Source organism: Lynx rufus, unplaced genomic scaffold (assembly GCF_022079265.1).
Source record: "Lynx rufus isolate CCGP_SWC_20201006 ecotype Redwood Valley unplaced genomic scaffold, mLynRuf1.p SCAF_4, whole genome shotgun sequence".
Classification (NCBI taxonomy): domain Eukaryota; kingdom Metazoa; phylum Chordata; class Mammalia; order Carnivora; family Felidae; genus Lynx; species Lynx rufus.
In genome coordinates this window covers 84,865,659-84,937,747 of record NW_025814856.1, presented here as the reverse complement: position 1 = coordinate 84,937,747, position 72,089 = coordinate 84,865,659, and positions in this window count along the sequence as shown.

Here is a 72,089-nt window from a genome sequence, read left to right as displayed (position 1 = left end):
TTTTTTAGGTAAATTGGCATTACCCTGGATTACTGATATTCCAAGCACTAGTGGATTTCAATCCTGCCTTTATTATACATTAATATATGCTTTCACATCTGTATCTAATCACCAAGTGTATTATATTTAAGGGTTAAATAGGTGAGCTGAATTTAATACTTGATTGAATAGAACACTGCACTTAGTCTAGGGCATGTAATCCTTAACCAGAGATACATATAAATATACATATAGGGAAGTTACTGTTGTTCAGAAAAAAAAATCTTTTACCACAGGTTTTAGTGCAATGCAGGCCAGCTGTCCTGGAAACCATTTCCCTTTGGTCATAAAAGAGAGGACATAAAAATATTCATGTCCCCACTAATTTAAAAATTTATTGAATGCCTCATATTTCAGACATTGTACTTGACACTTAGGGGATCATTAATGAATGAAATACATTAATTTATACTTTTAAAGGTCTGCCTAGAACCCTGAGAGACTTTGAGTTATAACTAAGTGCATTAAGAAAATTTAGTAAATTTTTATTCACTGGTAAAAACCTGAAAGTCTTTACCCAGATAAAACACATGCCAGCAACATGTATTCTTGTCAACATGAAATCCTTTTCCACTTCTGGGGACAAGGTGAGACTATGTGGGGCTGAGACTTTAGGTGGATGGTGTTAAGTTTTAATGTCATTCCCTTCTCCCAATTTCATCTCACATTAATCCAGAACGTCTTAGTGCTTTAATAAGATAATTTGGATTTAATGTTTTAACATATAAAACTTCATTTTTAGATGAAAAATTCACAATATTATATATTTGTAAATATCTCCATATGTTTCAATGTGGATTACAGGACATGCTGTGTCCAATGTTTAAACAGACAGCTCTCAGAAATGGCAGTGATAGGAGTACTGCCATACCAATAATGGTACTGTATGGACATTTGTTCAATGTGAGGGAAAACAATAAGCTTAGCTTGGACCCTACTTGGTACATATAATTTTTCCTTCTTTAATCATCCATATTTACTCCAGAGGTTGGGATTGGTAGAACATAGGGGAAAAAAAAGTCGTACAAGATATAGGACACAGGGCTTGGATAGGAAACATTATCCCATAGTTATTAAGTTTTGGAAGACATTAGGTCAAGATAATAGCTTCTAACCAAGAAAGCAACCAAATCAGAGCTGTGTGTGAAGGGAATGAGACAAGATCAAAGTGAGAAACAAAAATAATAATCAGAACCTAAAAGATTTAAAATGGATTAAGGTGGAGGCAACACTTCTAAAAGGTTTCCAAACATTTGAGAAGAGAACCTAAGTTTATATTACAACTTCAGGCACTAGTTTGGAGAAAAGGATAATATTTTTCCTTCAATTGTTATCTATAGAGTATCTTATATTCACTCAATAGTTAATCAGTTATCCTGGATCAAATTTTTACTTGATGATATGTGTACAAGAGCAACAATGGAAATATTTGTTATAAGCTTGAAAGATGAATTATTTTAGTTTAAGATAAATGATAGGATGAATTGTTCCTTTGGTCATCATATTCCTTGAATTTTATGTATAATCTCAACTCTCCTCCATTATCTTAGTTCTTATCCGTTTTTATTGAGCATCTAAAGTCGCATTTCATTACCGAAATCATTCTTTTGCAGTCAATAGGATTCAGGGCCTCAGCAAGGGATAAGCTTTGGAAGACATTAAAGTTGTCTGCTTCACAGAAACTATGCATAATGAACCATGATTTATAAGATAGATGTTTAAAGCCAAAAATATTTCAAAATAAAGGGATGGGCAAATAGAGGTCAGGCAAAAATACACAAAGATTAACAAGATAGCATGAAAGTGATATACTTTAAGGTTAGAAAAGAGTGATGAAAAGCACAACTTATGTTGAAGCTATTTGAAATAAACTTATGGTCCCCAAACATATACAGCAAAGTCATTTTAGTCAAAGGAAGACATCACAAAAAACTTAGTATGGGTGACATTAATATACCTCTATCAACATTAGACAGATTTAATGGATCAAATACCTAATAGATAAATAACTACAAGGGCTTCTACTCGTAGCAATAGGGTAGGCTAGGATTACATAAGGTTCTTTCCAGTAGGAAGCACTTAAATGTTAGATGAACTGTGAAACCAAATGTATACAAACTTATAAATGAATACGAGCTTGAAATAAAGAAAAGGAAATCCACAGGAGACCAAAACAAGGAGACAGCTGGTTTTAAAAGTATGCTAGTAGGGCCCCTGGGTGGCTCAGTTGGTTGAGTCTGACTTTGGCTCAGGTCATGATCATGCAGATTGTGAGTTAGAGCCCCATGTCCAGCTCTGTACTGACAGCTCAGATCCTGGAGCTTGTTTCAGATGCTGTGTCTTCCTGTCTATCTGCCTTCCCTCCCTTGCTCGCACTCTGTCTCTCTCTCTTTTGAAAGTAAATAAATATTTAAAAAAAATAAATGAAAAGTAAGCTAGTGATGACGCCCTTGCTTTGGAGGTACGCACTCATTTTGGTAAAAAGAGGCTTATATTTTGAGGACAATGTGGAGCCAGGAAACAAAGCAGTAGGTTTAGAATCCATCTGAGTTTGAACTGAAAACTCTTGATAAATTAGGACCCATAAAAAAATATACAATCAAAACTTGGATTAAGAAAATATGCCAAGGGCACCTGGGTGGTTCAGTTGGTTAAGCATCTGACATTTATTTATTTGTTTGTGTGTTTATTTATTTATTTAGGCAGGTTTAGGTCATGATCTCATGTTTTTTTGAGTTCAAGACCCACCTCAGACTCTGTGCTGACAATGCAGAGCCCACTTGGGATTCTCTCCCCCCCCCTCTTTACCTCTCCCCCACTTGCACTTCTTGTCTCTCAAAAAAAATGTGACCAATTGGGGAGCCTGGGGGGCTCAGTTGGTTGAGCACCTACTCTTGATTTCAGCTCAGGTCATTGTTCCAGAGTCATGGGATCAAGCCCCACAATGGGCTCCATGTTGAGTGTGGCGCCTTAGGATCCATTCTCTCCCTCTCTCTCTCTCCTCAGGACACCCCTCTCTCCTTGCTCATGCTGTCTAAAAATAAATCTTTCAAAAAAGAAAATGTGACCAATAGAACAGACTTCAAGGTGTATTACAAAGCTGTAATTATCAAGACAGTATGGAACTGGCACAAAAACAGACTCAGATGAATGGAACAGAATAGAGAACCCATAAATGGGTTCTACAAATGTATGACCAACTAATCTTTGACAAAGCAAGAAAGAGTATCCAATGGAATAAAGAGTCTCTTCAGCAAGTGGTGCTGGGAAAACTGGACAATGACATGCAGAAAAGTGAACCTGGACAACTTTCTTACACCATACACAAAAATAAACCCAAAATGGATGAAAGACCTAAATGTAAGACAGGAAGCCATCAAAATCCTCGAGGAGAAAGCAGGCACAAACGTCCTTGACCTCAGCCATACCAAATTTTTACTCAAGATGTCCCCGGAGGCAAGGGAAACAAAAGCAAAAATGAACTACTGGGACCTCATCAAAATAAAAGCTTCTGCACAGCAAAGGAAACAATCAGCAAAAGTAAAAGGCAACCAGTAGAATGGGAGAAGATATTTGCAAGTGACATAGCAGATGAAGGGCTAGTATCCAAAATCTATAAAGAACTCACCAAACTCCACACCCAAAAAACAAATAATCCAGTGAAGAAATAGGCAGAAAACATGAATAGACACTTCTCCAAAGAAGACATCCAGATGGCCAACAGACACATGAAAAGATGCTCAACATCACCCCTCATCAGGGAAATACAAATCAAAACCACACAGATACCATCTCATGCCAGTCAGCATGGCTAAAATGAACACATCAGGAGACTATAGATGCTGTAGAGGATGTGGAGAAATGGGAACCCTCTTGCACTCTTGGTGGGAATGCAAACTGGTGCAGCTGCTCTGGAAAACAGTGTGGTGGTTCCTCAAAAAATTCAAAATAGATCTACCCTATGACCCAGCAATAGCACTGCTAGGAATTTACCCAAGGGATACAGGAGTACCGATCCTGAGAAACTTAACAGAAGACCATGGGGGAGGGGAAAGAAAAAAAAATTAGAGAGGAAGAGAGCCAAACCATAAGAAACTCTTAAAAACTGAGAGTAAATGGAGGGTTGATGGGGGGTGGGAGGGAGGAGAAAGTGGGTGATAGGTATTGAGGAAGGCACCTGTTGGGATGAGCACTGGGTGTTGTATGGAAACCAATTTGACAATAAATTTCATACATATATATGTTAAAAAAAAACTTATCAAAGTCAACACCCAAAAAACAAATAATCCAGTGAAGAAATGGGCAAAAGACATGAATAGACACTTCTCCAGAGAAGACATCCAGATGGCCAACCAACACATGAAAAAATTCTCAACATCACTCATCAGGGAAACACAAATCAAAACCACAATGAGATACCACCTCACACCTGTCAGAATGGCTAATATTAACAACTCAGGCAATGACAGATGTTGGGGAGCATGTGGAGGAAGAGGATCTTTTTTGCACTGCTGGTAGGAATGCAAAGTGGTGCAGCCACTGTGGAAAACAGTATGGAGGTTCCTCAAAAAATTAAAAATAAAACTACCCTATGATCCAGCAATTGCTACTAGATATTTATCCAAGGGATACAGGTATGCTGTTTCAAAGGGGCATATGCACTCCTATGTTTACAGCAGCACTACTAATGATAGCCAAAGTATGGAAAGAGTCCAAATGTCCATGGATGGATGAATGGATAAAGAAGATGTGATACACACACACACACACACACACACACACACACACACACACACACTGGAGTAGTACTCGACAATCTAAGATGAAATCTTGCCATTTGCAACTATGTGGATGGAACTAGAGGGTATTATGCTAAGTGAAATTAGTCGGAGACAGACAAATATCATATGACTTCACTCATATGAGGAATTTAAGATACAAAACAGATGAATATAAGGGAAAGGAAACAAAAGTAAAAACAGGAAGGGGGACAAAACATAAGACACTCTTAAATACTGAGAACAAACAAAGGGTTATAAGAAAGGTTATGGGGGGTGGGCTAAATGGGTAAGGGGCATTAAGGAATCTACTCCTGAAATCATTGTTGCACTATATATGCTAACTTGGATGTAAATTAAAACAATAAATTAAAAAAATAAAGAGAAAAGAAAAGTAACAAAGAAAATGTGACCAATAGAAGGTTACTTAATATTATTTGACCTGACTTGAGCATATGTATGGATGAAGGTCTCCTCTGTGAGTTTGTAGCCACTGTCCTGTCAGCACAAGGCTTATGATCAAGATGTACAGTATTTACACTTGGCTTGGGTACCACAGATTAAGTAATTAACATTACATGGTTAACACAATAGGATACAACTGACAGGGAAGCATGCTAAGAACACAAACCATAAAATTCCAAGACATTGGAGGAAGCAAATCACCATAAGTAAGTGTTAGCAGAAACATTAAAGAGCAGAGCAAAATTGCTAAGAATTTGAGCTAATACACTTTTAGGTTATAGACTAGCACTACCCAATAAAGACAAGTAAAGGCAAGTATTTAATTTTAAATTTAGTAGTTTCATTAAAATATTTTGATATAATTTCACTTCAAGCATAAATATTTCAACATACAATAAAATTAGATATTTTAAATATGAACTATTTGGGAACAGTGTGCATTTTACACTTTTAGTTAGTACTTCTGGTTCAGACTAGTCACATTACAAGCGCTGAATAGCTTCACGTAGCTAGTGGCTACTATATTGGACAAAGAAATAGGCCGTAGGTTTTGTTAAAGTCATTAAATACAGAAAAAACAAAAATAAAAAGTAGAACTTCAAGACATTAAAATACATTAATCAACACTAAATCTCAGTAACTTGGAAAAAGTTTAAAAACAGAGAAGGAAAAGGTGTTAGAATACCTGAATAGCTGAAATTACCCAGAATACAACAGAAGGAAAAAAGTATTTAAAAAGTTGAAAGATAGAGAAGGTCCAAGACACGTATAATTATAATCCTGGATGAGGAAAATAGAATAAGAGAATATTTGAAGAAATTATGCTTCAGAATATACCAAAATTAACAAAAACAATCCTTTGAGAAACACAATGAACTCAAACTGAATAAAAACACAATGAACTCAAACTTCTATGGCAATTCATATGTAGTGAATTTACAGAACAAGAGACAAGAGATCTTAAACTAGAGATAACAAGGATAAAGTGAAATATTTTTATTTCGACCGTTATATTCTATAAAGTTGCTTCGAACACTGAATTAGCCCATACGGAACCATTGCTCCTCATGAAAATACAGGGTTAGGTTCCTATGAACCGCTGGTCATAGCCTTTTCATCAACAGGTCAATATAACTTTTTTCATGTGTGTTTCTATTTAACGATACGCTAGTTAGTATATATTTTTATAAATAACTGCATGGTCTTCCAGTGATTTAAAGCCAGGAAGTTCAGAGACCGTATGTATTATGCAGCTACATTTGCCTTTGTCCTTAAAAGAAAAAGCCAGTCTCATCAGCACTCAAAAGTGTAACCTTTTGCTGTTTAACTTTTCATGTAACCTTTTTATGTTTAACACTTAGTGGACATTTAAAAACATTTTCCATAGCTTCCTGATATGCAGAATTTTTTTTTTTTTACATTTCTCATACCATATTGCCTTTGGAAACCCTCAAGCAAGTCAGCACTAGTCAAGAAGGGTTTTACATTTCCTGGCTTTAGGTAATGTGACTGTAAACATGTTTGGCTTTCAGCCAAGAATGTTGTCTACTATGCTTTTCTAATTGTGAGGGAGGATAGCTTTATCATATAGAAGACTCTTTCAAAGATCCTATAATCAAGCAATGTGGTAATGTAATAGAAGTGGACCAATCGTTTGATGGAGTAGAAAAAGCTCTTGATATTTACAGAAATTTAGTGTATGTAAAAATTGGTATTGAGTGGAAAGGCTATTTTTAAAATTATGCTGGCCCAACTGGCTGCCACTCATCTGGAAGAAAAGAGTTAAACATTTACCTTATATGACATACAAAAGCAAATTACAGATGGATTAAATACTTAAATGTACACAAAGTAAAATTTTAGAGATGTAAAATGTATTTGTAATCTAGGGGCAAACGAGAACATTAGAACTGAGCCCATAAACTGAGCTTCCTAGTTGCAGATTTGTAGACTAGAGACTTTTTTTTTTTTGAGAGATCACTTTTGGTTGAATAAGGATGTCTGGTTCACAGTACAGTAGCTTATTTCCCAGCCTCCATCACTCTTATTTATGTACCTGTGTTCTAGCTGGTTTAAAGGAGTTATCAGAGTGTCTCTCCTCCATCTGTGGCTGGCCAGAGCTCTTATTGTGTAAAATAAAATTGCCCATCTGGACCAGACTTTTGGAGTAGAGGGTGGGTAAGGATCCAATCATGCTTTTATAGTATTGAACTACCTCTGAATTATTCTTGATATTACCAAGAATAAGGATAAGAGCCCTGACACTTTATTACTCTGTCTCATTGCCTCAGGGAACGACTGTTAAATCAGAGGCAGTAAATACATGCACCATCTGATGCTGTCCCTACAGGCAAGAGTAGATCTAAGCTCTTGCTGTAGGACTGAGAATTAATAAAGAATCTGAAGACTAACAAGGAAAGGAACAAAGGAGCTAATATAGACCTTTGGTTAACTTTTTAAAACTTACGCTTTTCTAATATTTTGATAGAAGCCAATGACAATAACTAGATTTTAAACACCTGGAAGAATTACATATTTACAGTTGGAAGACAGGTTTTTATTTTTGGAGATAGATACCACCTGATCTAGTTTTCATGAATTCAAAGTTCCTATTAACATAGTTTACTATGATCATGTAGAAATATGTTTTATTTAGAGCTCATTTTCAAGCAAAGAATAATCTTATTTTCTCCTGTAAGTGCAGTATACAGATTCAACCAAAAACTTTGGAAAGTTACTTTTTGTAAGTTAATACAGAGTATGATTACTTGTGAGGACATAAACTTAGATAATGAGGGATGAGGATATCTGATCATTTAGTAGCACTTAAAGAATAGATGCCAAACGCTGCAGACAGAGCTCCTCCACTAGAGAGCTTTCAGGTTGGCAGGGGAATTAAGGGAACTGCCTTTTCTCTCTTCTAGCCTTAAGATATTTAAGTTTCAATGTGCAATATAATAAAATGCATTATAGTTACCTTTAGTTGAAATCTAGGAATTATACAAGCTCAGGTTTTCTTTTCCTTATTTTATGCTTATAGGATCTATAATTTCCATTTTAAATCCTACTCTGAATTTTTTGATCCTTTTAATATCCTTCTGTCTCTGGACAGTGTTTGAGATTCTTCATCCTCCTCCTCTCATAGCAAATTTGAAGGGAGGCCTCATGTTGAGGATGATGAGGACATTGTATGTGAATATTCTGGGTGCCTGAATGACTACACAGAACAGAGCTCTCCTCTGACTCAGCCAATCACAAGAGTGCATGATAAGCTTTAGTTGTATTCAGCTGATTGTTGTTTCAGCAGAGAGCCTATCCCGATTTACATGAGAACTATTGACAGCAGAGGTAAATCAGGAATTAATGGCGTTAGTTCTAAAATCAGAGCCTGAGTATACATTTTAGTCTGTTTCTTATTACCATCACTTTATGTAAATCACTTAACATCTTTTATTTCCTCAAGATAACAGGGAGTAGATTAGTAAGGTCTAACCGACTGCAGTTGTTGAGACAAATAGGTCCTTACAAGTGAGCTATTATTTCATAGTTGTTTCTAAGTTTCTATGTTGTCAGTTATTTCCAGGATTTTTTTTTTCGTGAACATGAAACAAAGTCTTCAATCTCCTAACTGAATAGTATTAATATATACAAGATATGCTGAAATATATAATCCATGGCTGAAATATATAATTCAGGAGAAGGGAAGTAACTATCTTCAAACTGAAGAGTTTTATAGACATTTCCCAAGTCAGATATTATGAAAACAAACACTAGAAAATTAATGCTATGGATGGAATTCTTCTGGGGAGGATAATGTAGTAGCAGGTGTCTCTAGTCAAAACCAATTAGATATTTTGGTTACCACAGGAATCTTAGAAATACATTTTGAGAATTTTTGCTGGGTAATAATATTAAGGTTCTTAGATCTCCTCTGTAAAATGTTCAAGTGTCATTCTTCATCATGATTATACATGACATTAAATATTCTGTCAGCCTAAAGATTTATTGTAAATAAGATTTTTGGGGTTTTTTTGTATAGTATAGATTTTAGGGTCTATGTAAAAGCTAATATTACTTAAGATTATTTGCAAACATTATACATGGATAAACCAAGCTATGGGAAACTTTTCATGAAAATGTTACTCCAAAAACAAGAAAGCTTTATTACATCCAATCCTCATACTTTTCAAGCAGGGCACAGAGTTTTGTTTTTTCCTGTCTCCTAGCAAAAGGGAAGTTCTCGTTCATTACATTGGGAAAGGAATAACACGATTGTAACTTAAAATTTTAAGGCTTCATAATCTCTTAAACATTGTCAGTAAACTCCTAGGATTTGGGGGCATTTTTCATATAAATGTGTAACTGGGTTTCCAAGCAGTTTAATTTTTTTTTATTTCTATTTTTTTATTATATGAAATTTATTGTCAAATTAGCTTCCATACAACACCCAGTGCTCATCCCAAAAGATGCCCTCTTCAGTGCCCATCACCTACCCTCCCCTCCCTCCCACCCCCCATCAACCCTCAGTTTGTTCTCAGTTTTTAAGAGTCTCTTACTCAAGCAGTTTATTTAAATTACTAATTCCATTGAATGAAACTGACAAGGTTGACAAGGGTTTGGAACTGTAGATGTTATGATGGGTACACAGGCTTTCATCATACAGTTCTGAAGTTGAAAATCTGCTTAACAAAAAATTTTTAAAATAAGTCTACTTGGGTATTTTGTTTATTTGGCATAGCATAGAAAAACAGTAAAGGATGTGGATAGTGAACAAACCTTGGGGCCCTAATTTACCTTCCTCCAATCTCCTTGATTACTTAGGTAGGTTTTGTTTTAGGATAGCATTACTGTGTATTTTTTTCAGACAGATTTTTGGGGACTTATTTTATTGTGGCAAGGATGCTTAATATGGATGTGGATAAATTAGAACCCGTGTACACTGGTGGCAGGATGCCACATGTTACAACCCTACCATGGAAAATATGCAAATTCATTAAAAAGTTAAAAACAGAACTACCATGTGATCCAGAAATACCACTTGAATATAGACCTAAATTCAACAAAAATCTCCATTTCAAAGAGATATCTTCACCCCCATGTTCAGTAGAGCCTTACTTATAGTTAAGATCTGCAAAGAATCTAAGTGTTCATCAACAAAGAAAATGTGGTATATAAACAATGGAATGTTGTCCAGCCATGAGAAAGGTCATCTCACCATTTGGACAAGATGGATGAACCTGGAAGATTTTATGCTTAGTTAAATAAACCAATCACAGGAGGACAACTACTGCTGGTTTCTACATGAGATAGCTAAAATAGTCAAATTAATAGAAATAAAATGTGGTTTCCAGGGGTTTGGGGAACAGAGTGAGGAGGAGTTGTTCTATGGATATGAAGTTTGTTATGCATGGTAAGGAAGTCAGATCTACCTGCTAAACAACATAGTGCCTGCAGTTAATATTGCTGTATTGTACACTTAAGAGTTTGTTAGATAGATTTCACGTTCAAGATTTTGGGGATGTTTGAAATGGGAATGAAATATAGCCAAAATTCATTCAGTTGCCAAAGAGAAAAGCTTATTTAGGTACAACAGTGGGAAGCTCAGGCAGTTCTTTCATCCTCCTAGCTTATTGAGCATGAGGAGTATCCCCTTCAAGTGTAATATACTTCAGCACAAGTGTACTCAAATCACTGAGAATTATCATAGTTAACATCATCAATGTGTCTGTAATAGAAGTGGTAGACATATTTTCCTTAAAAATATGGTACTCAGTTACAGGAAAAGCAGGAAGTTGATCTTACAATGTTATGTGATCTAAGTGTTTCCACAACAGGGAACTTTTCATATAGTTTTTGATGATATTTCCCCAAATCTGTACTCTGGGTAACTAGTTCTAAGGGATATCTGATAAAAGTGCTTTGTGATCAAGTTTAAAAATTATGTACTAGACAGTCTATAACAAGTTAAAAATATTTTAGGATATTGAGAGTTCTGAGAAGTCCTCCAATATAAATCCAGTTCATCTTAGAATTTAGGTTTACTTGGTCACACAGCCCTTTTATGTCCCAAGGATAATAACATTCAATGGACTTAGTTTCCATGGAACAAATTTTAGAATCCTGATATGTAAATTGAGTTTTATCTACTTTCCTACAAAGTTTTATTATTAAAGATTTGACCTGTCACCTGTTCAAAAGACGAGTATTAGGTACATAACTGTCACACTGTTCCAAGTCAGCATCTCCCTTGGTCAGCAGTGGAGATTCATCACAAAGTTTGGCAATTTGTTTTTTTGGGGGGGGGTTATTTTTTGTGGAAAAAAAATTATGTTACAACTTATAATCTTAAGTAGGAGATAGTTTTCCCAGTTTTACCAAAGAGGAAAGATTCATCCTATTTCTTTCATGATTTATTCTAAAGAACTTAGTCCCTCAGTCATTGCTTCTGCATATAGGAAAACCTAACTTTTTAATTAATGAACTTATACACCTGTTAAGATTTTTTATCACTCTTCATTTCTGTTTTTTCCACCAATTCCATTTTGTCTCTTGCAAGGAGTGATGACCAGAACTGCACATAGAGTTTTTTTAAATGTCTTATTTATTTTAGAGAGGGTGAGGGGAAGAGAGAGAGGGGAACAGAGTGAATTCCTAATAGAGGAAGGGCAGAGAGAGAAGGAGAGAGAATCCCAAGCAAGCTCTGTGCTGTCAGCCTTTAGCCCAATGCAGGCTCAATCCCAGGAACCAGGAGATCATGACCTAGGCTGAAATCAAGAGTTGAACACTCAACCAACTGAGCTACCCAGGCACCCCTACACAGAGATTTTTCAAGCGTATAATCCTATGTTTGTACAGGGTAACACTGTTTTGTATTTCCTTTGCAAAGTTCCATCTATTTCCCAACTGCAAAATCTTATTGAAAATTTAACAAGATCTCAAGCTCTGATTCATTTCCTGTGCTGTAACAGAGCTCAAAATTCCATCACACTGGAATTAAGATTCAGATTTGTTTTCCCAAATGAATTATATACTATTACTTCCACTGAACTTTAGATTTAATGAACAATCAGGAAACATAATATTATCCATTTTAGTTTACAAGAGAAATACACATTTTAAGAATCTCCTTTAACATATGATTACACCTGAACATGATTTGATATTCCAGAAAAGCACTTGTTCTGTTCAGAATTTGCCTTTTACTAATCTTTTGTTTAGTAATAGAAAGTAGAGAACTCTCTAGCTTCTCATTTATCAACCTAATATTCTTATAAAGACTTCTACGCAGGTTTTAAAACTCTAATGTAATTTGGCATAAGAACATGTTAAATTCGTTTATTTGTTATTGATACTTATTGTCAAATCTTAACAAAATTATATTCAGTCTAGATTTCACTCCCCACCCTACAGTGTTTAAACCATTTTCAAGTTTGGTTTAATTTCTTGCTGAATGTTAAGTCTGTAATCATTTAATGTTATCTTCATCTTAACAAATTCACTTGTAGGATGTTCCAGCATCTGCAATATATGAATGTAGGCTCAGGGCTTCATGCTCACAGGCTGGATGACAGGTCTGTGGAATGACCTACTTAATCAGTAAAGGAAGATGCCAGATGTTTCATTATTCTGGCAGCCACTACTAATGACAGAGGAAGGTGTTGGTATTTATCTGCTGAGCCTTTGTCACTACTAGTCTGATGAGTCAGAGCTAATCAGCACCTGTTCAGAAGATGTGCAGAGAATTATGGAGTGAAGGAATGTGTTTGAGTTTGAGGTCTTGAGGGTGTGAGAAGTTTATTTTCTGTATATTTTAGCAGCATGCATTTCTTGGGGAGATACACGCTAGGAAGAGTGATGAAAGAACGAGAGGATTTTTGAAAAGAACCCATGAAGATAACCAGGAAGAGTTTCATCAATGCTTCTAAATTGCTTCTTTTACAATGGATCTCTATTCAGAAAGATCTGAGTGGGTGGACTTTGCTGTTATTTATCTCCTAAATATATCACTGTTAAATCTAAAAAGAAATTCATTCAACTTTTTGCTGGAAAAAAAAAGAAAACCTCTCAGGCAAATATTAAGATGTAAAAGCTACGTGAGAGTACAATAATAACTCATCTTTCCAATTGTTCACAACTATTTTATCCAGTTTTATATACTCTTAACAAGAAGTGAGAGTGATTTCGGTATCCTGGGGAGATGTTTCCGGCAGCAAATATGGTATTACACTGGCCTCCTTCAGGTCCCAGATAGCCTGGACATTAAGGAGAAGTCTAAAGTCCTAAGAAGGCATGTTGCAGAACATATACAATGAAAATATTTGCAAGATTAAAGCATAACAAAAACAAATGAGGCTCCAGACAGATGTAGTAGATATAGTTGTCCCTATTTCTCCCAACAACCGAAAACTCCAGGCATTATATGTAAAACTAGCCTGAGAAAACTCTAGAAGACAGAAAAAAGAAGGCATACCAACCGGGGATCTCAGTACTCAGGGAATGACATGGCAGTTGAGTTCCCTGAGTTTTCTTTTTCCCTCACATATCCCAGACTGGTTTCTAGAGAAGCCAGAGATCCAGAAATGCCAAATGATAAAGAAATCCCAAGAAAAACCTGCTTTCTACAGCCAGAGAACTTCAAAAGGGCAGCAATGCATTGTCAGAAAAATTTTAACAATAACATCTCTACTCCCACCAAACACCACATAAAACAACCGTACCCCCACCCCCACCCTCACTCCCACCCGCAGAACCAAGAAACTAAATTCTGCCTTCATTAGGCTATAAGGAGATGCCCCAACCTTACCATCCTCCTGGTATCAGAGAGCGCTGAATGGAAAGCTGGTATGCCAGGATATCAGAGGAAGACTAGTGGAATCTCAGAACTTTCACCACCACTCAGCCATTAAAAAGGCAGGGCATCAGTGGAGGCCACGTGAGTGATAGTAATGAGGCACTCCTTCCCACTCCCCCCACCCCCACAGTGGTATCAGCTGAGGCCAATAAATAATCTAGATTTCCACCTCAACCTGTCAGTAATGAAGTAGTGCTTCCCCTCCCCCCGCCCCCGCCACTGGCAAAGGAGTCCTGCTAATACAGAAAAATTAAGATCCAGAATCTCATAACATAAAACCCCAAAAGCCCAGGTTTCAATAAAAAATCATTCATCCTTTAGGAAACAGGAAAATCTCAACATAAATGAGAAAAGACAATCAACAGATGCCAACACTAATATGAAAAGCACATTAGAGTTAACTGACAAGGATTTTAAACTGGCCTTTATAAGGGTGCTTCCACAAGCGATTATGAATATGCTTGACATAAGTGAAAAAGCAAAGTCTCGGCAAAGAAATGGAGGATAAAAAACTTGCAACACCAAGTCTCCAGCCCATACTTGTTAAATTAAAATCGCTACGAGTGCTCAGCCATCAGTAGTTCTAAAATCCCCAAAGATTCCAAGGAGCAGCCAACTTGGAGAATAATGCTTCAATCCCAGTTTCTTACAGGAAGTTGTCTATCAGGGCCACCTAGAAAATGTGTTAAAGACACGAACATTCAGACTCTAATACTACTTCAACAAACCTGGGTCTCTGTATGTCTATTAGTTTCCATCATCAAACTTAGAGACGTCAAAGTTTGAGAACAGCTGCTTTCACTAATCAAAGGGATTTGCAGGTGAATCTCCTCATTGAAAGATGCTGCAACATTCTTTACCAGAAGGAGGGAAGAGCTGCATTTACATGACCTTGAAGCAAAAAGTAAAGTTTCAGCCATTAAAAAAAGTTTTAATCATACTTTGGATATGGGTGTCCAGGATTTAACATGTTTAACCTGGGCTGCCAAATTTAAGAAAAGAAAATCCACACACATTGAGGGCCAGTTTGAAAGTGTAGTTACAGTGTTTATGGGAAATAGGATGGGAGTTAGATAAAATGTTACCTGTCATGTGGCCCATGGGAGACAGTTCCTCTTGGCAGAAAAAGAAAATGCTTCCACATGAGTGCCTCTCTGCATTCAAAGGCATCAAGACAAAAAGGGAAGAATTTATAATCAAGATAAATGAACAAATGAATAAATGAATGAATGAAACATTTGCTAAATTACAACTTCAAAACAGAAACTCTAACAGAGAAGGCATAAAGCACTCTAAGATTAGTCTTTAAGGTGTTGCTCCCTTGTTTTACGGGAAACATATACAATTGGAAATCCTCAAGGCGCTTACTAAAAATACAGATTCCTATGATCTCTGTAGGACTTACTGAATCAGAATCAGACAAATAGAACCCAGGAATTTGTATTTTTTCTTATGTGTGCTAGGGTTATGAACCTCTGATATGGGGTAATTAGAAAAGGGATTTTTAGGGTACATAGTAATAAGGAAAAATTGATTTTCAGAAACTATATTCATAGTTTGAATAAACTTTGTTCCAACTCTCTTCAACATGAGAACTTGGAAAGTAATAAAGGAGGCTTAATTTTGGTTCCTAGGAAATAAATACTAGGTCCATCTAAAGTGTTGAACAGGGTGGGGATGGGTGGAAAAGTTATCCTTGATTCGCATTAGATCCAGTGATTCGAGAGTGGACTATATTCTGAGCCCTAGACTTCTAGATTTAAGAATGATATTTTTTCATGACAGCTTATCAGAAATATCTTTAAGAAAGTGGACAGAGTTAATGCCATTTTATTTCACCCATTTGCTGATTAACATTTTAGTTAGGCTCAACTTAAGTCAATAATTCCTATTATATATAATAGAAAAATTCTAAGGTTCTTAAGTAGATGTTTTTCCACAAAGTTTACCAAATGGAAAGGGAAAGAATAGTGTATATTGGAAGTACATTCCAACCTTTTCAGGACTCCAAATGTGTTACCTTCAAACCTGTATTTCTTATATTATCTGTATTAGTCTTATTATCAATAGTAGCTATGGGCAAATTGGGTCATTTCAGGGGCCATATTAAAAACCTCAGAATCATCTTTAATTTCATTTCCCCTCCTTCATTCCTCCATCGCCAATCAGTTGTCAATCCAGCACATGACACATATTTCATCCCTTTTTCATCTGTCATCTCCTCTATGTTCCATTACTACTGCCTCGGGAGGTGAAGACATCAATGCCTTTGGCTAGATTATTGGAGCATTACTTCACCTTGTTTCTCAGTCTTCATTCTGGACACCTTCTAGCACATGCTATAAATTGATGTCCAAGACAGTCTTTTAAGAGAAAAGACTGAAGATGTTCTTTGCCTACTGAAAAAACATTTGCTGCTTCATATTTTCATAAAATACTGTTCAAACTCCTCAGAAAGGCATAAGTCCTTTCACAGCCCACCTTAGCATATATTTCCACTATCTTATAGCTCCGTCCCACAAAGAGTTGGAAAAGACCACATTGTAACCACAGGGAATCTATGTCAGTATTTCAAGCAAAGACAGAATATCAGGCTTTTTACCATGGGGCTCCATGGCAGGGTCTTTAGGAGAAATTGATCTCCCTAGTACCTTCCCAAACTATGGAGTTATAACTTCCTCCTGCAGAAAGAATCTTATTTCTTGGAGTCTTTCTATTCAACATCTATATTAATAGGAACACTCAGAAATAAATTGAGGTCATCGGGAACTAGGAGATAAGCATTTAGATGACAAAATATTGATTTTCTCCCCAAAGCTAAAGTGCTTTCATAAAAGAGTAAATAAAATACTTTGTGGACAATTTACAAACGAAATATGTGAAATTGGCTTTTTCTAAACCATGTATTGATTCGACATTCATAAACACTTATGCTTGTCAATATAGTGTGATCACTGCTCAATCTTTACAAAACTACAAAAGGGCATAACTACCCAATTAAATTTAAGTGAAACATTATTTATGTTAGATTAGTATTATGATATGAGCTTCTTTGTAAATTTTGAACACAAAATGTCACATCTAGATGTTTTCATAGTGTTCTTTTAAGTTAATTTCATCAAAATGGAAGTACTTTGTCACATGAGTTTATCTATTTTATTTGTGTTAGTCTGATGAGAATTATATTATGGGAAAAGGATTGTTTATATAAAGGCACAATCTAAACATTGTAGTATTTATATAGAAACAATATAAAAGAGAGTTGACATTTACATCACACTTGCTATATGCCAGACCCTATGCTTTGGATAATCCACACATTTGATCAAACTTGTGAGTCATTATCTCTAGTTTGATGAACTCAATAATATATGTCTCTTAAAAATGCATATTTTACATTTTTCTAGAGAGTAAAAAATACAAAATTTAAGGTGATATTTTTGAAACTTGTTACAGCCACAGAGTGGGAGGAAGTCTTTGCAAACTGCATATCTGATACAGACCGGTATCCAAAATATGTGGGAAAATCTTAAAACTCAGTAAAGAAAACAACTAAGTTAAAAAATGGGCAAATGATCTGAACAGACACTCTCACCCAAAGAAGATATACACATGGCAAAAAGTATATGGAAAGATGCTTAACATCACGAGCCCTCAGGGAACTGCAAATAAAAACAATGAGATGCTACTACAGCCTATTAGAATTCCTCACATCTATAACACCCAAATACTGACAGGGATGTGGTGCAACAGGAACTCTCATTCCTTGCTGGTGGGGATGTAAAATGGTGCAGCCACTTTGGAAAGTGGCTTAGTAGTTTCCTATAAAAGTCTTGCCATATGATCCACATGTTTCTTGGTATTTACCCAAAGGAGTTGAAAACATGTCCACATAAAATCCTGCACATAAATGTTTATAGCCACTTTATTCATACCCAAACTTGGAAGCAACCGTGGTGTTCTTCCATAGGTGGATGGGTAAATAAACTATGGCATATACAGACAATGAAATATTATTCAGTGATAAAAAGACATAGACAAATTTAAATACATATTTCTAAGTGAAAAAGGCCAATCTGAAAAGTCTACATACTATATCTTTCCAACTCTATGACATTCTGGAAAAAGCAAAACTGTGGAGAGAGTAAAAAGACCAGTGGTTGTGAGGGCTGGCATGGGAGAAAGGATGAATGGGTGGAGCACAGAGGATTTAGAACAGTGAAAATACTCTGTATGATACTGTGATATGGATACATAAATATACATTTGGCAAAACCCATAGAACACAACACAACACACAAGAGTGAACCGTAATGTAAATCATGGACTTTAGTTAATAATAATGTATCAACATTAAATCATCTACTCTACCAAATGTACCACCTAATGAATGATGTTAATAATAGAGAGAATCATGTATGTGGTGAGGACAAGAGGATAATGTGTGAATTCTGTAATTTCTGCTCAATTTTTCTGTAAACTGAAAAGTGCTCTAAAAGAGAAAGGCTACTCATTAATAACATTAGTCCCAAAGTTAGTCAAAATAGAACTATAATACCTTAACACTTTGTACAACTAATATTTTTTTTTTCTCCTGGTCTTAGTTAACTAAGAGAATTAGATAGAAAATTTCTCCTAAGATTCATGACCCTGTTTGATCACTGCTCACTGCAGGTTCTTAGCTGCTTGAGAGCAATCTATTACTGTACCATTCTAACTTGGGGATAATCCTGTGCTTGCTTTATTTAAATGCCCCAGAGGCCAACATGTCAGAAAAGTGACAGACAGCAAAGTACTAGAACTTTGTAGCTTTCAAAATTCAGTTCAAAAATGTATATTAAATACTCCTCTTGTGATTCCTTGCTGAAGATTCTTTGGAACTAATTCTAACAGTCCCTGCAAGGGGGAAGATGTATCAGGCAGGAAATGTTCTCATTAGGATTTTCATGAGACGCCCCCCATTCCCTCCCCCCCCCACACACACTTTATGAGTTTCTTTAAAAAGTCCTGTGGATAGGGGTGCCTGGGTGGCTCAGTCGGTTGGGCACTTGACTTTGACTCAGGTCATAATCTCATGGTTTGTGGGTTCAAACCTTCTTCAGATTCGGTGTCTCCCTCTCTCTGCCCCTTCCCCTCTCATACTCTGTCTCTCTCTGTCTCTTGAAAAATGAATAAATAAACACTTTTTTAAAAAGTCCTGTGGATATATGGGCATTTGATGTTTGGTCTTTAGGCAGGTGCTCAGATATATGGTGACCCTCACATCCTCTCTGTCAAGTCCAGTAGAATAATTAATGTTAACAGAGCTAAGCTATGAAAACAAAGGTTTTGGTGAAAATATGTTATAACATTGAGACTAGATTAATTTGTAAGTTATTTGCTTCTGAAAATGAATCTTTTGACATTCATGATAACATTATTAGAATTACAACTAAGGTAAGTGTTTAAGGAATTATTAGACCAAATCTACTTTAAAATTAATAATATAATGCACCACATTTACTTGAATGTCTTGATTCAAAATACACATTAAAAGAGCTTTAGACTAAGGTTTTATAATTTAATTGTATACTAATGTATTCCTAGGGTCATAGATGGTTAGATTTAACTAGGAAATACAATTTGGATTACGATATGCACTTAAATTTCAAATTGGATTTAACATGTTAAAAGCAGCTCTCAAATATATATAAAGGTGATAAATATTCCATACGGATAATTATGAGTAAATGATTGAATTTTTTCAGACTATTATCAAGGATAGGTTTTTAATACCAATATTTGAGACAATAAAATAATAAAGTAAAGTGAAATAAAATAAAATTCCTCAGCTCCTGGTCTTTGTAGGCCTCTCTACAGGCTGCCTGAATGTCGTTCTGACATGGCTTTCATCAAAACAAGTGACAGAGAGCAAGGAAGAAGCCTGTGAAATGGCCTATCACCTCCAATGTATTCCAGTTGTTACAGAGACCAATCCAGATGCAGTGTGCGAGGGGACAACCCAGGAATGTGAATTCTAGAAGGAAGGCATTACTGTGGGTAATCTCAGAGGCTGGCTACCCATGCTAAATGGTTTTCATTTGAAATAAGTGTAAAGTTTTTGGCAATAAAATACAACTAACCTAGCAGTTATAAGTAATAGCTAAAAGTTTGTGACACTCATTGTATATACCTATTCTCTATTTCACCCTTTACAACAAAATATTAAAGCTGGAAAATACAGTTTTTAATTTTAATCTTCTTAGACTCATGTAAGTGTTGACAGTATATTTACTAAAGAAAAATACTTTTTCATTAGGAACTTAGTTGCAAACATCAATTCTCTTCACATACCATAGAGTTCTCAGATGGAAGTATTTTTAAATAATTGTTAATCTCCACTGTGTAGAAACTTATATGTGACAGGTTTCAATTAATACCTTTTGATGATTCTTCCTCTTAGGTTTTAAAATTCCTAACTTCACCTGAAAAATGCTCTCAATCACAGAAAGAAAAAAAAATTATAATTATAGATAGATCTATTTTCTGCTAGGATCATTCAGTAGGAATTTTTCCATACGTAGGGCAAACTGACTTTGCCCAAAGAAGAAGAGAAAATATTAACAATTATCACCTTTTAAAAAAACATTATTGAGGGGCACCTGGATGTCTCAGTCAGTTGAATCCTACTTTGGCTCAGGTCATGATCTCCCAGTTCATGAGTTTGATCCCCACATGGGACTCTGCTGACAGCTTGGAGCCTGGAGCCTGCTTCATATTCTGTGTCTCTCTCTATCTCTGCTCCTCCCCTGGTCACACTCTGTCTCTCAAATATAAAGCAATGTTTAAAAAGTATTTAAAAATACAGTGATGAGGGGCGCCTGGGTGGCGCAGTCGGTGAAGCGTCCGACTTCAGCCAGGTCACGATCTCGCGGTCCGTGAGTTCGAGCCCCGCGTCGGGCTCTGGGCTGATGGCTCAGAGCCTGGAGCCTGTTTCAGATTCTGTGTCTCCCTCTCTCTCTGCCCCTCCCCCGTTCATGCTCTGTCTCTCTCTGTCCCAAAAATAAATAAAAAAAAAACGTTGAAAAAAAAATAAAAATACAGTGATGAGATATTAAAGAGTTGTTGAGGGAAGCACTAAGAATTGTGCTGTTTGGGGTAATATACTTTGCTCTTTGGGGTAATATACTTTTGGTATTTCAGAACCCAGTTACTCTCATCTAAACTCTTCCTTTAACTTGAAAACAAAACACAACAAAATGGGGTGCCTGGATGGCTCAGTTGGTTAAGCTTCTGACTCTTGGTTTTGGCTCAGTTCATGATCTTATAATTTGTGAGTTTGAGCCCCACATGTGGCTCTGTGCTTGGGATTCTCTCTCTTTCCCTCTCTCTCTGCCCCTCCTGTGCTCTCTCTTAAAATAAATAAACGAACTTAAAAAAAAGATAAACAGGACACTTGGCTGACTCAGTTGATAGAGCACACCACTCTGGAATTCAAGGTTGTGAGTTTGAGTCCCATGTTGGGTGTAGAGATTATTTAAAAATAAAATCTTTAAAAAAAGTAAAAATAAACTCTTCCTTTAAGTTGTTATTTAAATTTCAAAGCCTTAATTAACATTAGAATTTGTGACATTTTACATAAGCCATCTTTTTCATATTCGGTAATTTGTGGTTCAAATCACTGGCCTTCATGACCAAATAGCTTGACTAAACTCTTCACTGGATCAGCTTCAAAGGACAGTTAAAAATTGATCCTTTCAAACATTTGAAGGCTTCGGTTATTTTAGCATTATATCCCCCATCTTCACACTCATAATGGCTCAGTAAACATATCATGTTTATAATTAAAAAGAAAAGATGAGTGTTCTGTAACTTTTCTGAGCAAAGGATGCTTACAAATTCAAACTAACTTGGTTTCTTTCCCAGCAAAATGTTGGGAATGAAGTTTACCCTTAGAACTATATTAATTTTTAAAAGTATAGGTAATATCCAAAATCTAGCATGTAGATTTCTTTGTTCTTCCTTCTTTAACAAGAGAGCAGGTCCACTTAATACATTATCATCCACTATTACCTTTCACAGCACAGCTACGGATCATGAGGTGAGAAAGATATTAGTGCCATTAAGTATTGCACTTTGCTATTACAAGCCTAAAATATAATAAGGAGAATGGTATTATCCATAATAGTTTATAGGAGTCCCTGTCCAGAATTAAGTGAGAAAATCTTCAGATTTATATCATCTCCTTCCAACACATGTACTATTTTAGAAATGGAACTGGCTCTTTCAGATTCATTAGCATATGTAAAATCAAAACAATTTTCTGGATCAGGAGCTTCACTTGTTTTACTTTTTTGATTATTTGATTATACAGTGACATTCTCTGTGTTTATTCCCCAAATCTGCAAATGTGATTTCTGGCATAGGTGCGGTTCTGTTATGAGCTGAATGTTTGCATATCTCCCAAATTCACAGATTGGAGCCCTAACCCCTATGGTGATGATATTGGGAAATAGGGGGCCTTTGGTAGGTAATTATGGTGAGATGTGGTTATGATGGTGAGGTCCGCATGATGGAATTAGTGCCCTAATAAGAGGACAGACCATAGAACGTGTTCTTTGTCTACACACAAAGAAGTCATGTGAGCACACAGCAAAATGGTGGTCACACAAGCCAAGAAGAAACCGACTATGTTGGCTCCCTGATTTTGGACTTCTAGCCTCCAAAACTGTGAGAAAATAAGTTTCTGTTGTTTAAGCCACCCAGTATATGGTGTTTTGTTCAGGCAGCCTTAGCTGACTAAGACAGAGTCCAAGAAATCTGAATAAAGGAGAGAACAAAGGTATTCAAAAGAAAGGAGAGAATAACTGCATTCTGTTCTCAAAGTGAAACATTTTAATAGGAGCAATGTATTGTGTCCTCCCTCCTTGGAATGTATTCTGTGGTTGAAAAAGCACAAAACAGCTAAAGCAAGTGGAAAATTAGGGTTGTATGGTATAGATTCAGAATCTTCAATTTGGGGTTTGGGTCTAGGACCCTTTTCTGATCAGCATCTGAACCAGTTGTGAATTATCCATTGTTGTGGACTGAATTGTGTCCCCCCAAATTTATACATTGAAGTCCTACCCCCTAGTACCTCAGGATATGACTGTTTTTGGAAACAAGGCCTTTAGGTTAACAAAGACATGAGGGTGGGCCCCTAAACTAATAGAACTGATGTCCTAAGAGGAGGTAGAGACACGTGGGATGTGTGTGTACAGAGAAAAGGCCAAGTGAGGAGACAGTGGGAAGGCGGCCAACTGCAAGCCAAGGAGAGAGGCCTCAGGAGAAACCAATCCTACCGACACCTGTATCCTGTACTTCCGGCCTCCAGAACTGTGAGGAAAGAAATCTCTGTTGTTTAAGCACCCCCAGTCTGTGGTATTTTGTTATGGCAGCCCTAGCAAACTAATACACCTATCCTTTCTAATCCTGCATCACTAAGCATTAGCACAGTGTCATGCAGGAAAGTGAGTCTGAAGACAGATGGCTTGGGTTTACATGCCAGCTCTACCTGCTTCTTGTCCCAATGGCCTTACATGTAGAAAGCGATTACTAGTGGCAGCTACCTCATCAAGTCCTGAGAAGATTCATGAAATGGAATTCCATAATGCATGAAGGGAAGAGATGCAGAGGAATAGGAAGATTTTGATGGGAGATTATGGAACAGGAAAACATGGACTATGAGCTCGTTTACTAGAATATTAGATTATTAAAATAAGCATTACTATTTCATATTGTGGTCTCAATAACCAGAACAGGGCCTGGTCCATTTTAGTATTAAAAATCTATTTAGAACAAATGATGAAAGAAAATAGGAAAGAATGAAAGGAGAAAGGAAGGAAAGGAAGAAAGAGAGACCATAAATAGTAGTTGTTGGATTTAAGTGTGAGATAAGAAATTGCATAACATGCTCATGTAGGGTAGAGAATAGGGTGTATTAAAATGAGTAAAATATAAGAATGGAAATTAAATTGGGTCCTAAATGTGTGGCACTTTGAAAAACAATGGTAGACAACTAGAGATTTTTTAATTTTTAATTTTTTGTAGGATATTACAATAAACTATTTGGATTATTCTTTTTGTAATTTTATGGATACTGTATTAATGTCAAAAGAAACTTTTGACCATCTGTTCCAAAAACAAAACATATTGAAACATTCCCAATATATGCATACTTATCAATCTAGTATATACACATCGTACTGTAATAATATTTCATATGTGTTAAAACATGCAAATGTAAAAATGAAAATAAGAAGATAAAAGTAATTAAAGAAGAAGTTCTGGCATTCGTCTTATAGGTTATCATGATTATCCCTCAGGATGTGTGCATTTCACTTTGGAAATCTTCAGATGTACTATCTTTCTCACCTTTTCTCTAAACTGGTTTTCTAAATATACCCAGGACAAACTTGGTGCATTTAAGCTGCTAGAACTTTGTCCACGCCACTTTCCTTTTAAAATTTAATTTTGTCAGTTGAAGCCCATCTATGAAACAAAACCTGCCCATTGAACCCTGCAGTAAGTGACTTCTGTGTCTTCTGAACAACAGAAAACACTGCTATATTATCCAAATTATTTGGTACTTAGCATAAACTGTCTTAAATTGCATGGTATTAAATGAGTTGCATTGTTTTGTATATGAATATGCCATGTCTTTCCAATTAGATTGCAGTCTTTTTCAGGGCAGAGATATTTTTTGTTTGCTTCAAGTTTTTGTTTAAATTCTAGTTAGTTAACATAGAGTGTTGGTTTCAGGAGTAGAATTCAGTGGTTCATTACTTACACATAACACTCAGATTCATCACTTATATATAAACCCAGTGCACATTTTATGCTTTTTTAAAAATCCATGGAATAGATAACTCTATTTAATAAAGACTTACTGATTGATTGTGGTGAGCATTTAACAGCATTTGTAACTCTCCTGAGCTATTCCTTCATTGATGTTTCAGTTGGTGTTCTTTGATTGAAGCAGAAACTAACTCAAACGATGGAAAAGCCAAAGGAATGACAGGAAGAACAGCTCTGATTCAAGTACAGACTTCCTCAGGAAGATCACTCTTATGATTCATTTTATCACTTTCTGCTCTTGTACCACCCACTGAAGATCTACATTTTTAGGACAGAGAGTGTGAGATGTCTTTTTTGGACCATTTGGGCATTCCCTTGGTTTTCGGTTTAATTGATATGCCATTCTCCCAAATAAAGATTAAAAAGGGGAACAATACCAAAAAAAAAGTGGGGATGGGTGCTGAAGAGATATAAACAGACGTGTCATGTGCCATATTTCAGAAATGGTGATGGTATAATTGTCTACCTAAAGATGATAAATCTTAGTTACAGAAAAATGTCAGTAGTTCATGTAGATAGTTAGACATGCAGATGTACTCTGGAAAACAATATCTGTAGCTGTGAGCTAAAGTACTGGACAATTAACCACATTAAATATTTTTATGGGTTGCTATGTTGCTTTCTTAATAGGACAGAGTAGATTTGTTCTTATTTACAATGGGCAGAACTGCTAAATCATCTGGGAAAGTTATGTAACATTTCTGAATGCATTTTTATAATTCTCCAAATTATAAAATGGGAATAATATCAATATACTTAAATTATTATGAAGATTAAATAAATTAATGCATATTTAGTGCTTAACATAATGCTGGCCTATAGTAATTTTTCAGCTTATGTTAGCAATGACCATTGTGATTATAGAGGTAACATATTCATATGATCAATGCATCCCATATTTCATGTTTATATTTAAATACCCTCATAGGGGCGCCTGGGTGGCTCAGTCGGTTGAGTGTCCGACTTTGGCTCAGGTCATGATCTCGCAGCTCGTGAGTTCGAACCCCGCGTCGGGCTTTGTGCTGGCGGCTCAGAGCCTGGAGCCTGTTTCAGATTCTGTATCTCCCTCTCTCTCTGCCCCTCCCCTGCTCATGCTCTGACTCTCTCTGTCTCAAAAATAAATAAACGTTAAAATAAAAAAAAATTAAATACCCTTATAATTGGCTTATTTGCATTTCAACCAGAGACCCATCTAAACTCACCAGTGATCCCATTTAAACACTAGTTCTCTTGGACATTAAATTACTTTTCTTAGAACCAAAACTTAATAAAGAATTATAAATTTAAAAAGTATTTCTTATCTTTCTCAAATATGCTTTTTTTTTTTCTAGTGCAGGGAACTATAGAATAATATGCATTTCAGACAGCTTATTTCAAAGATGTTAAACTAACCATTACTGCATAAGGGTTTGAAAAGGGAAGGAAAATAGATTTGGCCAGATCTACCTATAGCTTCATATTAGTCACCAGTGGAAAAATCACAAATTTTCTGAATGCAAAACAGGAAGATCTCATAAGTTGAAATATTTGTAATGTTTGCAATGTTTGTAAATATTTGAAGGAGCGAGAGAAATGGAAAGGGACATATTTATCTTTGAGACATGTACATAAAGTTAAGATTCTAGAGATCTGAGCTTACAGAGCTTTAATATTAATAATAGGAGGTGTAATACTTCAGCTTGATTAAAAGAAATGCTGAAGTACATGTTTAAATTGCCAAAAATGTTTCATTTTCTTTTACGTTGTCCCTGAATGGCCAGAAATTTCATTTAATTCCTTTTTTATTCTCAAGTAATCAAATTTGAAAGTCTGTTCAGTTCTGATATAATTTTGGGGTCCCTATAGTTCTCCCATGAATTACAGAAATAGCAAATAAAATGGTAAAATAAGAAAGAAATATGACTGTATACTTCTTCTCTATTTGGTATAAATAGTCTACTTAGTTTAAGATTTTCATGTGTGCCATTATATGACGAAGAGGCTTTCCTAGTCTCTTCAGATACAATGTGAATGAAAAAATTGGAGGGATATTGGAGAAATAGACATAAGACACAATATAAGATATAAGTTGGAGCTTACAAAATCTTAACAAAAGTTGTTGTTTTTCCCCCCCTCTCTTTTTGACTAAGACATTGTCTGATTCCCATGGCATGGTGGATGCCAGGGGTCTATCAAATCTCCTAAAATGTTTTGAGCCTAGATGTTATGTCTTTTTCTAACTTAAATAGAGATCCCAATTCAATAATTCTCAAGCTCAAGCGTACATCAAGATTTCATGCTGTGTCTATTTAAAATCCAGATTTCTGTGGTCCATCTTCAGAAGATTCTGATATAGTAAGTCTTCACAGGGACTTAGGACTTGCACCTTGTAAAGCAGGCCATATCATTGTGATATTGGTGCTCTAGAGGTCACACTTGAAGAAACACTGCCATAGAGATTATGGCTTCTCTCTGCTATTACTATCACTTATTATAATTGTGATTATTGTTGTTATTATTTGCCTACTAAGATATGCACTTCCAATCAACTCTATAATTTTCTGAATTAGAGAACAGTAATAAGGAAGATCCAAAGCATTTTATATATTACTGTCATTGATTTTTGTATTTATATATGAATGTGAGTATTTAATTTTGGCTGTGTGTCCCAAATTTCCGTTCCATTGGCCATTAGTGGGTATTGTACAAGAAAAGAATTCCATGGTCAAATTGCTGACATAGTATGTGATAATACTTTGTCTTCTCTTAAGGAATTTCAGACACATGCCTGCACACAGAATTATGTAGCTTTGTTTTAATCAGGCTTCCCAAGATTCTGACTCTGGAATCTTCTTAGTAAGGGTCAACTATTAATATCTTGCAGAATTTCCTCACAGAGAACTAAGCCCCATCTTGCTTTCTTGTTAAGCCTGATATCTTTTCAGCAATTCAGGCTACTGCTTTGGTCTAAAAGTCCTCTCACTGGCACGCTTGCAGCTTACATGGAGAAAGATCAGTCAGATGGCAATGTCGACAGCAGCTGAGACAAGGTGTCTTCCAAAGTAAATCCGATTATAGGAACTAAAAGATTTTCATATGGCTAAAGATTGTCTGTGACAGCTGCAGGTACTGTAAGAAGCCTTCCTGAGCCCTTCTTTTTGAAAGAGTTGGAAATAAAATCAGGTAGCCTTTGTGAGTGAAAAAAAAAAAAAGAATTCAACACTTAGTGGATGAAATTAAAAATATGTAAAGTCACATTTAGTAACAACTAGTGTAGACTGGACTATGGTCATATAAGCTTTATAACCATATTTGAAGAAATGTTCCTTTTTCATCACAGGGACCTGCAAAACAATGAACAGAAATAATTGTCAATGTACACAGCATTAGATAGAAGAATATGTTGTCAAACATTAAGAGTAATATTGTCTAGCAAGGTTCTGTCTTTTGGGGGAGAAAGGTGTTAAGTTGAGAGAAGCTTTAAGAATCATCCAAATTTCTAGTGTTGATTCCTTGGATAATAAGTAAATTTCTGGTTTAGTTTTTATGTTATTCTAAAGAAAGCCTATCTTGATCATGGCAATGTACGCATTTTTGTCAGAATAAATTCATAATTCTTATTGTAAATGAACAAATTAGTATTCTCTATTACATTCCAGTCTCTCAGTTTATAGTAAATTAACATCCCTGAGTTTGATCACATCTAAGGAACTACACAATTGATTTTCTGGGTAAAGAAGTTTCAGTAAAACCCAGAATCACCGGGTAATGAATTCACGCTTTAAATGTAACCCCAAGAGATTTTTGGTAAACCATTACAAAACACATCCCAGGCAAACCCCCATCTCTCTCTTTGCTTCCCTTCAAAATGCAACATATTCAATATAAAGATTTGTATCAGAACATCAGTCTTGTTTCTAATGAGGGTATTTTTGTTGTTTGGAGAAGAAAGTAAATTTAGTTTTTGCCATTTGCTGTCAGCTCCATGTTTAACAGGCTTTATTGAAGGGATTATTCACTTGAGAATTGGTGTCTTCGTTTATTGCTTTTTCTCAGAACTCTGGCAAAATAAAGGAATAAAAGGAAGTTACACTGAGTGAATATTTTATATTCCATTCTTAAATCTTGCAAATATAATTCCCACTGTTCCTCATCTAGAATCATTAGGTTAAACTTGGCTCATTCATGCAATTCCAACGGATATCTCTGTTGGGACTCAAACTGCTTAGTTCAGTCAGTGTTCACTTTAGATGTTTTCTCTGCAGGTCATTTCCACCCAGTGGAAAAATATGTAGTTATTATAGACAATTGTAATGTGAATTAAAGTATACATAATTTTTAATACTTCCAGTGGTGAGTTCTTTCCTAGGAACTTCCTGAGATAAAAAGGTCTTTTCTGCTTTACATCTCCCTCTAATCCAACATCCGAGATTATATAAAATTTAGAAGATTTTTAGTACGTGTCACAAAAATATTAACCCATCAGATTTTACAGGAATTTGTGAAATCTCCTCACATATAACTACAGAATAATCTCAAAACTGACTTTATCTTATTGCATTTCAATTGAAAGATTATTTCATAGTTCTTTAAATACTTTTTATTTTGTTTCCTGGTCATTACTTTTTTATTTTATTTATTTTTAAGCATTTATTTTTAAGTTATCTGTACACCCAACATGGGGCCCAAAGTGACAACCCCAAGATCAGTCACATGCTCCACTGACTGAGCCAGCCTGGTGTCCCTCGTTATTATGTTTTTAAAGAGAAATATCTGCTTACTGAGTTTCCTGATGTACACATCTGAAAATTGGGAAATGAGACTGTTCTTGTTATTTCTCTTAGCTGAGTTAATGGTAAATATCACTAGAGTATTAATCAGTACTATTAGCACTGAGATTTGTGTATAGAGCAATTTAAATTAACCATTATCCCACAGATTTGCTCTAATACTATAATCAGAAAAGCTTTATAGCTATTCCAATAGGCAGAAGTCTCTCGACCCCCTCCCACTTGCCACCTGTTCTCTGGAAGGACAACTTATATATTATTTCATGTCAAAATGCAAATTCATTGCTTTCTTTTACCAACTTATAAGCAACTAAATTTATGTGGAATGAAAATTAATGTTTGAGTCAACATCTATTTACATAAGTCTTCAAAAATATACTAAGACAAAAATTTATAATCAGATAAACTGCTTGTCAGAAATATTTATTTTGCATAATAAAATAAAACACCTGGGAAACTTTTCCAATTGATAACTTTGAAGAAAAGAATCATGAGAGCGGCAATTGAAAAAGTGTCCTTAATTTTCAAGAATAATTTTTCTTAGTGTCTTATTTAACATGGCTTCATTATCACTGTATGAAATCACTACCTTTTTAAGAAATGAAGAGATATTTAAAAATCAATGGTTAGAACACACAAATAATTCATGATTCACTTTGAAATAACTCAGGGGACTATCTCTTCAGTTATTTTTCATATGTATTTTGATATGTAATTATTTAGTACTTACATTAGGCCAAGTCCTGGGTATGGAGGTATGCACTAGAGACATATTAATGGATAACGGTCAAATGGGTTTTAAAAACTACCGGAGGAGTCAGAGTATCACACAATGATTTACACCATTCCTAATTACAAGGTCCTTGAGAAGAAGAGTGTGCTCTTTTGTAAAAACTGACAAAGAAGGATATGATTAGAAAATGGTATATGAAGAATAAATGACCTGTAAGACTTAGAGCTCAGGGAGAAATCCAGGCATGTGGAATCTTTATTCCATGTTTATTAATCATTCTAGAGAAAATCCTAAAACCCTATTATAGGGTTTTAAGCATGGAGACAATGCAATCCTGCCAGATTTACACATTTCCCCCCACATATTGTTATGGGAAAATTTCAAATATCCAGAAAAGTTAAAATCATTGTGCATTAAACTCCCAAATATCCAGTACCTTGATTCTTTAACTGTAAATATTTCACTATATTTACCCTAACCCTCTCATCTATCCATTCATTTAGCCATCTACTGATCCACCTTATCTTTTGAGGCATTTTAAAAGCTAAGGTATAATTTACAAATAGAAAATTGTACTCTTTTTAGTATACATTTCTATGAACTTTGACAAAGCATGGTGTCTCGTTGCCACCACAATCAAAATACACAATTTAGTTTTATTTTTAATGCATTTCGAAGTTTTTTGAAACATAAATACATTTCACCCTATGCACATCAGCATGCACGTGCCTGCACACACACAGATAGACCCCAGGGAGCTAAACAGTGCCAACAAGTGGAGAATGGAGCCATCACACCAAGCCCCACCCACCTGCCTCCTACATGCACATTCCTCAGAAGACCAGTGTTTAGTCTACCCACTATAGTGTGCTGCCAAGTTTCAGTTCTAGGGGAAACTGGATGTAACTTCACTCAGCTTTCATTCTGTTTGCTTGTTCATTTGTTCATTTTCTTTGCTTCTGTTTTGCTTATGTTATTTTTTTTGTTCTTTCTTTTTTTTTTTTTTTCTTTCTCTTTCTTGGATATAGAAAGAGCAAATTTATTTTAGTTTTATTGATTTATTTTATTTTCTTCATTTTATTTCGCTCTACTCTGTTATTTAAAAACTTTTTTAAATGTTTTTATTTTTGAGAGAGAGACAGAGAGAGAGAGAATGAGCAGGGAAGGGGCAGAGAGAGAGGGAGACACAGAATCTGAAGCAGTCTCCAGGCTCTGAGCTGTCAGCACTGAGCCCGACATGGGGATCGAAGTCATGAACTACAAAATCATGACCTGAGCCAGTTGTACGCTTAAGTGTCTGAGCCACCCAGATGCCCCCAATTTTTTAAACTTTTATTTTTCCTTTCCCTTTTTTCCCTTTTCTATCAAGCTTCTCTCAACAAGCAGACAGAATTACACCTAGGATCTAGCTTCCTTTATTTGATTTTTTGGCTTTGTTTTGTTTTTAATTTTTTTAATTTTATTTTATTAATTTTTTTCTTCCTCCAAAATGACAAGATGGAAGAATTCACCCCAAAAGAAAGAACAGGAAGAAATAATGACCAGGGATTAATCAACACAGATAAAAGTAAGATGTCTGAACTAGAATTTAAAACCATAGTAAGAAGAATAGTAGCTGGGGTTGAAAAAAAGCATAGGAGACACCAGGGAATCCCTTTCTGCAGAGATAAAAGAAGTAAAATCTAGTCAGGCTGAAATTAAAAATACTACAGCCAAGATGCAATCTCGAATGGATGCCATGACAGCAAGGATGGACAAAACAGAGCAGTGAATCAGTGATATAGAAGATAAAATTAGGGAAAATAATGAAGCAGAAAAAAGAGAAATATAAAGGTAAAAGATCATGATACAAGACTTAGAGAACTCAGTGACTTATTAAAGAGGAATAACATTCATATCACAGGAATCCCAGAAGATGAAGAGAGAGGAAAAGCAGCAGAAGGTTTGTGTGAGAAAATTGTAGCTGAAACCTTTCCTAATCTGGGGAAGGACACAGACATCAAAATCCAAGAAGCACAGAGAACTCCCATTAGATTCAACAAAACCCGACTATCACCAAGGCATATCATAGTTAAATTCAAAAAATACACAAGCAAGAAAAGAATCATGAAAGCGGCAATTGAAAAAGTGTCCTTAACCTATAAGGGAAGAAAGATCAGGTTTGCAGAAGATGTGTTCACAGAACCTTGGCAGGCCAGAAAGGAGTGGCAGGATATATTCAATGTTCTGAATCAGAAAAATATGCAGCCAAGAATTCTTAATCCAACAATTAGAATAGAAGGTGAGATAAAGAGTTTCTTAGACAAACAAAAACTAAAGGAGTTCATGACCACTAAACCAGCAGTGTAAGAAATTTTAAGGGGGACTCTTTTTTTAATGTTTATTTATTTATTTATTTATTAACATATATTTTTGAGACAGAGAGAGACAGAGCATGAACAGGGGAGGGTCAGAGAGAGAGGGAGACACAGAATCTGAAACGGGCTCCAGGCTCTGAGTTGTCAGCACAGAGCCTGATGCAGGGCTCGAACTCACAGACTGTGAGATCATGACCTGAGTCGAAATCAGACACTTAACCGAGTGAGTCACCCAGGCACCCCTAATGTTTATTTATTTTTGAGAGAGAGAGAGAGAAAGAGAGCAAGCAATGTGGGGCATAGAGAGATAGAGACAGAGGATCTGAAGCAGGCTCTGTGCCGTCAGAACAGAGCCTGATGCGGGGCTCAAACTCATGACCAGTGAGATCATGACTTGAGCCAAAGTCGAATGTTCAACTGACTGAGCCACCCAGGCATGCCTAAGGGGGACTCTCAGTGGACAAAACAAAACAAAACAGACCAAAAGCAACAAAGACTAGAAAAGACCAGAGAAAACCACCAGAAACAACAACTCTACAGGTAACACAATGGCACTAAATTCATATCTTTCAATAATTATTCTAAATGTAAATGGACTATGGGGCGCCTGGGTGGCGCAGTCGGTTAAGCGTCCGACTTCAGCCAGGTCACGATCTCGCAGTCCGTGAGTTCGAGCCCCGCGTCAGGCTCTGGGCTGATGGCTCGGAGCCTGGAGCCTGTTTCCGATTCTGTGTCTCCCTCTCTCTCTGCCCCTCCCCCGTTCATGCTCTGTCTCTCTCTGTCCCAAAAATAAATAAACATTGAAAAAAAAAAATTAAATGTAAATGGACTAAAGGCTCCAGTCAAAAGACATAGGGGTCAGAATGGGTAAACGGAAGAAAAAAAATAAGACCCAATCTGTATGCTGCCTACAACAGACTTATTTTAGACCTAAAGACACCTGCAGATTGCTACTAGGTGTTTATCCAAAGGATACAGGTGTGTTGTTTTGAAGGGGCACAGACACCCCAATGTTTACAGCAATGGTATCAACAATAGCCAAAGTATGGAAAGAGCACAAATTTTCATCAACAGATGAATGCAGAGAGAAGATGTGGTGTATATATATACAATGGAGGATTACTTGGTAATCAAAAAGAATGAAATCTTTTTGCAACAATGTAGATGGAACTAGAGTGTATTATGGTAAGTGAAATTATTCAAAGAAAGACAAATATCATACAACTTCACTCATATGTTGAATTTAAGATACAAAAGAGAGAAACATAAGGTAAGGGAAGCAAAAATAATATAAAAGCAGGAAGGGGGGGGCAAAACATAAGAGACTGTTAAATACAGAGAATAAACTGAGTGTTGCTGGAGGGATTGTGGGTGGGGGGATGGGCTAAATGCGCAAGGGGTATTAAGGAGGACACTTGTTGGGATGAGCACTGGGTGTTATATGTAGGGGAAAAATCACTGGATTATACTCCTGAAACCATTATTTCACTATTTGCTAACTTGGATGTAAATTAAAAAAAAAAAAGGAACTGGGAAGTAAAAACAACAAAAAACAATACAAAACAACAACAAAAAAACCCCCAAAAATCAGACACCTGCAGATTGAAACTATGGGAATGGAGAACCATCTATCATGCTAATGGACATCAAAAGAAAGCCAGAGTAGTCATACTTATATCAGACAAACTAGATTTTAAACCAAAGACTGTAACAAGAGATGAAGAAGGGCATTATGTCATAATTAAGGGGCCTTCTATCTCCAATTAGATCTAACAATTGTAAATATTTATGCCCCAACATGGAGAAACCCAAATATATAAATCAATTAATCACAAACATCTTTATGAGTTTCTTTAAACTCAGTGATAATAATACCATAATAGCAGGGAACTTTGACACACCACTTACAGAAATTGATAAATCAGCTAAGCAGATAATCAACAAGGAAACAATGACACACTGGACCAGATGGACTTAACAGATATATTCAGAACATTTCATCCTAAAGCAACAGGATATACATCTTCTAGAGTGACTATGGAACATTCTCCAAAATAGATCCCATACTGGGTCACAAATCAGCCATCATCAAGTATAAAGAGATCTGTAGCATGCATATCATTTAATTAGGGTTCAAGATTTATTTAAGATTATTTCTATTTCTTAAGGTAAGAAAAAAGAACTGTGAAAAGCACAAGTGATATCCTTTCTATGAGCATTGACAAATGCATAAACCTAAACTGCAAGCCCTATGAAATGATCTGAGAAGTTCAAAAAATTGTAACTATATAGTTGATAGATATTAACTAGACTTATGAAGGTGATCATTTTTCAGTATATACAAATATCAAATCATTACACTGTACACATAAATCTAGTATAATGTCATAGGTGAAATGTCAATAAAAAAAGATATAGTACATTTCTATCACCAAGAAAATTGCTGTATGCTCCTTTGCAGTCAATTCCTGTTCCTACTCTCCCCTTCTCATTGGCAGCTAGTATTCTGATTTTTATTTTTTACCATGGATTAGTCCTGCCTATTCTAGAATTTCAGATAAATAGAATCCAAGAATATGCTCCATGTAAGGCTTCCTTCAATTAGCATGACATTTTTGAGATTCAGACATACTGAGCTAATTAGTTTTTTTTTTAACTTTTGAGTAGTATTTTGTTGTATCAATATATGACACTCTTGTAGGCTACCTGAGCCGTTTCCAATTTGGCTATTATAAATAAAGTTACCATGGACAGTCTTATACAAGGATTTTAGTAAAATATACATTTTTCATTACTCTTAAGTAAATATCTAGGATTGGAATTTCTTGGTTATGGGGGTAATATATGCTTAGTTTTATTTATTTTTTTAATCTAGACCTTATTCGAAAGGAATTGTATCATAAACTTGTTTTCTTTTTTAAGTGTATTTTAATTGTTTTCTTTTTTAAGTGTATTTATTTTAAGAAAGAGATGGGTGGGGAGAGAGAGTGAGAGAGAATATCAAGTAGGTTCCATGCTGTCAGCATGTTGTCAGCTCAGATCTAGTTGTGGGTCTCTATCCCTCAAATGGTGAGATCATGACCTGAGTTGAGATCACGACCTGACCCCAAATCAAGTCAGATGCTCAACCAACTAAGCCATCCAGTCCCCTCATAAACTTAATAGTTTGTAGAGTGATGTTGCCTATAGGATAGAGAATGGCCTGGAGACAGGTAAGTGTAAATAAGGGAAGAGAAATGCAATGTTTGGGCATAATAGCGGCTAGTGGAAATAGATAAGAATGAATATAATTAAGATGTACTTAGGAGATAGAATCAACAAAGCTTGGTAGTGGACAGGATTTAGGGCAAGGGAGATGGATTAGTCAAGTTTCAGGCATGAACTAAAGGGTTGATGGTGGTATGATTAAACCAAGATGGAGTTTTAATGAGGTACCATGTTTAGAGGACAAGTCCTGAGCTCCATTTTAAACCTGTGCACTTTGATGTGCCCATCTTCTCTCTTGGAATAGCGATTAGCTGATTTGTGTCAATTTATACATTGTCAGAACCAGAAAGAAAAAATGAAGTGCAGCCCATTTTGCTAAGTACCAAATGGATTTGTATTTTCCAAATCTGCCCTTCCCTTGAACTAAAATACTAAGTAGTAGATCCTCACAATTTACCCAAAAAAGGGAACACAGATTTCTATTATTTCTTAATGTTTAAAGCTATCCTATTAAAAATATAACCTATTAAATTATATTTATTTCAATGCCTTGGAATGTATGACGTGTTTGAAAAAAATCAGAGCACTTTGACTGGACAAAAAGATGATTTATTACATAAGACCTAATTAGGATAAATGAGGGCCATGATATGGTACAATATTTTCACAGATGGTTGAAATCACTTTGGGAAAAGCTTGGATTCAACTTCATCTATATAAGCTGCTTAGAATAATTTACATGGAATTCAAAATAAATAAGTTTATTAGCAGTTTAACGCATTAAGCATAAAAAATGCAAACGCTAATTATAACTCTTGTTGAAGTTATTGCAGAACTAAAACTCTTTAACCAATAATGTCAAATAAATTTAGTCTTTAAAGAGACTTTTAAAGGTCTTTGTAATTTGTGTTTTGCTAAAAAATAATGTGACTACCTAATGTTATAGAGGATTCCAATAGAAGTGATTTTAGGTACCATCTTAGCCAGAAGACACTCTTCCAATTTAGGTATCCTTGATATAAGGTAATGATATTTTTAATAATTATGCAAGACTATATATTATATATATATATGATAACAAAAATGATAAGATATGCTACATATAAAAAAGGGATCTCTACAAACCATTGAATCACTAAATGTGTTTTTATTACTCACAGTTTTCTAAATGTTGAGAAAAACAATTCAAAATCTGCATTAGCAGTTCTTAATCTCATGTTACACCACCTAACATAGTTATGTAAAATAATAGGAGTTGTCATTAAAATGTAATTAAAGATTCACTATTCATGCCAAGCTGTCAACAAGCCTCATTTTGCTTAATTATCTGCAGATTTTCAGGACCACCTGTTTTCAGGAGGGCTTTTCATTTTGAGGAGGTCAATAAAAGGAAAAGAAAACGAAGATTGTGCCAACCTCTTTGTCCATGATCCATTTGTTCCTGACTGAAGAGTGACTCTAGCTGTCGTTAATGGTTGGTATTTCACTCTGATGTAGTGATCCTAGGCTTTTAACAGACATTTGCAAAGTCTGGCCCTAAACTAGAAAGCAAAAGAACTATTTATTTTTTATTTTTTTTACAATGGCACAATTTGGTTTTATTAGTAAATAAATTTATATTTAAACACAAAATGCATATTCTTTTGAAAAATGGAAACAAACAGATGCCAAGTCACTGGGTGATGACACCTTAGTTTCCTAGGGTCCACTGGCAGTAATCACTATGTTAAAGTTGAAAATGTGAAGTTTAAAGTGCCTTTTTCTGTCTATCCTTCTCTCTTGGTTATCATATTTTAATTAAAAAAGAAACATTTAAACAAATATGACTTAAATCCTGCAAAACCTGATATTTGGTAATAGTAAATTTGGTGATTTTTTTTTATTGGCCTGTGAAAGGCTCCTATCCTATACTTCTCTCTGAAAGCTACATAAAGTTTGTATTCATTAGTAACACATTGTTTCCTACTTGCTATTACTAGGTCAAGAAACATGTGAATTTTAATTAGAAAGATTATATTAGTTTCCTATGATGTACATCAATATATGTAAAATGATGTTTAAAATTAAAGAATATGAAATGGATTATTTACAAGAGTTGACAATGAGAGAAGATCCTTGACTTACATAAAAAAATAATCTGTAGTGGCTGCATAGTCAGCATTTTATTTGTTTTTGGTTTTGTTTTCCAAAACACTTGGAGATTCACTGGCATTTAAAAAGTAAATATTTACAAACTTGTTAAATCACATATTGTACATTTCTTGAACTAGCTCATTTGTTATGGGGATGCAGGGTAGGACAGTGGTTAAGAACCAGGCTGTAGTGCCAAACTGCTTGGGTTTGAATCCCAGCATTATCATTTTCTAAAAATGATCTTGGACAAGTTACTTAATCTCTCTCTGATTTGATATCCGCATTTATAGAATAAAGATAAGATCAGTCCCAAATGCTTAACAATGCTATGAACAAATAAGGACACAAAAAGTGGCTGTTCCAGGTAAGAAATGAAGTCTTGGCAAGAGATGAAACTCCATGACAACAGGTCCTGGCCGCAGGTCATAGCACTTGCATTCATATTGGGCATGGGTGGTGAGTAGGAAAGGATCACCTCTTCAGCCATCCTGTCTGGAAATATTTTTCTGGGGCCACATATTAATGAGAATGGCACATTCAGGCAGGGAAAATGGAGCTCAGCTTGAGACCAATGGAGTGCTGGGGATAAAGTCTGAAAAGGGAGTTGAAAGTGTATGGCCTCCTGGTTATGAGAATCCACCCCAGAAAAAAGCAAAAGACTTGGGATGGTATGGCAAGTGAGTGTATGTGTCAATGGACTCACAAAATGAAGGTTGTTTTAACATTATCTACTACATACTAAGCACCCTGCTGAGAACTGGTGAGACAAAGCAGAACATACTAAAGGACCAGGAGTTACCCTGCAGGGGAAGGGATAGACATGTACACATAGTTATAATACAATCTTGCAAACGCAAACATACAATCTGCCAAAAAAAACTTCGGAGGGTGCCATTAGAATTTATATCATGGGGGTGCCTGTGTGGCTCAGTCGGTTGGTGTCTGACTTCGGCTCAGGTCATGATTGCATGGTTCATGGATTCCAACTCCATGTCGGGCTCTGTGCTGACAGCTCAGAGCCTGGAGCCTGCTTTGGATTCTGTGTCTCCTTCTCTCTCTCTCTGCCCCTCCCCTGCTTGTGCATGTTTCTCTCTCTCTCTCTCTCTCTCTCTCTCTTTCAAAAAAAAAAAAAAACTTAAAAAGAATTTATATCACGGGTCATGCATTCAATTTACATATGTTTCCTTCCATATCACCTTATTAATGAGAAAAACAATGACTTGAAAGAAAAACAGTTAAAATATCTGACTACCAATACATATGGTGTTTAATTTTAGATGTCCAGACATTTCTACTTGAAGACCAAGGCAACCTTAACATTCCCCTCACCTTGACAAAACTTTACCCAGTTTCTTTCCTGACTCTAGGTTCCAACTTCCCTTCCCTTGAACATTTACTTTAGAAAACTTGTAATTGTGAATCCTTCCTCTGTCCCTTTGAGATATAAGTCTTCTTAGAAAGTTCTTGCCAATTATAGAAGCCAGGAACGTCTTTCTCAAAGACCTGGGAGCCATCATTTTGAAATAAAATCAAGGAAGATAACACCCCAACTTCTATTCTATGTAGGACCCTACCAACAGAGGAGAAAGTTTACTTTTTCTTGGGGGTAAAGCTACTTAGGAAGTGCAGATGGCTTATGGTTCCCTCACCTCAAATCCCCAAAACTCTGCCCTTTTTGTCTCTGAGAACATGAGTGTCCTCATTTGGTCTGTGCTTTCTCCTCTATCACTGGCAACAGTATTAGAATAAAATCAACTTCTGTTTGCTCATCTTGTCCAAGTTGATTTTTAACAGTGACCAATACATTTTGTCAATGTTCCTTTCAGAATTTCTTAAAATTCACCATGTTTAATTTGCCTATCTTTTGGATGCTGCCCTATGTGATCCTACTTCCTCTTTTTTTGGATGAAGGATTTCTCTCTACTGAAAAACATCCATTTTTTCCATGCGTGCTCTGATTTCTATCTCCTCACTTTTTAAAAAACTTGGCTCATTAGTCCTTCATCCTCTTTCCTGCAACACTGATACCACTAGATAAACTAGAACTTTACAAGCAGCTTATAAATGTGCTTTAGTATTTTCTGCTTTTCAAATAAAACCCTGTCTTGATTCCCACCACTGTTTTCTTGTTTCACCATTCACAGAACAAACTTCTCAAGAGTTGTCTACACAGTGAATCCATTAATTGACCTCCTATTCACTCCTCAACCTTAACCCACTTATAACTGGCTTGTGCCATTTGTCCACTGAAACTGCTGTTGTCAAGATCATCGGTGATCTCCCTCATATAAAATGCAATGGACACTTGTCAACAGCTTTTGACACAGCTGGGAAAATTTTCCATCCAAAGATGGAACGTTCTTCTCTAATTTAAATTCTACCTTAGGGCTCCTGGGTGGCTCAGCCAGTTAAGCGTCCGACTTCAGCTCAGGTCGTGATCTCACAGTTCACGAGTTCGAGCGCTGCGTTGGGTTCTGTGCTGACAGTTCAGAGTCTGGAGCCTGCTTTGGATTCTGTGTGTGTGTCTCCCTCTGCCCTTCCCCCACTCACACTCTGTCTCTCTCTCTCTCAAAAATAAAGAAAAAAAATTAAAAAATTAAAAAAATTCTACCTTAATGATCACATTCATTATTGTGCCTTCAGATACTGTTTCATACCTGTAGTCCCACCCTCTCTTTTGGACTCACTATCCGTATAACCTCTTATTAACAAAACAGTTCAATTTAGATGTGTTACAAATATCTTAAATATAAGACATCCAGAATCAAACTTTTTATTTCTTATCTTTAATCCCTTCTTCAAATATTTTTCTCTCAAGTCTATTCTTTTCCAAGAATGACAATACCATTTCTATAGTTTCTCACACTAGGAGCTTGAGCTCATTCTCAATTATTCCCACACAATCCTCATACTTAATTTAATTCACAATACCTGTTCATTAATGCCTTCAAAATATATTTCAAATCTGTCCATTTCTGTCCGTATCTATTACTGAATTCTAGTGTAACCCATCATTTCTGACCCATTTTTCATAATTGCCAAGCTTTAATCAGTTTATTTCCACATAGTGATCACACTGATATTTTTAAAATAAAACTGATCATTTTATTTCTCTGCTTTAAATTTCTCAATGGCTCTCCCTTATGTTTAGAATAGAATATACACTCCTATAGAGGCCTACAAAGCACACCTTGCTCCTCACCTCCATTAGAGTAAAAACTAATTTCCCAATCTTATTTCTTTCTTTCTCTCTTTTTTTTCCCATTTCCCTGTGATCGCCATGTGTCAGCTGTACTCTTCTCTGTTCTTCTTTTAGTTCCTATACTCACCCCCAGGGCCTTTATACATGTTATTATTTAGATCACTCTTCCTCACTCCCCTCTTTATTGTGCCATTAGAAGCTATACATCTCTCTAAATAGTTGTCTCTCTCAGTTATATCTCAACTAGTTCTCCCTATACTTACTATCATAGAAAATTGTTCACTTTCTTTATGTCATATGTCATGATTTGTGATTACTCTCTTTCTGTTTGTTTTGTTTGTTGCCTGTCTAGCTCACAAATCTGAATTGCCATGAGGTTTGGGACTGTGTCTGCCTTGTTAAATAGTTAAACACCAAACTTCCCATTACTTTGAAGATACTCAAAACATTTATTGGTGGAATGAATACTCCTGTCAGAAATCCCTTTCTGACTCTGTTGTGTGGGTGATATTTGCACGTATGTGTGTGACCAACATGGACTCAGAGTAAGAGGATACAACCTTTGGTTCAGAATGTTCTTGCTAGTTCTTTGATTTTTAAAATTAGAAGTCACTGTAAAGCAAGGAATGCCTTTTTCTAAAGTACTTTCTGCCTTTAGTGCTCTTTAAAACCTGTGCCTAACCAAGTTCTATTAAGAGTACATTTTGTAAAATTATCCTGACTGAATGCAAGTGGGCAAGGATTGGGCTGAGTTTGGGTGTTGTTCTGCGGTAATAATATTTTTACTACGTACCTGAGATTACATGGGATGCACATTCACAGCCACAGCTATTCAGTGCTGCTCTGTGGCACTACTGAGATTGTAAACAATAAAGAGACCAGAATCCGAGCTTCCCCTGAAAGGAACAGGAAACAAAACCTACTTAGCACAATTCTTGGAAATTGTTCCCCTGGAGAAAGCAGATGCTGAGGAACACAAATTAGTTATTAGAAGAGATTTATTGTACAACACATGTATGAGTGTGTTTATATACACACTTAAATGTCCAAACATAAACCCCTTAAATAGCTGAATTAGATCTGAAATCACTTCTATTAAGTACTCAACATTATATTCTATGATTGAGCTATCAGCTTCAGGAAAGTTTATTATTATTATTATTATTATTATTATTTCTAGGATGAGTTATTTTATCTCTTATGTGGCTAAAACAGAGTGGTTTTCTACAATTGCTCACAGGAATAATAGGCTCTGAGCAACAATACTTAACACATGTATTAGGTTGAGAAAAATCAAGTATAATTATATTGACTTGAATGTTTATTCCCATTTTTTTTTTTAATTTTTTTTCCAACGTTTATTTTATTTTTGGGACAGAGAGAGACAGAGCATGAACGAGGGAGGGGCAGAGAGAGAGGGAGACACAGAATCAGAAACAGGCTCCAGGCTCTGAGCCATCAGCCCAGAGCCCGACGTGGGGCTCGAACTCACGGACCGCGAGATCGTGACCTGGCTGAAGTCGGACGCTTAACCGACTGCGCCACCCAGGCGCCCCAATTCCCATTTTTTATTGTATGGCTCAGTGAACATATATGAACTGATGGTGTGAAAGTTGTATGCAGCTGGTTTTATGTTTGCTTCTCAAAATAAGTATTATCTTCAGATTAGTTTTCCATCCTCAGCTGGTCTGCAATAAATTCTATAAACTCAGAAAAAATAAATGTCCTATTTTGCTTAAAGGTTTTCTTAGAGTCCAGGTCTGAGTTGGGTGTTCATTTCTCTGTGTCTCATAATGATTTAGATATGTATACTTTATTGTTATGTTTAGTCCTTCATTTGTTTTACAAGACCAAAGGCAACAAAAATAACTTTTATTTGTAGGTTTTTACTGCATAAAACAGATGCTAAATGAAATTTTAAATTTTAATGGTGGTTGAATAATATTTCCACAAAGAAGTTTTTTGCTTTTAAAAATTCATTATTTGTAATAATATATACATTTCTAATTACAGTATATTAATATACAAGGTTAAGAAACTAAAATTGGGAAAATTTCTAATCATGTAAAGGAATGATTTATACGAAAATGAACAAAGCTCAGAAAATTTTTGAAACATAAGCAATTAAATATAAAATAATAAATATACAGTAAAGACACACATTATACTTATATATTATGCTGGTAACCAGACTGGGAATTTTTTAATAATAAAAATGCAAGGGAGAATATAGAGAAAGAGCTATTACTATAATCTGTTGATAGAAATATGGATTTTTTAAACCACTTTTAAAAGTAATTGAGAATTATGTAATAAAAATCCATTAGTGATAAGCACAAAGATTATTGCTCAAAGATATTCATAGTGTTCATTGTAGTAAATCCTACTTAGTGGGGGAAAAAACTTAAATAGCCAAAATAAGACTTCAGATGCCCTAAAGTAGAGTTTGCACTATTTTAGTATTATGTTTTTGAATAATTTTAATGACAGGAAGTACTCATCAGTTAAAGTTATGTTAATAGGAACCATATACAATTGTGTGTGTGTGTGTGTGTGTGTGTGTGTGTGTGTATGTATGTATTGGTACAGCTTCTAAAAACTATATGAAAAAGAAAACCTTCTGGTTCAAAATTGCAGAATGATTTTTTTTTCATTTATCACTGCTCCACTAGAGCAGTTGTTAAATGAACATAAAGGAAATAAAATAAAATAATTATAAATTCAAAAGACAAAGGAAACAAGAGAAGGAATGATACATGAAAAAACTGGGAGATAGAGAGGAGTTCGTTAAAATTTAACTTTTGGCAAAATGACAGACAAATTGTTCAGAGGGACCGCTTTGTAATGGAACAATTAGGTCCTTGATATGATACATTATATTTCAATGGATTGCTGAATTTCTTCACAGAAAACTATCCACCCCTCTTGAGAAAACAAACAAAATAAAAAGAGCACACTCACACACACACACACACACACACTCACACAAATCAGTGATCTGGGGCTGAGGTTGGGAGCAATGAGTAGATTTGAAAGCAAGATTCCATGAGTTTGGAAGCTGCTATTAACATTGAACTAGAGGCTGGGCCTCGGGCAATGGTGAAATCATTGAACAAATATTTTTATCTCATATTGAGGAGCTGTACATTTTGGGAGCTGTACAGTCATCCCAGATTGGTGGCATTCCCTAGATCCTGTCAGAAGCAAAGACACTCAATTTAGGATTAAGATTTCTGGGACACCTGCTGGCTCAGTCGGTGGCACATGTGACTGTTGATCGTGGGGTGGCGAGTTTGAGCCCCATGTTGGGTGTAGAAATCACTCAAAAAAGTAAATAAACTTTAAAAAAAGATTTCTTATAGATCAGATCATCCAAGAAACTCATAATTAAAAACCACCAACCACAAAAAGAGACAAGCCACCACAAGTAGAGTCAGAAGAGGAATATTAAATAACAGATTTACTCTCACACATTACGTATATTGAAGTTTACAACTATAGACTATAGAACAAAAAGTAAGAAGTATTTAAACAAACAAAAGATTGAATCACAAAGATTAGAGGAAAATCAGGTATAATCAGGCAGTTAAAAGATCATTAAATGAATCTATAGAAATGCAAAACACTATTGTTGATACTCCAAACCTAAAGAATAGGTTAAAAAGTATTTAATTCAGCCAAAGAGGAAATTCATGATCATAAGACACATTTGAATAAATTAACCAGAATTTGCAATTTAGAGAAATAAAGTTATGAGAAACACTGAAGAGAAAGTAAAATACATAAAGAATCACATGAAAAGGTCTGACAGGCCTTTAATTAGAACAGACAGAATAGTTTTCAGTTCTGACCAAATGGACTAAACCAACTATAACCTGTGTTTTCCACTAATCATAATGAAAAACGCTGGATAAACTACAAAAAGTATATGAAGACTCTGAAAAATAAACAAAATCAGGCAGATTAGAAAGGGAAATCCAAACTCAGAGAAGCAACCCTCAAGGACAAGAGTCCTCCATTTTTTATTTATAATTTTCTCATGGCTCTGCCTGAATGTGGGCATGGACACAGAACTTAAAACAATATAAATTTATTATCTCACAGTTCTGTAAAACAGAAATTCTGGAATAATGGGGCGGAATTCTCTGCTCTGGTTTTCACTGGACTAAAATCAATGTGTTAGCCAGTGTGGGCTTTTATCTGGAGGCTCTGGAATAGAACTCTCCTAGTACTTTATTTCAGACTTTCTCTTCTGCTGTTAAAAGCTGATGTGATTTCATGGGCTCATCTAAATAATTCAAAATAGCATACCCATTTAAGGTCAAGTAATTAGTAACCTTAATTACATCTCATAGTTTCCAAGGATTAGAGCACGGGATCTTTGGGAAGCCATTTTAGAATTCAGTTTATCACACTTCACAGAACTATTAAAAGATGATTCTTCTATTCTCTGAGTTTGTATAAGGTTATAATTAGCTATTTCTGGAATATTTGATATAGTTCACCTGTAATAAATTCCTGCCCCCATGTTTGCTTAGTGGAAAGGCTTTAAACTATTAAGTTTCTTTAAAGTTAATAGGTTAATTCAAAGTTCCTATTTCTTTTTGAATAATTTTGGGAATTTATATTTTTTAAGCAATGTATGTATTTCTTCTAACTTCTAATTATTTTGTACAAATATTTTATTATATTATTGAATTATCTTTCAATATCTGTTATTTATTCATTAGTAGTATATTATCCTAGTTATTCATTATTAATACATTATATGGTTTAAGATATTTATCTCTTTTCTTCATCCATTTTGAGATACTTTTCAATTTTATTGATCATCTTGAAGCATCACCTATTAGTTTTTTTACTCATTATCTTCTTTTCAGAATTAGTTACTATATTTATGTATATTATTTCCTTCTTTCTATTTCTTTTTGGGCTTATTCTGCAGTTTTTCTAACTTCTCAAGTTGAATTTTAGGTTAAACATTTTTTTTTCAGTCACGTTTAAAAAATACAGTATGTCCTTGATGTATAGTTTCCAGCTTTTGAATATAGAAAGGATAAGGGTGCCTGGCGGCTAGGTCAGTTAAGCTTCCGACTTTGGCTCATGTCATGATCTTGCGGTTTGTGAGTTTGAGCCCCGCGTTGGGCTCTGTGCTGACAGCTCCGACCCTGGCGCCTGCCATGGATTCTGTGTCTCCCTCTCCCTCTCTGCCCCTCCCCTGCTCATGCTCTGTCTCTGTCTCAAAAATAAGTAAAACATTAAAAAAAAATGAATATAGAAAGGATAGGTAGCTATTAGATAAAAGTTAAATGTGTTGTTTGAATATTTCTATCCTTGCTGATATTTGTAAAAATAGATTTAGTCATCTATTTCTTAAAAGTTCATTAAAATGTTCTGCTATTATTATGAGTATCTCAAGTTTTCCTATAGTACTTTTAAGTATTTTGAAATCATTTTATCATACATAAAATATGACATTTCACTTCTCAAACTTTCTAGTAATAAATTGTTACCCTCCCTTTTGCTACCTCTTATATTAATTTATGCCTCAGAATGACTTCATCTAATAAAACTGAAACCAAAGACTTTCCTGGAGTATTTTCTTTTTTATATAATATCATCTTCAAAATTTTTTCCTTTTGCTTTAATCATGCCTATGGCATATATCATATGGATATTTTTCTTAAAATTCTGTATATAATTTTTTACTATTAGCTGGAGTTTAGTCCATTTATACAGATCATAACTACTCATGTAATTTAACTCGTATCTAATATTTGCGTTTATATTTCTTTTTCCTGCTTTTTCTGTTTTCTTTTTTTTTTGATTAATCACATCTTTAAATCCAATTATTTATTTCAATACTTGCAAAAACTATGGAATCTATTTCTGTTCTTCAAGTGTTACCCCAGAAATTTTTGCACGAATATTTAACTGAGCAAAGACTTACAATAGTCAATATCCTCACCCTGTGGATTTGCTCTTTCATCTTTCATTCCCAGCTCAGAAAGACTTTAAAAGGGATTATTTGAAATTTTTGGCAATTTTTGCTGGGAAAGGTTTTTATAATTTGTTGGAACCAGTAGCCCCCAAAGGCAATAATATTTACTGTGAAAGAAATCCTCATTTAAAACTTCTTATAACTTGTTAAGACAGACATTTTAATAAAAAATAAAGAAGGATCATGGACCAGGTAATATGTTTGAAAACCAAACAAAATGGAAAAATACTAGAAAGATACAAGATGCCAAAATTTTCCCAAGAAGAAATAGAAACCATGATTAGATAAATAAAACTTAAAAAAGAGAAGAAGAAACAGAATCCTTTATACATAAATTCTACCAAAATTTAAAGGAATAACTAATTATATGTTATATGACTGAATGCAGAAAAAAATTATTTCTACTATCAAATTCCTATTGTATATTAATTTCTTTGTTAGTTTAGTCACTTCATTTTAGGTCAGTGCCTTATATTTGGAGATTTTTTTAAAACCAATCTGAGTCTTTTTTTTTCTAATTTTTTAAATGTTTTATTTATTATTTTTGAGAGAGAAAGAGACAGAGCATGAACAGGGTAGGGGCAGTGAGAGAGGGTGACACAGAATCCAAAGCAGACCCCAGTCTCTGAGCTGTCAGCACAGAGCCCGGCACAGGGCTTGAACTCACGAACCAGTGAGATCATGACCTGAGCTGAAGTTAGAGCTTAATCGACTGACCCACCCAGGTGTCCCTGAATGTCTTTGTACTTTATGAGTATAAATAATAAGTTTGTAGTTAAAACACACACACACACACACACACACATTTGTTAATGGTGCTATTCCAGTTTTGGAACAAATTATTTCATAAGATTAAGGATAGTCCAGATATTTGTCCACTTTCTAACAAATATTCCCTGATCTGTGATCATATTTTATAATTGTTAGAAAAGGGGCATGTGATCAATGAATGTTCTCATCCACTTAAAGTTATTGTTGTAACTAATTTATCATCTTCCTTCACAAAGCTAATCTGATTAAAGTTATTTATAGCACTGTTGTGATTTTCTACAGTCGACATTAGTACATTCTGAAATCATGGCTACCCGGGTGTGGATGCTAATCTTTGTGGTCCTGATCAGTTACATGTTGAAGCTAATCCAAAACTGGGTTGTGAGGGAAATCTTGGTTTTAATCTTAATGTCATGATGCCTGGGTAAAAATAAATTTTAAATTTCCCTTTTTTCCTCATTCTTTGGGACAGTTTAAGTGCATTTCTGTTTTCTAAAGGATCAATATCATTTACCTAGCTAGCCCATTCTGGGGGACAAAACTTCCAAATATGTGATTGATTCAATAACCCCTGGTCTATTTAAAGTTTCTAACATCTTAGGGTTGAATTTTGGTCATTTATCTGGAAAATAATTAGCAATTCCACCTAGATTGCAATTGTTATGTATAATTTTTGTAGAATGAATAAAAGTATTGTCATGTCATTTCAAATATTTTATAAATAGGTAGTTATTTCCTTATTATTATTTTTTTAAGTTAACACACTCTATTTTTTGAGTTTTGGGCTGACAGAAAAATTGAGCATATACAGAGTTTCCAAATATCCTTCCCCCAAACAAATCCCCTACTATTAACATCTTGAAATAATGTGCTACATTTGTTAGAGCTAATGAACCAATATTAATACATTATTATTAACCAACTCCAGAGTTTACATTAGGTTTCACAGTTGGTTTTGTGTATGTTACTGTTTTTGACAAATACACAGGTATCTCTACATGTGATTTCTTTTTTATTATTATGTTAGCTAGAAGTCAATTTATTTTATGAGTTTATATAATAAACTGCTTTTTGTTTTATTTGTTAGTTCTATCACTCTTCTGTTTTCTAATTCTTCACTCATGTTTGTCACTGTTAAATTCTTCTAACACCTTTCCTAACAATATTTTCTGCCTCCTTCTATTGAATATTCAAGTCAATTATTTTTATATTCTTTGTTAGTAATGGAGACACTAGGCTAAGATATTTTCTTTTGAGCTCTTTTTAACTATATGCCATGAGTTCTGATATATAGTATATTCCTTATAGTTATTTTTGTTTATTATGCCATTTGTTTCTATTTTTATTTTAATTCCTAGCTTTAGTTCACTGTAACCATAAATTGATCTAATATTTTCTCACATTTTTGAAATTAGTTGAAATTTTATTTGTGACTTATAATGTGGTTGGTCTTTGTAAATGTGCCTGCACACTTGAAGAAAATGTAAATTATTATTGTCTAATGTATAAAAGTTGGTTTTATTATTTGATTCGATGTGGATGTCATTTTCATAATCATTCTTTTATTGTGATGATGGATATACTTGCTCTTAGGCCTGTTTTCATATTTTTGTTAGAATACTTCTTTTGTCTTCAACATTTTTATTACCAATATTTGCCTTTCCCTTTTCTGTTCTGTTTCTATACTTAAATTTATTCAATTATTATTCAATTCTTACCATATTTCCATTACCATGGTTTTCCCCTTTCTCTTTCTTTTGTTTTGACTGGAATTCCTTATCATTTATTATTGCCAAAAAGGGCTATATTTATGAATGCTGTATTTCCTGAATTGTTCTGTACTCAAAATTGCTAACATAAGTAGAAAGGCAGATGTAGGACATGCTTTGGTATTGGCTAAAGCACAATTTTTCCATTTATCATCTTTACCCTCGTGCCTGGAGATGCCTACAACTTCTCTGAGCTTCACATGTACATAAAATTATAATGTCGAGAGGAATATAAACAGCTCTCCTCTCTTTCAGCAGCAGCCTCTCAGGAGAAAGATAACATTTCCCCAATATCCCTATCACACTCTTTGCATATCATTGAATCAAACTGTGTTGCATGCCCATGGCTGAACCAATTGGTTTTGCTAGGAGAAGAGCATGTGATAATTGCATAGAACAGATATACTGAATATAGGTGATAACACTGACTTCTAGCAATATGGGAGCCACATGGGGAGGGATGGCTACTTAGAAATATAAGACACAATTTGGAAATAGGGAAGTGGATGCTGGTTAGGGAACCAGCAATACCTCCATGGTATTTTCTTTTTGATTGTTACCCTGCTTTGAAGGTGAGCATTCATTCTGCACCAGCTATTAATTGAAGCTTAGAGATGGCCAGAAGACTGTGCAGAGTAAGAAGCCAGCTTACATTTAGATATGCTATTCTGGTCATTTTCTCACTACCTTTACTAGGTATTCTGCCCTTGGGACAGTGTCTTTTTTTTCCTCTTAGAGTTCTGTGTCACCTTGCTTTGGGACGAGCAGGTACATGGTGGTCTGGTATGTGATGTGACTGTATGTGCTTTTATATTTTGTTTTAGTATTTATTCCCACCCATGTGACTGCAGAGTGGTTGCCACCCACACCTTGATCCTTTGCTCTGCCACGCTGACACTCCAACAGTTGAAAAGAGGCTATATCTTTCATTTTTTTTTTTTTTTGTTCATCTTCACATTCTTTCATAGGCTACCATCTTGAATGTGGCTCAGGTACACTCCTAAGCTGCATGTCCTATATGTCCTATGCCCTTGCACTCTAGAGTAAGTGACTGCTGGTTTGGTAATTCAGTTACATTCAAAGTATGGGATGGAACTATTATACTGCAATTTTCCAATTTTTTTCAGTGTGCATATTAGTTTCTAGGAAACTCAGTATTTAATACTAAGTCCAATTTAAATGATGGAAGTATCTTAACTAAATGACGGTTCCCCTGCATTTCCTTTAATGGCAAGATAATGCTTCTAAACTGCACTCAGCCATCTAAAATCATGCATTAGGAGCCTGACTATTGAATGAAGAATGGTACACATAGGTGACTAGGCTTCCAACCTCTTCTCACTTTACTTAAGATCCCCAAATTGCAGAAACATTATTAAGGACATTTTCTGTGAGACACATTATATTCATTTCCCCTAAATTAAAAAATCCTGTGACAGCTCATAAAACTATATTTCATACTATAATACCAATTTTTTTAATGTAAAAATTCAAGAATTTTTCCAGAAGTGAAATAAGCTAATTTGGAGAGTAAAATGTTTCTTTGTGAAAATAACTTTATGCAAAACTCCTTATATGAAATATTTTTAAATGATACATTATAAATATATGAAAAGAGTTGTGTACATAAGGAAAAATAATTTTATAATGCTTGGATTAATTTTCTTAAAGTATTATTTCACTTAAATGTTTAATTCTGCAATAGTTTTCAGGAATTTGAGGGGTTGAAGCAATGAACGAAGCAGGTCATCACAATGTTATTCTACTTAGAAGGTGCATCCATCTGACCTCCCATAATTTTTCTAAAGAGGCATATATGAAGCAAAGATGTATTATTGAGCATTAATTGTTAGTTGGATGATTTGTATCAACATGCCATAAATGGCTAAAGAATAACTAATGGCTAGCTGAAAAACTCTGAATTAAAAAAAAAAAAAAGACCAAAGATTTTGGTAAATGCGAAATAAAAAAATATCACCAAAACCTCAAGGTGGCACTTTATTCTAGAATTTGGTGTAAGCTACATTTTACTACTTATTCAGACATGTTTCCAGTTATTAACTGAAGCTTTTCAAGGAACTTAGACTGCAGTGCTTTATCTATAAAGGCTAAATAATGATTAGTTTAATGCCTAGGGTATAAACAGCGAGGTACACTTCTAACTGCAGGATATCAACAAGTTACTCTCACCTTTCTAGATTTTTTAATTAATATTTTACTTGTAATTTTATGAAAAGAGTGTGAGTGTGTGCATATCTTCAGGCACATTGTTTTTTAAGGGAATATGAACAGAAACAGATTGTGTGCCATAGCCTATTATATAACCTTATAAGCTTGAAAAGATTACAATCATAGTTTTTGTGATTTTTTTGGTGTTTCATTACAGCAACTTTCCTCACAAATGAGATAAGACCTACATTTTAATTTTCTAAAAGAACTGCTAGATCTATGGATACAAAAGTGAACGCTCAAGTCTACTATTAGATTGATGATCACACTTTTCTGTAGTAGAGTTTTATAAAAAAGGAATTTCTTTTAAAAATAAACTCTTTTTTATTCTAGAGAAGAAAAAGGAAAGTTTTTCAAAGGAAACCTGACCTAGACTCTGAATAACTTTTGTATAGTATTTCTTTCTGGATAGTAACAAAACACATTTCTCTATTTTTCCATCCTGTCTCTATACAGTCATCTCAGAACCTTATGTTTTATTTCATAACCACAGACCTACGGAACCCTAAGTGTTCCTGAACACTAAGCCACAATATTATGTTTTCATCCAAAACCCAAAGCTGGTCCCCACACAATATCCTTTGCTATCTCCCACATTCTCTCCTTCCAAATGCCTCCCTCAAGCTTCCCAAGATGGCACGGGCTGGCCTCACTTATAACCTTCTCTCCATTGCATGAAACTGTGTTAGGCATCTTCTCTCCTTTTCTATAATGTCTTGGAGATATGTTCCCTTGAATTCACCAACTGAACCCATTCTATGAACTGACCCTGGTAAATTTTTTCTTTCACTACAAGAAATTGCTACTTATATTAATAACCAACATACATAGAATGCCCTCCCCTGACAAGTTCTCATTTATGCTTGGTGAGTCCCTATTCATCCTGCAAAATCCAGCTCAAATATTACCTCCCGGACTTGGCAACCAAAGATATTGGTAGTTATTTTTCCATATGGTTGTAACATTTGTTCATTATTCACCGTGTTTCTTATAAATTTATGAAGTTTTTTTTTCACATTTCAATTTTATTTAGTTTACTTACATAACTCATGCAGGTTCACCTTTTAAAAATCAAACACTGCTCAAAAAATTCATTCATAGTTATCTCCTCGCTGATGCTGTTTTATAGAGTAAGTCCCATGTACAGGGACTATCTCATTAGAAAACAATTTCTTACCAACACAGACAGAAACAAAACAAACTCTACAGAGTCCTCTCATTAAGGTACTTAAAGAATTTTATTCAGTATGTTGTGATATAGTGATATAAATGAATAATCTTCTATATTTATATTCTGTAAGTACTTTATACTATGTCTAACAGATAATAGTTACACAATACGTGTGAAATATTATTCTATATCACAGGTTTTTTTAAGTTTTAACACAGTTGGTATTTTAAAGCTTGAGAAAAAAACCAAACTATACTATGTTTAATGAGCTAGTTTCCGTGTGGGGTTAATTATCTGGATAGAAGCATTTAGCATTATTATTATTATTATTATGGCCTTAAAAGATAATATGACATGCTAGGAAGCTGAAGATACTATTGTCTGGAGGTAAATACCATTGAATAACCTCAAGTGTTTAGAAAAACTCAGTTGGATTTTGTAAATAATATTTCAGTAGTCACCATTTGGGCACTGTTTTAAGACCTATTATGTCTAAAAAATATGAATAGACATTTAGTTTCAACAAGAAATAAACTTAGAGAAAAACAAGATCTTTGTGCAAAATTTATTTTGTCATTCTAAAGCTGCCAAGAGGAAGGCAAAATGATTTGTCTCCTCTAAACAATGCCAATTACTGCTTTGCAAACAGAAATGGCAAAATACTCAGGAAACAATTGGGGCTGGATTAATTGCTGGACAACTGCCATCCCTGCTTTATAATCTTTATTCTTTCAGCCATTGTGACTGAATGCTTATTCCTCAAATAGTTTCTGATCACCCATCCCTGTAAAAGTGCAATAGGTTACTGAGTTTCAAAGCTTTCATTTCTATGACTTTGTTAGGAGTTAGTCTGGCATGAATTTTCACAGAACATTTAGGAATATTTTAACAGGAATGCTCACTAGAATTGATGAGATCATTATTAAATTTCAAACAAACATGCACCTAAGTGGACAATGCGGGATGTGTGGAAATAGATTAAGATGCAGAGATCAGAAGCTGGGCTTTTTAGTGCAGGCTTCACTGAAAAATGCTGGTCCCCAATCAGTATCCATTTATTTGTCTTGCCAAAGAGTTTGATCTCCCATCCACATGACTCTTCTGGTTCAGAAGCACTGTCCCCATCCTGGGCTCTCAGAATGGGCTTGATTGGTTTAAGGGCAAGCACCAAGCATCCTTATATCCATTTGAGGACATGTGATCCAATTTGGCTTAAGGAAATACAAGAAGCAGTTGAGGGAGGCTTCTGAGAAAGGATTTTCTTTCTCTTAAATGATAAATGCCAGAAGAGGAAACATCTTTCGTTTTCTTTGCACATTGTGTACACACTTGAGGCTCTGAACTCAGCAATTTAAGAATGAATTTGTGCCTATGTAGATGAGTGCAGAGAGTTCCTTACTGATCATGCCACTTTGAAACAGATTTTCCTGATGCTTTAGAGGAACAGGGATTTCCTTTGAATGTAAGCACGTTTTATTTACCTCATATTTAATTTCTCTTATGAAAAACATTTCAGAGGCATATGGGGATTATAACTCTTCATTCAAATCCTCAAATTATACTTTTGTTTTAGCAAATAACTACAATTTTCCTCACACAACACCTTTCAGACAATATTGTACTTCTTTGTATATTGATTTCATCAGACAATTAAAAATTGATTTGTTATGTGATGGTAGTATTTATATTGTGTTATCTTTTTTCTATCTTATGGCCAATGATATCCATATGTAGGAATTATGATGACCCAGGGAATGGTATACACACATATTCTTGAAATAATTGGATGTTTTCCTCTTTAATACAATATTCCTGATACTTGCACCTAAAAACTTCGGAAAGCCTGGGTTTGATACTGTTCAGTGCAAATTTAGGTTTCCCACAAGTCCAGAAACTAGGTGAAGGCAGAAAAAAAATTTCATTTCATTAAGTATTTTAGTGAGTATTTTACTATAGGCTATACTTCATTTCATTAAGTATTTTAGTGAGTATTTTACTATAGGCTAGACATGGTCTTAAAACTGAAAAAAGGGATATGAAGAAGAGAGAGATATTCTTAGCTATTAAGAATAATATGTTCTAACTTATGTAAGCATATACATATATGTGTGTGTGTGTGTGTGTGTGTGTGTGTGTATTGAAATAAGTAATGAAAGTACAGATTAACCCAACAAACCCAGATTCTAGTAAGTGCTATGAAAAACAAAATAAAAGGGGTGGTGGGATAGACAAATGAATGGAGGAGGAAAGCTTGATATGGAATAGTCAGGAAGGCTCCTCTGAGGGAGAGGGAGCACCTATGTGAATAGCCAAGTGAAGAGGAAGTTTCTGCAGAGACAAGAAAGTAAAATGAACCACGAAGTGGGTAAGAGCTTGGCATTGTCAAGGAACAACAGATTTTGAAAAGGGACATGGTGTGCAAAGGATTAGACATTTGGTTATAGCTGCAATAATAAGCCATTTGGAGGTGTAAAGTGGAAGAAAATGAGATTTATATATTTTTAAGATAGTTAATCTTGCTATTTTGTGGAGAAGGGATGGAGGAAGCAAGAGAAGATACAGAAGAGCCACTGTGGAGGCTGTCACAAAGTCCAAATACAGGATGATGATTTAGACCTTTATGTTGGACCTGGTGCAACCACTCTGGAAAACAGTATGGAGGAGCCTCAAAAAGTTAAAAATAGAGCCACCCTACAACCCAGCAACTCTACTACCAAATATTTACACAAAGGATACAAGAATACTGACTTGAATGGACACATGCACCCAGATGTTTATAGCAGCATTATCTACAATAGCCAAACTATGGAAAGAGCCCAAATGTCCATTGACTGATGAGTGGATAAAGAAGATGTGGTGTATAATAGATAGATAGATAGATAAATAGATATAGATAGATATATGCAACATATATACATATATATGTATATAGACAATGAAATATATATTATTTATCCATTAAAAAGAATAAAATCTTGCCATTTGCAATGACATGCCACTTAGCTAGTGTGTTATGCTAAGTGAAGTAAGTCCATCAGACAAAGACAAATACCATATGATTTCACTTACATGTAGAATTTAAGAAACAACAGATAAACATAGGAGAAGGGGGAAAAAGAGAGAGAGAGAGGCAAACCATAAAACAAACTCTTAACTATAGAGAACACATTGAGGGTTGCTGGAGGGGAGGTGGTCAAGGGAATGGGCTAAATGGGTGATGGGCATTAAGGAGGGCACTTATTATGATGCACACTGGGTGTTATATGTAAGTGATGCATCACTAAATTCTACTCCTGAAACTAACATTACATTATATGTTAACTAATTAGAATTTAAATAAAAACTTGAGGGGCGCCTCAATGGCTCAGTCCATTGAGTGTTTGACTCTTGATTTTGGCTCAGTTTATGATCTCATGGTTGGTGAGATGGAACCCCATGTCTGCACTGTGAGCACAGAGCTAGCTAGTAAACAAACTAAAAAAATTAATAAGTACAAACTTAAAACCTAAGAAAAAGAGATTTGTATGCTAGCATAAGAGAAAGATAGTAGTGATGGAACTAAGATATACTTTGGAATTAAAACTTTAGGACTTGCTGATCAACTGAATTGGAGTAGAAAAGAAAGGAAAAATTAAGTTTGGGGATGAGAAGGGTACATAAAAATAACATTTGCTATATTTAAGATATCTAGCTTTAGAAAAACTAAAAAAAGAAAGAGGTGGAATTTTTGCTGAGGTGATGTTACATTTAGATATCAACTAAGGGAGTATTGATATCTTCATGATATTGAGTTCTCTTTAGGAACAAGCTGAACAAGCTTGCAGCTTGTTCAAGTCTACCTTTAGACTTTTCAGAAACGTTTCAACTTATCCTCATTTACAATTTTATATTTTGTTACATTTCATCAAAAGTATTTTTTTAATCTGTCTGAAATAGGTTCTCCTTTCTCATCATATCTTAATTTTCAATCATATTTCACTAGCTTAGTAAATAATTTTATTGTTTTTATAATACAGTAAAACCTTGGTTTTTGACCATAATTCATTCCAGAAACATGCTTGTAATCCAAAACATTCGAATATCAAAGCGACTTTCAAGAACCATTGTCTCAGTTGTGATCATGTGGCATTAGTGTAATGTACTACTTGTATTGCAAGACATCTCTTGTTTATCAAATAAAAATTTATTAGAAATGTTTGCTCATCTTGTGGAACACTTGAAGAATAAGTTACTCATGATCCAAGGTTTTACTGTATTTTTTTGGGAGGTTTTGCAGACATGATCAAATCATCTGCAAACATTTTTACTTCTTCCTTTCATATTATGTCTCTACTCAGTACGTTTAATTTTAGCAATTGATAATCTAATGCTATTAATGTTATTAACAGTGTTTTTGTCTTGTTTCTGATGTGGACTGCCTTCAAGACTGCCTCCATTGTTTCACTGTTATGTAAGAAGTTGACTGGCAGACTGAGAAATAATTATTTTATCATGTTCATTGTATATGTACCAATGTTTATTGACAGTTTTTCATCAAGAATAAAGAATCATTTTTAATGTTTTTATTTTTTTTAGAATAAAGAATCATTTTTATTTGTCACATGCATTTTCAGCATTTCTGGAGATACTTTCAGGATATTTGTTCTTAATATTTTATGATGTTAATATTTGATGCAGATATTTGATCTGCTAATATGAGTAATTACATTAATGAACAATACAGTACTGAAGGGTGCTTACATCCCTGTTTTAATATTATGTATTATTATGTTTTGAATATTTAGAATTTTTTTCACATCAACTTTCACAGGTGAGAATGACTTTGATTTCTTTGTGCAATTTTTATCAGGTTTTGGTATTTACAAATAATTTGGAAATTTTCCTTTTTTGTTGTTTTGTTTTGTTTCGTTGCTGTGGTTTAGAACAATTGACAACAGTATTGGGATTACCTGGTCTTTAAAAATTGGGGAATTCCATTATGAGTCCATCATAATCTATTGTTTCTTGTGCAAATAGCTCTTTGATAATTTTTTAAATGAAAATTGGTTTCTTCTATCACTAGTGAGGTCAGTTTAAGTAAATTATTTTTTCCTAGAAAATTACCTATGTCATGTAAATTTAAACATTTATTCATGAGATTACCTACTAGTCTCTCAGGATTAAAAATAATTGAATTGGTGTTATTTTCTTTTGTCATCTCTGTTTCATTATTTTAGGTACATATGTTCCTCACTTCCTTCATTTTCCTAATATGGTGGTGTAGTAAAATGTCTCCTTTTGCTATTTTTTTAAAATTAGATTATCACTTTTTGCTCATTATTTCTTTGCTTTCTTTTGGTTTCCCTCCCCTACCTCCTGACATTTGGATTGAATATTTATTATTTTCATTCTTTTGCTTTTAGTCATATTAATTTTTAATATGAATTTTCCTGTGCATTATTTTATATAAATTCCATAATTTCTGATATGTATTATTTTACTTATTGTGTTCTATTTTAATTTGTACTTTACATTATTCCATTAGTTATTTTATCAAGGCCAGTTCATCTCCATGTAAAATATTCTAATTTGATTTTAATTTTGGTGTCATATTATGATTCTATTGCATTGTAGTCAGAAAATGTTTGCTTTTCAACTTCTTGTAATTTGTTGAGGTATTCTTATTTGTTTTAAGTTTATTTATTTTAAGAGAGACAGAGTGTGGGAGGGACAGAGAGAGAGGGAGAGAGAGAATCCCAAGCAGGGTCCACACTGTCAGCACAGAGCCCAATGCAGGGCTCAGACTCATGAATCATGAGATCATGACCTGAGCCGAAACCAAGAGTTGGACACTTAACCGACTGAGCCACTCACACACCCTATTGGGGTATCCTTTATGGCCTAAATAATTTTTAATTTTCAAGATTGTTTCATGTACAATTGATGAGAAATTACATTCTTTATTATTAGGATATATAACAAATTATATACAAATAAATATGAACTATAGATCCTCACATAATACTTTTGTTCTCAACCTATCTTGGACTAAGATAGTTTTACCGTATTAAAATATTTTTTAGTGCGTTTTTAATACATCTTCTGTAGAACTTTATGAAAGTTGTTGGTATGTTATATGCCATTTAGAGATTCATAACGCTTTTATCTTTACTGTGATGATATAACTGTAACATAGAGCTCTTTTCCTCATTTAATATTTTTTAGGCTGAATTATACTCAGTCAGATATCAAGTTGCTGTCCCTGCTTTCTTTTTTGTTTTTCCTGTTATTCTTGTTTCCATTCTTTGATTTTTGTGTCAGAAAACATGTTTTCAGGTGGTACTTTTGCATAGGATATAAAGTTTAATTTTGCTGTCAGTGAATCTGAAATTGTATTTTTAGGTAGGTGAGTTAAGCCTATAAACATTTAGCAATTAGACATTCACTATGTCATCCACATTTTAAAATTTTTGTCTTTCAGTATTAGAAAAACTTGTTATTTTGGTTCTAATGTTTACCTTTATGTGAATATCTCTGCCTCCATTTTCCTTAGGAATATATGGGGCCTTTTATGAACAAATATAATATCACGTGGTAGCTTTTCCTTCTCTTTCTTTCTCTGTCTTCCACCATTTAATTTTGGTCAATCATATTATCTTTCTTAATGTTTATATTCTTATCCTTAAATGTACTTGTGATGGATAATTTTATGTGTCACTTTGGATCACAGGGTTCCAGATATTTGACTAAACATCATTTCTGGGTGTGTCTGTGAGGACATTTCTAAATGAAATCATCATTTTAATCGGTGGACTTAGGTAGTTTGCCATCCCTAAAGTAGCTGGGCATCATCTAAACCATTGAGGGCCCGCACAGAACAAAAAGTTGGAAGAAAGAAGAATTTGGCTCTTCCTACCTGATTGGTGAGCTGGGATCTCAATCTTCTCCTGCCCTCAGTGCTCCAGTTCTCAGGCCTTCAGAACCAGACTGGAATCTACATCATCAGCCATGCTGTTTCTCAGGCCTTTGGACTCAGAGATTGCACAGGCTTTCCTGGGCCGCTGACTTGCCATTGGCAAATCACGAGACTTCTTAGTCTCTGTAATTGTGTCAGCCAATTCCTTACAATAAATTTCTATGTACATCCTGTTGGTTCTTCTTCTCTAGAGAATTTTGACCGATACAACAGTACTCAAATGTTTTCCTTTGGCTCCCAACCACCACCTATAAAGCAATGACTTGCAATACTCTTTTTTCTTTTTCTCCCCCTCTTTCCTTTTTAAAATATACAATATATGCAAACTATTTACTCTCAGCCCCACCTTTGTTTTAGTGTTACAAGTATAATTTTACAAATTCAATACTCAAAACTAAAATTTAATACAGAATGTCTTCAATCAGCTCCTAGATTGCTCCAGCAATCTAGAAGATTGCTCAGGAAGGCCTCATATACTTGAATTCTTGCATGTTTAACAGTGTTTTCTTGTAATCTTGATATTTGAAAGAAAACTTGCCTGGACACAAAATTATTGGCTCACATTTTCTTCCCCCATGTATCTGGTAGATACTGCACCATTATATTCTTGCCCTTAAGTTTCCTCTGAAGGAGTCTGATGTCAATATGATTTTTTTTGTCAGTGCATTGATCTGTGTTTGATTAGAGACTTATAGTTTTTTTTCTGCTATCTTTACAATCTCATGATCTTGGTAAGCTAAGTGTTAATGTTTAGCATCCCAAGGCAACTTTCCCAGGTACACTGTGCACAGTTTCTATATACAAATTCAGGTATTTAAAAAAAATTTTTTTTTACATTTATTTATTTTTGAGAGACAGAGACAGAGCACAAGTGGGGTAGGGGCAGAGAGAGGAAGAGATACAGAATCCAAAGCAGGCTCCAGGTTCTGAGCTGTCAGCACACAGCCCAACGCAGGGCTCAAACTCACAAAACATGAGATCATGACCTGAGCCAAAGTCATACACTTAACTGACTGAGCCACCCAGGTGCCCCCAGATTCAAGTATTTAAAAAATGAAGATTTCCTGTATTCTGATTAAAATATATTAATTTTGTTTTTGTTGTTGGTGTTATGTTTTGCTCTTTTTTTTTTCTTTTGGTATTCCTGCTGTGTGTACACTGTATTCCCTTTGCTGTTTATGTGCCTTCAATCTTCTTTCTCTTTCCGCCTTCTATATTTTTCTCACCAACTCTATTATTTATTTTTTTCTCATTTATATCCTTCCTATGTTATTTACTGTCCTTTAAGTAGTTTATATTTTCTTTTGGGGACCTTGAAATTTAATCTTAATTTATAAATTAATTTTGAATTATCTCCAAGTTTTATCATTTCACATTTAACATCATCTATTATCTATTTCTCATTACTGATCTCTTTTTAAAGTTTGTGACCACTATCTTTTAGTGTTCTTTCACATCTACAATTTCTTTATTTCATTTTTAATTCTGGGAGATCCTACTTCTAGGAATGTTTGCTTTTGTTGGTTTATGGAACTGTTTTAATTCTTATTTTAGCTTTTTGTTTTATAGGATGAATGCCATGATTTTATCTTTTTTTGCATGTCTTATTTTTCTGGAATAGTAACTAGGAGGATATTTATTTTTTGTGAGGCACACTAGGAAGGTTGCTCTTTCATATTCTCACATCAAGGACTCTGCTTTTGTTGCAATAAGGAATGGCAGTTTTAATATATTAAATCATTATCTAGTGGTGGGGTAGTTTGCATTTTTATATTCTATTTTGTTATTGTAGGATACTTGTCATCAACTGCTTCTTTTCCTCTCTTTAAAACCAGCTGTTGGGGCGCCTGGGTGGCGCAGTCGGTTAAGCGTCCGACTTCAGCCAGGTCACGATCTCGCGGTCCGGGAGTTCGAGCCCCGCGTCAGGCTCTGGGCTGATGGCTCAGAGCCTGGAACCTGTTTCCGATTCTGTGTCTCCCTCTCTCTCTGCCCCTCCCCCATTCATGCTCTGTCTCTCTCTGTCCCAAAAATAAATAAACGTTGAAAAAAAATTAAAAAAAAATAATAAAAAAAATAAAACCAGCTGTTGACTCCAAATGAAATCACTGCTGCAGAAATCACACACCATCAGATAATTGAAAGACCTAATGAACCTCCACAGGGTATAGTTACGTAAAACTTTTATAAAGGGAAAGGACACATTCAGCAGGAGAGAGAAAGTGTAGACATTCATGGATAGGCCAAGATGTACAGGTGCAGACCTCCAGGGTCCTACCTCAGTCACACAGGATGTGCTTCATGTTTCGTTTGTGAACCACTGAGATACGTCCAAGATACCTCTGTTTTATCTAAACCAAGGAGCAAATTTACTGTGGAGTCTTTTATACCCTGCTGGTCACATAGCTAAAATCAGGCTTTATAATTCATTAAGCCAGATGTAACTATCAATCTATATGCTTTCACTAACCAATGTCGATAACAAGCTAGCACAGCATGTCTCCAGTAGAATTTGACTTTACACACCACATTATAAATCAAGAGCTAGTCTATTTCATCTTTTCTTTGGCCAAAGGTTAGTCCTAGATTTCCAGGTTTCCCTGGAGATAAGCTTACAGATACCCAGGCAAGCTGCAAGGCATCCCTTTGAGGGAGTTTAACAACTCTCTTCCTGAATACTTTCCTAAAATTGTCTTTTTAAGCCTCTTCTTTTTGTTCCTGTTGCCTGTGCTATGATGTTAGAAGCCCGAGAATTGCTCTCTGTAGTCTTCACTCAGGGTGAGGTTCTCTGTTTCTGAAGATGAACCCTTGGTAACATTTCCTGGATTTCACCACTACTGCCCACTACCCACACTTCTGATTAGCTCCCAGCTGACTCACATAAAACTGTGGACTCTGGTACCAACTCTGGTCTCCGTTGCATATTTCCTCATAAATTTGAATTTGTAATATTCCTTATTCTCTGGTTATGCTGTAAATATAAATTATTGGTGTTTTAATTTAACTTCTCTTAATGGTTATGGTATTTTGGAAAAGGTGTGGAATGATTGGGATCTATACAGATTCCGTTATTATAAAGTAGCTTGGAACTAGCTGTAGTAATTTTTTAGTACCTTCAGGAGTTAATGCTACTTCAGTGAAAATAAACATGTCATGTTTTGTCACATTTTTTCCTATAGCCATGGATATGCCAATCTTCTCTCTTCTGCTTTTCATTACTCTTTTCAATTTCAGAAAATTTCAAAATTTAAACTACTTCCCTAAATATTTTTTCTTTCATTATCTAACATTAGTTTTCCTAAAATGTCCTCCCAGATTCTGGTTGGGTGATTTCCATAGGAATGTGTATGGATTCATTGCATTGTGTCCCAATCAAAAGCATTTACTAATTGAACAAATGATGACATCCTCACCTCCTCTAAGTAATATCCATTCAGAAATTACCTCCCATCTTGAGAAAGAAGAACAAGGCTAGAAGTGTCACAATCCCAGATTTAAAATTATACTACAAGGATATAGTAATCAAAAAGTAGGTAGTGGCACAAAAACAGACACATAGATCAAGGGAACAGAATATATAGCCCATAAATAAACCCACACTTAGATGGCCAGTTAATTTTTGATAAAGGAAGCAAAAATATACAATGGGAAAAAGAGAATCTCTTCAACAAATAGTGCTGGGAAAGCTGGACAGCCACATACAAAAACTAGACCACTTTCTTATACCATACACAAAAATGAATTCAAGATGGATTAAAGACCTGACCGTGAGACCTGAAACCATAAATGTAGGCAGCAATCTCTTTGACATCGGCCTTAGCAACATTTTTCTAGATATGTGTCCTCAGGCAAGGGAAACAAAAGCAAAAACAAACTACCAGGACAATATCAAAATAAAGTTTTGCACAGTGAAGGAAACCATCAACAAACAAAATGGCAACCTAGTGAATGAGAGAAGACATTTGCAAACGATATATCTGATAAGGGGTGAATATCCAAAATACATAAAGAACTAATACAACTCCACGCCAAAATACCCAGAAATTATTTGATTAAAAAGTAAGTAGAGGAGGGGCACCAGGGTGGCTCAGTCGGTTAAACTTCTGACTTTGGCTCAAGTCATGATCTCACAGTTTGTGAGTTTGAGCCCCGTGTCTGGGCTCTGGGTTAACAGCTCAGAGCCTGAAGTCTGCTTCAGATTCTGTGTCTTTCTCTCTCTCTGTCCCTCCCTCCACCCTCAAAAATAAAAAAAAAAACATTAAAAAATATTTTAAAGAATGGCTAGAATCAAAAAGACAACAAATAACAGGTCTTGGTGAGGATGTAGAGAAGAAAGAACCCTCATAGACTGTTGGTAGGAATGTAAATTGGTGCAGCCACTGTGCAAAAGTGTATGGAGGGTCCTCAAAAACTTAAAAATAGAAATATCATATATTCTAGTAATCCCACTACTGGGTATTTACCCAAATAAAACAAAAAGACTAATTCAAAAAAGATAAATGCAACCCTATGTTTATTGTAACACTATTTATAACAGCCAAGATATAAAAGCAACATATCTACATCCATTGGTAGAAAAATGGAAAAGGAAAATGTGATATACACATACGTATGAATATTACACAGTCATAAAAAAGGATAAGATATTACCATTTGTGACAACATGGATGGACCTAGAGAGTATTATGCTAAGTGAAATAAGACAGAGAAAGACAAATACCATACAATTTCATTTACATGTGAAATCTAAAAACTAAAGAAAACAAACAATGAATCCAAAAACACTCTTAAATACAGATAACAAACTGGAATGCCAGAGATGGAGTGGATGGGGATGGGCGAATTTGATAAAAGGGATTAAGAGGTATAAATTTCCAGTTATAAAATCAATAAGCCATGGAAACAGAAAGTACAGTATAGAGACTATAGTGAACAATATTTTACTAAAGTATGGTAACAGATGGTGACTACACTTACTGTGGTGAACACTGAGTAATATATAGAATTGCTGAATCAACAAGTTGTACACCTGAAACTAATACACAATTGTATGTTAATTATACTTCAATAAAAAGAGAAGAAATTACCTTCCATCAGACCAAGATTTAATCCAAGCCTGTTCTAAATGTAAGGCTGCTTCCTAGCACTTCCCAGAATTGCTTCTATATCCTTCTTGCACCTGCTTTTAGAAACCTAACACTGTAAATACCCTGGTTTCATCCCCTCAGTATACTTCCCATACTTACCTCATTTCAAACAACAGCTCTGTCAATTTGAAACTTAATAAATGATGTATAGTCTATGCCTATTGAAGACTTTATTTCTAAAATATGTTCATATTTTATGAAACTGCTTAGTTCTCTACCCTAATTATCCATGGGAGTTTTCCTAGTACCTCTCTGGCACTCCAAAAGTTGTCTTCATTGGCTTCTTGTATTCAAACTGCCTCTGAAGGCAAATTTGGACTCTTGAGGTCTTCCCACAAATGGTGGTCCATTCACCTGCCATGACCCATCCTTTTTCCTAGATCCATCCTTAACAATAATTAGGAATGTTCATATATCTTCTCTATGTCTAGGCTGGCCAACTAGATAGAAATTTTATCCTAAGCAAACCCCCATCCTTGAACATGTGTTCCATTATAATCATTGTTATTTCTCTTACTACTCTTATATGCATTATAAGAAAAAGAAATACTGCTTTTAAACCAATCTTGTGTGTCCTTGAGAAATGCTAATTTCTAGAAGCAAAATACAGGCATACACTTTAAAAATTTTCTGCTTAGCATTGTAATTAATGCCATATTTTTTCTATACCTCCGTTCAAGATTACTTGTCCAATAAGGACCAAAAATGTGTCAGTCTTGTGTTTGAACTCAGTCTCTGTATGAAATCCGCAAGTATCATAATTTTGTCGATTTAATTTGTGATCATATAATAAGAAATGTGGATGTGTCACAGTGGGGATTTTAAGACAACCCTGATAATTTAAGAAGTAAATCAAGTCATATTCACCCTTTGGCCTTGGATACAACTTAAATCAAAAGAGAGAGAGAAATACTTTTGGCAATACATACTAATTGTGCAGCTCTTGAAAATGAAAAGGTAATGTAGAAATGACTTCACTGGGCTAATATTCCCCAGCCTGCTGTTTTATCCAAGACACACAGTAATGAGAGCAATGTTCCTTTTCATGACCAAATGATAGAAAGAGCCTAAGCAATTAAATGCTGTCTAAAGTGAGAAATACTATGGATCCTGACTTCTCAATGTGGGGGTCTAAATTCCTTTGATAGGTCTTCTTCCAAGGTACCTAAGAGAGCCCCTCCTAACTTCAGGGTCTGTTAAATACTACAAGTTTCAGAAAAACTGAAGCCTTCATAGATTTCTAACATCAATCTTTTGCTTATTACACAGAATGTAAGTGATTTTTGTCACAGCCATTTCTGCAACACCAAGAACAGTGATTGGCATATATCAGAGGCTTGGGGAATGAATAAATTCAAGGGAGGAACCACTGATTGTCTTTCCAAAATAAGAATCATTGTGTCACGTTATGAGTTTTTAATTTTAACTGAAAAAAATTACTTAATATTGTGATTGAAATTAGCCTCATGAGGGGTGCCTGGGTGGCTCAGTCAGTTAAGCATCTGACTCTTGACCGGCTCAGGCCATGGTCTCACAGTTCGTGGTCTCACAGTTCTGAGCCCCACATCGTGTGGAGCCTGCATGGGATTCTCTTTCTCCTCTCTCTCTCTTTCTCTCTCTCTCTCTCTCTCTCTCTCTCTCTCAAAATAAATAAATAAAGTTAAAAAAAAGAAATCAGCTTCACGAAACTGGGGCTATACATAAAGAACGAACTTTAAAAATGTGACCTGATGATTCCCAGTCTATCATCATCTCCACGAGAAGGTAAATTTCCTTTCCCACAAGAATGTGGGAATGTGGTAGAGAAAATAAACAGAGGGTGATTCTATTTCATAAGTAATGGAGGAAGTATCTTCAGCCCTCTATGGTAAGATAAAGGGACAAAGGAATAACTTGTACCATGTTTTGAGGCACATAACAAGTTTTCCCATAGACCAGGCACATTTAGTTAGTTGGGATTTGAACCATCATTGAAAATTAAGTCAATAAAATGATTAACACTTCACAGTTCAGCTGAAGTGGCGTAACACAAATTTTATGAAATGGAATTTTTGTTAATAGCGTTATAGCACCATTTCTTACGATTGTAAAGAATCACTTCTGAATTTAAAAGCAAGGTTATATACAGCTTTGCAAACAGCCCCAGATTATGGTTACTATAGTAACATTTACCATGGTTAATACTGGAGCTGCAGAGATTATTAGCTAGAGATTTTAACCTTGGAACAAAGTCCTTTTAAAACGAAAGTATGAAACACACATTCAAAAAATAAACATCATTTACCACATGCTTTCCTCACAATTGAGGCTATGCTGGGAAATAGATATTTAAGAGAACATAGTGTGCTGGTGTAACCTTAATAAATATATACATTCAAGCAGTTCTTTCTTTATGTAGAGAATACTAATCAGCAAAAAAGAAGATACATAGGTAAGGGAAACATATTTGGGAGCTGTAAATGACTATCTATATATTAAGTCCACTATCAATTTTCAGATGGAAACCAAATAAAACATACATTAAATGATTTGCTCAATATGAAACAGCCTGCTGGTGGCAATACAAAAGTCTAGAGCACTCTCTCATTCCACCATCCTCTCATTTCAACTCTAAGCAAAATCTATCATCTGAATAAATCCATTGCATGTTATAGTTGTCTAGAGCCCAAGGTGCTGGGGCACACAGCTGGATCAGTTGGGAGCTATTTCCTCTCAGTCCTTATACCCCTCCCCATCTAGCTCCAAATAACTGCTGAATCCTACCTGTTAACACTTCCAATTTCTACTCGTGGTTTCCATTTTTCTCTATTCCCATCACCACCTCAACATACAAGCCATCGTTGAATTCCAAAATTATGATTACAGAACACTGCAAACATATACCAAAATACAGAGAACAGTATAATGAAGACCCTCATCAACTATCTTTGATAATTCAGTACTTACAATGTAATTGGTTAATCTTATTTCATCTCTATCTTCAGTTACGTTGAAGCCAATCCAGATACTATATAATTTCATTCATAAATATTTCAGAATGTATCCATAAATATTAATGACTCTTTAAAAAGCAATCATAATACCAATAATTCCATAATACTATCAAATATTCAGTAACTGACACAGTTCCCCAATTCTCTAATGCATTTGTTTCACAGTTTGATTGTTTGAATTGGGATCCAAATAATAATAGTAATGCCATAACTGTCATAGAGTGATATATTTCCAAAGTCTTTTTTTTTTTTTTTTTTTTTTTGTGGTATGCATTGTCTTTATTTTTTTTTTCTTTTGATCAAAGTTTTTTTTTTTTATATGAAGTTTATTGACAAATTGGTTTCCATACAACACCCAGTGCTCATCCCAAAAGGTGCCCTCCTCAATACCCATCACCCACCCGCCCCTCCCTCCCACCCCCCATCAACCCTCAGTTTGTTCTCAGTTTTTAACAGTCCAAAGTCTTTTTTAACCCCTTACAATTACTTCTTGCTTTTTAGTGTTGTTTTTGTCATTGTTATTGAGGAAACCAGGCAATTTGTCATGTAGTTTCCCACAGTCTGGAGTTTGCTATTACATCCCCCATCATATCATTCAGCATTTTCCTCTTGCCATTTATTTTTAATGAATTTTCAGTGGAAGTAGAATCTTGATTTTATTTATGTTTGGATCAAGCAGTGCGGTGGTGTTCCAAAGCAGGCACATCGTCTGCTTTTCTTGTTTTTATTTATGTTAATGAATTGATTATCATGGCCTATATCCATTAATAAATTAGGTACGGCAGAATTGTGATATTCTGGTATAAACTTCCAGTTATAAAATAAAATAAGTCCTGGATGTGTGCTGGAAGCCAAGCTACCCAGCCTGAGTGGCAAAGCCCGGGCTGTGGATGGATTGGTGACTGCAGGGCGGCCCGCCGACAGGGAAGCTTCTTGTACTCCCGCTTTTAGGTAATTTGGCCTTAAAACTACCTGGGGTGTTGTCTGTTGGGGAATTGCCCTCGACAGGCCCCCTGGGAAAAGAACCATTAGGGAAGAAAATAAGGTTCCGCAAGAAATTGTGTGGCCTTATGTGTAGCCCTTGCCATTCCCCGTGGAGACTCCTCTACTTGCAGGAAGGACAGGCTCGTGCAGTTGCCAGCAAAGGCGGCCAACGAAGGAGAGACATAGGGATCCGAGAGCTCCACTCCGGTAACTAAGGAGTGTATCTATGGACACAGGTCACTCTGACCCCTGGGCCCACCTGGCCCCCAGGAGGCATTCCAGATGATGATTGAACTTAGTCGGTTAAAGTACAGAATGGTTCATTGGTTCCCAGGTGCATTGTCTCTCTGAGAATGTATAAGGCGTGGGTTTCTAAGGCCCTCTTGGCCCCCTTCCTGGCACCTCGGACTCAGGCGAACACTTTTGTTCTTCAAAACCACGAATGGTTCAGGGAAACAACTAAGAGGTCATGTCCCTGTAACTGTTGCACTTGAGATGTTGAGAGATAAATGACCTTTCGTGAAAACAGCAAAGCAAACACTTCATAAATTATAGATAAACGTAGATACATAATAAAAACAATAAAAAAATTAATCAATAAGCAAAGGGCAAGAGGGAACGTTATGACAAAACAATCATGTTATTCCTTATTGGGTGATTATACAAAAGAACAATTTTAGACTTAGGTAATGTTAGAAAAACACAGATGACGTATGTTACAAGGAAATCACTAGAAAATATAATGCCACGTTTACTGCAATAGATCGGCCAGTTCAACACACTGCTGTTGTCTGTGTCCATTTTTATTTTTGTTTTGTTTTATTTTCACTTTTTCGCCGACGCCGTTCATCCTTTGGGAACCCCTGGACCTGCTGGAGCTGGACTCCGGCAGATATGTAAAGTACAGCACAGGCAATATTAGTCAGTAATATTGTATTAATGTTGTATGGTGACAGATGGTGACTACATTTCTTGTGGTAAGTGTTGAATAATGTAGAGAAGAGCCAAATCATTCTGTTGTTCACCTGAAACTAATATAACATTGTATACAACTATACTTCAATCATAAAATTAAAAAAAAATAAAAATAAAGTTTAAATGAAAACCAGAGGATACGGTTTGTAGAGGGAAGGTACAGATTCTTGTAGAGGGAAGGTACAGAGGGAACTGCCAGATTCTTTTCTTTTATTTACTTGTTTTCATAATACTGATTTAGTTTTCAAGTGTCTACTAAAAATGATCAATGAGTTTCTTATTTTGATTTAGCATTATTATTAATTTGTCAATTTAATCATATTTGATGTTTTTTAATACTTTCAATGTATTATTCTTAGGGGTACTAAAATTTTCTGATTTGGGGCTAGTGGAGCTCTATTCAGGTTGGCTTCTGGTTTTTTAGACATAATTCTAGAAGGCTTTGATGGCTTGCTTCCTTGCCTGTTTAGAACAAGAGTTTCAGTCTAATGTTGATATTTCCTGCCCTAGACATGGAATTAACTATCTTTCTAAGGAGCCTGATTTCTTTTAGTGAAAAGTATTAGTTAGATGACAAAATCTGGGAATTAGGAGAGCTTATTGCTACCATTATGATCATTATTTCTAGGCTGTTTCAATGGGTAGAATAATAACATTTTTTAACACTGATACTTCCAAATCAAAATCAGAAGTACATGATTTTTACATGCATTCATTGATTGCTTTTCATCCATGTTGAAACTCTTGATTTTCATCTCTACCACCATAATGGCATTTAATGTATCTGACACCACATACAAACAAACACGTTTCAGAGTGGCAATATCAACATCACCCCCCAACAATATGGTTATAGAAATCGGTTTAAGGTTTTGAAGCCATTTTTTCTTCATCCTTAGGTATAATTCCACCAAAAATACACAGACAAATTACTGTGTTTTAGGCCCACTCATAATATTAACTCTCTCTGTGGTTGATTAGTACATATATAGGCTCACCTGTTTTTAATTTGCTTTTGCTTTTTGGAATTTTTTAAAACTCAGCTTATTTTTGTAAATATGTAATATAGTTATATGTGTACAAAATAAAATCTACAAAATATGTTATATTAAGGAACTCTAACTTCTGTCCTTGCTTTCTCCTTCCTATGGCCTCTCTTAATATCTACAGGCAATTGGCACACTTATTTTACTTCAGTGGATCTACACTGTCAGGGCAGGTAGCCCTTACATTCTACACTGCCTCCCTTATGTCTTTTAATCTTACATTGTTAGGTATATATACTCTTTTGCTTAATACCGGTCCTTATACTAGTCATGTTGGTTGTTTGAATCATGTCCTCTAGTAAATTTCCTAGGAGTGCTCATAGAACTATTTTCTCTGAATTGTGGTTTTCCTAACTGGTACTCTGCAATCTTTATTCTTGATTCTAAGTTTGGCTGGTACATAGGCTCCACACCCAGTGTGGGTCTTGAACTCACAACCCTGAGATTAAGTCATGTGCTCTATCAACTGAACTAGCCAGGAGCCCCTGTGAATTTCTTAAATATGTTGTTCTATTATCTTTTGGCATAATGTGTAGCTGAAAGTCAGGTTTTCTTACCATTCTATGTGACTTTTTGCTTGAGTAGCCAAATAATATATTTTCTTTTTTTAAATTAACAACAGATATTATAGCATGTGATTAT